General features: G+C 32.8%; 2 protein-coding genes and 1 long non-coding RNA gene across 5 annotated transcripts; all 3 read right to left on the bottom strand.

Moving 5' to 3' along the window:
- Positions 1-3,008: 3,008 nt before the first annotated feature.
- Positions 3,009-11,272, bottom strand: LOC107954064 (probable LRR receptor-like serine/threonine-protein kinase At3g47570). The gene is made up of 2 exons (XM_016889541.2): positions 10,579-11,272; positions 3,009-3,133 (listed from the first exon to the last, which is right to left on the bottom strand). The coding sequence occupies exons 1-2, from the start codon at positions 11,270-11,272 to the stop codon at positions 3,009-3,011; spliced, it is 819 nt and encodes a 272-aa protein (XP_016745030.2).
- Positions 11,273-34,978: 23,706 nt separating this feature from the next.
- On the bottom strand, positions 34,979-38,639 carry LOC121210086 (uncharacterized). The gene is made up of 4 exons (XM_041082182.1): positions 38,589-38,639; positions 38,307-38,507; positions 38,172-38,238; positions 34,979-35,253 (listed from the first exon to the last, which is right to left on the bottom strand). The coding sequence occupies exons 1-4, from the start codon at positions 38,628-38,630 to the stop codon at positions 34,979-34,981; spliced, it is 585 nt and encodes a 194-aa protein (XP_040938116.1). The 5' UTR covers positions 38,631-38,639.
- A 316-nt stretch (positions 38,640-38,955) lies between these two features.
- Positions 38,956-48,792, bottom strand: LOC121209423 (uncharacterized). 3 transcript variants are annotated; one of them, XR_005904556.1, is made up of 9 exons: positions 48,004-48,792; positions 47,817-47,859; positions 45,689-45,721; positions 45,123-45,194; positions 44,940-45,011; positions 44,757-44,828; positions 44,606-44,674; positions 44,482-44,514; positions 38,956-39,061 (listed from the first exon to the last, which is right to left on the bottom strand). It is a non-coding gene; the product is annotated as an uncharacterized lncRNA (long non-coding RNA). The 3 variants fall into 3 exon arrangements; XR_005904554.1 differs by lacking the exon at positions 38,956-39,061 and having other exon boundaries at positions 44,481-44,514; XR_005904555.1 differs by lacking the exons at positions 38,956-39,061; positions 44,940-45,011 and having other exon boundaries at positions 44,481-44,514.
- Positions 48,793-72,089: the final 23,297 nt, after the last annotated feature.

The following is a 72,089-nucleotide window of genomic DNA, read 5'->3' as shown; positions in this document are numbered from 1 at the left end:
CAAACATATGTTATAATTTGTGGTACGGTTGTTAAGGATATTTATGCTTTTATATATTAAGATTTTAATAGTTATTATAAGTAAAGATATAATTAATATAGTAAAACATAAAAATAAAAAGAAAGATTATCATCTTTATTCTTTTTATTTTGAAACCGAAACCACCATGGGAAGAGACCTTCAAGCTTCAGTCTTTTTTTATGCTTGCATGGTATGATTTTTAAACTTGTTTCTTGCCATTTTTATATTTTTGAAATTGTTGCAACTAGGTCTAATTAACTTGTATCTTTGTTTTTGAAACTGTTAAGGATTTTGGATTTTTTCATTTGATAAATCTTTATTATTTTTAAGTTAAATGATGGATTTGAAGTATTGGTTGTTAAACATAAGTATTTTGTTAAGTGATTTTTGATGATTTTAAAGATTAATTTGTTAAAGGAGTAAAATTCATGGGATTTAATGTGAAATTTAGCTAAAAGTGGAATGATTAGGAACTAAGTAAAAATCATCCACCATGGGTTTTCTTAAATTGTGCTTAAATTGTGAGTTTTAGGTTTAGGGACTAAATTGCAAAAAGGATAAAATGTTAAGGGTAATTTTATAATTTTTATGAAAAAGTTAAATTGTGTAAATTTGATTATATAAGTGCCAAAATTGACTTAATTGAATAAACTTATTATATATAGATCAAGAAATGAGACAGTCAGAGTTAGATCGAGGAGAAGCTAAGATATTGGAAAAATTGTCGGCTTCGTTTTTACAACTGTATTTGTTGAGCTAAGTTTGTAGTCCTTAATCTTGAAGTTTATTTATTTAATTAAATTAAATTGATTATTATTTTGATGTCTAATTACAAATATATAAATATAATTGACTAGAAGTTAAAAAAAGAATTATGGAGTTATAGATATAGTTATGGAATAGATTAAAGGATTAATTATAGTCATTGATGCAACGGTTAAATTATGAAATGAGGAAGTGTGAAATTATATATTTATATATATATATGATAATTCTATATGAAATAGACCATGGAAGAATAATTGAATGATTGAGAAAATAGCTTTAAATAGTTGATTATGGATAAATGATTTATCTGTACATTTATGAGTTGTATATAGAACTGAATAAGTTGATGGTAAGCAAGAAGCTTAGTTATGATATGATGGAATTGAGATTATCTGATCTTATGTTGGAAGTGTAGGACATATATACACATTTAATATCGTCGGTTTATTCGACTAGCGCTAGGCGCAAAACTTAGTTACGGTTTAACCGTTAGGCACTGGGTGTCATTCATTGAATGAATCATATCGACAAGGTATAATAAATCCATTGAAGAAGATTGGTATGTGAAAGATATCATGGAAGATGTACAATATGAATTATTGAGTAGTATGGTAAATTCCATAAAGATAAACTTATATATTATGGAATGTAAAATTTAGGTTAGTAGGTGTAAGTGTGATTCTTTGAATGAATGATTTTGCTTAATGTTTGAACCTTTCCTTGAATGTAGGTTAGGTACTTACTTATTTTCAACGAATCATCATCCACTACAAATATCGAACTCAATATTGGTGATGTATTTCTTTTTGTGTCTTGGCATGTACCTAGGTTATTTTGGTTAGATATGGTCACTTTGATGTTTAAATTTCTCATTAAATGGTAACTTGTATAGAGATGATGTTTTGTAAACTTTGCTAAATGTTTTATTCAAAGCCAACAATTACATATGGTTATGTATGCTTATGGATATGTAAGTTTTGATGCTTTTGAATGGAGTATGTTCATAAATGGAAGGTTAATGTCATGAATTATATTAGTTCATTTGGTTAAATGTTTGATCTTGTTTGAGGTGCCTTTGAATGACATATTGGTTAGGTATAGGATCAATGAAATTTTGGCTTGTAATTGATGATTTGAATGTGGTGTCAATGAGGGCACACTGGTTAGGCACTTAGGTTGTGTGAAATTGGCATGTTTTGAGTTGTTTTTTAAGTGCAATTGATATTATTTAGAGGATGGTTTTAGGCTTGCCATATGAACCAAGTTAGGTGTGGTGATTGCCTTGTTTTAGGAGCAAATTATGGTACACATGGCCTGGGGCACAGGCTGCCACACGGTCGTATGTCTTATTGTCTATAAGTGTAGGTTGCACATGGCCTGACATACGACCCGCGACACAGCCATGTGTCTCAAAACAGTTTCGAAAACAGTCTGCGACATGGTTGTGTGACCCAACATCGAATGCACATATGGGCAGTCACACGACTTGCGACACGGTCATGTGACCTTAATTCGAATGTACACATGGGCGAATAAATAGGCTAGGACACGGCCGTGTGTCTGGACTTTGAATGTCAACATGGTCTGGGCAGTGACACACGGTCGTGTGTCCCCTATTTTTAAAATTTTCAATTTTTTTTCTAATTTTCTTGTTTTGTTTCGAATTGACCCCAGGTTGTTCCCAAACTATTTTTAAGACCCCGTAAACTTGGTTTAAGACCCGTAAGTATATTTTTGTTATAAATGGAGTGTGATTTGATCAAATTTTTTTATAGTTGAATATTATGAAATAGTAATGTTAAATGTTTAAATTGTTATCGTAATACTCTGAGACCTAACTTCAATGATGGAGATGGGATTGGGGTGTTACAAGACTGACCACATATGGTCACTTCACAGCCTTGACCCATCCCTTTACTGCATTTACAATGGCCCAAGATTACCTGAACCAGGTTTACAAACAGCATGGTGTGCCTAAATCAGTTGTATCAAACAAGGATAAAGTGTTCATCACTCAATTTTGGCAGGAGCTCTTCAAACATCTTGGTACTAAGCTCCATTTATCTACTACCTACCACCCTCAAACAGATGGCCAAATTGAGATTTTGAACAAGTGTTTGGAGGGGATTTGAGATGTATGATAGGTGAGAGGCCTTTTAATTGGGTTTCTTGGCTACCTCTAGTAGAATGGTGGTATAACACTACCCATCATTCAACTATCAAATATACTTCCTATGAGGCACTTTATGCTCAGGATCCCCCACTTTAGTTGCCTTATTGAACTGGTTCTTCTCAGGTAACAAAAGTGGATCGAAGTCTCCAGCATAGAAAAGCAGCAAGACAACTGCTCAAGTTTCATTTGAAGAGGGCTCAGGAGAGAATGAAGTAGATGGCTAATAGAAGAAGATCTAATAAAGAGTTTCATGTAGGGGACTTGATGTACTTGAGGCTTCAGCCCTACAGACAACATTCTATGAGGAAACTAAGGAATCAAATGGAACTCTTTTGAATGAACCGGTACGAGTTCTTGAAAGGAGATTGGTAAAGAAAAGAAATCAAGCCATTACAAAGGTCTTAGTAGAATGAGCTGACACCTTTTTTGAAGACTCGACTTGGGAGAGTTTGAATGATCTTTAGCAGAGGTATCCACTTTTTGATCCTTGAGGACAAGGATTAGGTCCAAGGGAGGGGTATTTGTTATGGAACCAAACATCAGCAACAATTAAATATTTGAATTTCTGTTAGTTTCGGTTATTAGTATTTCAATTGTAAAAAAACACAGCGTTTTGATCTTTATAATTTTAATGACATGGTGCGTATTGAGTAGGTTGGGTCGCTGCCTGAAACGACTCGTTTTGGGCAAATGGCCGTTTAGTAAAACAGTAAAACTGCCAGGTTGTCATTTGTGTCATTATCCACCCTTTTTAGCACCAATCAAGGATGGGCAAGGTAGTTAATAAAAAATAGCATAGTTTTATCTCTTCCTCTCTTCTCTGATTTCTCTCAGTTTCGCTACTCTCCTTCCTCCTTTTTGGTTTTCTGCTTCAAAAATTCTTCCCGTAACATATAGATGTTGGTTGCTTTTGTTGCATTTTGTATTTTTTTAGCAAACTTTGCTTTTTTCTTTTTGGATGAATAAAATATTACTTATCCAAAAAAAAAAGTAGTTGAAATATGAAATGTGTAATTAAAATTAATCCCCGAACAAAAGAGACCCATGCGATAAAAACAAAAATATTCCCAACTACAAAGACCCCCGAAGGCTGCTTATTAATCCTGATTAAGTCTTCTCTCTTCAATTTTCATTAATTCTCTAACATCTTTTTCAATTTCCAAGCAAGAACGTCTATAGAAGTTGAAATTGTTTTTGTTTTTAGGGGTGTTTTCTACGTGGAACTTTCAGGTGGTTGTTAACAGACATGACAGTGAGATATATAATCATATGAAATATAAAGTGTATCAGGATCTGGTAGAGTTAACATAGCGAATGCCCATGAAGCGGGTGCAATACCTGCATTTGGTTTTAAGGAGTTCCATATTTTGTCAAGAAAAACAAAGTATTGAAAATTTGTGGAGAATAATCGAGTCAATTTTGGTTTTATCAGTTTGAGTTGAAAAAAAAGTAAAATATATTGAGTCTAAATCATTTGGGATTGATTTATTTAAGTTTAACCTTCAACTTTTGAATATCTTAATTAAGTAATTTGTAGTTCAAATGGTTAGATACATCATGATTTAAAACAATATTTGATATACTGTAAATGTATAAATTTCATACACCATCTGTGAACAATATCGTGATATATTGTCATTAAATTAAACAAAATATATAGAGAACCTGTAAATAAATACTAATAATTTTATTTAAACATGTGATTAAACATTAATAGTAACTATTCTAAATAAATCATAATAACTCTCGGATTTAATATCTTGGATTTAAGGGTTTAATGTCATATGTTTAGAGTTTAAGATTTAGAGGCTTGAGTTTAGATTTTAGTACTTTAGCATTTATTTATAATTAATTATTATTTAAACATGTTTAAAAAGAGATTGCATAAATTTACCCATAAAAAAAATAAGAAATATGATAGTGTACCTATTAAGTTGCTGCAAGAGAGACCGATTTGAATAAGAGAAGTCACGTTTCCAATAGTGTGTGGAATTTTACCTGAAACACAATTAAATAGGTTAAAGTTTACAAACATTTTTCTAGCAGATACTATTTCTTTGTTGAACACTATAGGCGTCTGTTTTCTTTTCTTTTTACTTTTTTAAACATGTAAATTTCATTCTATTTGATAGTATTAATGAGAGCTCCAAATAGTTTCAATTATTATGAAAAAGCCCTTGAACTTATAAATCCCAAATCAAAAAACACCATAAGATCGAGATCCCAAAAATAAAAGAACTGAGGCATCCAAAAAAATTATCAAGAACTGAACTGGAGAAGACATCACAATTCATAGTTGTAGAGGAGGATTAGATACTCCTCTTAAGCTAATTAGCTCTGTTATATTAGCACGAAAAACCCAAGAAAAAAAGGGAGTGAAAGTGAAAAATCTGAAGACTTAAAGGCTAAAAAGGGATCCTTATGAGATGGTGACCTTGAAAAGAGTAGCAAGGTGATTACAAGAGAAGCGGCCAAACAAGGTGTTAGGATCGTCCCGATTAAGCAACGAACAAGTAAAAATAGTAGAAGAAATTGAGAAGATGAACACACAAATTTAACGTAGAAAATCCCCTCAAAAGAGGATAAAAAACCACGGGCAAAGATAATTTTACTGTAATGGCAAAAGAATGAAGAGTACAAAAGATGGAGATAAAAACTAAACCCCGAAAACCCGAAAAACAAAGAACCCTCAAACGTAAACACAAAATTCTCTGAATGTGTTATGAGTTCTAATCTAATGGGTGTCACACTAATTCTAAGATTGTAAAGGAGCCTATTTATAGGCTAAATTAGTAAGTCAAATAAACTATACTAATAAATGCTAAATATATTATACTAATAAATACTAAATCTTCTAGAAAGAAAATATATTTTTGTTTAACTTGACTTGCAAGCAATCTCTTAGAATTTTGGTCACACAATTCTAACAATCTCCACCTTGACACAAATTCTTTCAATGCCATCTTTGCCAAAACCCGCCACGGGCCTATCTTTAACTATGCAGGGAATTAACTGAGTCGAATCTATGCTTAGAAGCTGGAAGACTTCTAGCCTTCGACTTGTGCACTGCCAAATCAAAACTAACCCGGGTCTGATTTTCACGAATACAGTGCCCTAACTTTTCAAAACCTGCATCCAAAAGAGAACCTCTCTTCAACGAAACGGTCATACCTTTTTCCCTCCTATGACCAAGTTACCTCCGCTTCAAATGAGTTGACTTTGACTCCGTAACGGACGAGGGACGTCCGATTTCACCGGTCACTGTAGAACCTTCCAGAATATAAAGACTGCCGGTTCTTTTACCTTTTAACAAAACGAGAGCTCCACGAGATACTTTAATGTCGCTCGACTCGATGTTGATTCTGCATCCTTTCAAGTCTAAAATACTCAAGGAGATGAGATTCTTTCGTAAATCAGGTACATACCTGACATCTCGTGTATCCTAATTTTAACAGTACCAATACCGATTATTTTACTAGATGAATCGTTTCCCATGTGCACAACTCCACCTTCAACTGAACTTTATGTGGAGAACCATTCTCTATTGGGACACATGTGGAAAGAACATCCTGAATCTAGGATCCACTCAGACGTAAGCTTGGAGTTATCGCTCGTTGACACTAACAAGAAATCATCACCGCCTTCATCGACCAAATTAGCACCAGCTACATCTTCCTCGTTACTCTCAGCAGCTCTTTTATTTCGCAGTTTATAACAATCTGCTTTGACGTGACCTAACTTTTTGCAATAGCGACACCTTTTGTCTCGTTTCTTTGATGCTACCAAAACGGAAGCTTGTCTATCTGCTTTGCTATTCAAATCAAACTCATTGTCGAGTTTGTCTCTACTCAATAAATGACCCTTCACATCTTCGAACGAAAGTTTGTCTCTGCCATAAATCAGGGTCTCCCTGAAAGACTTGTATGAAGAGGGTAAAGAGCACAATAATAGCATAGCTTGATCTTCATCGTCAATATGAACCTCAACGTTCTTTAAATCATTTAAAAGAGTAATGAATTGACTGATGTGATCTTTAAGAAGCTCACCTTCGTTCATGCGAAACATAATAGACGTTGTTTCAACACTAAACGGTTAGCCAAAGACTTAGTCGCATAAAGAGTTTCTAACCTTTTCCACAAGGCGAATGAGGTCTTCTCCATCAATACCTCCTGCAATACTGTATTCGCGAGGCACAACTGGATTGCAGACAAGGCCTTTTCATCAAGCTCTTCCCATTCTGTTTGATTTAGATTCTCAGGCTTTTTCCCTGTAACAACCTTTTTCAAGCCATTTTGAACTAGAATTGCCATCATCCGAACTTGCCACAGATTGAAATTTGTCTCACCATCGAACTTCTCAATTTCAAACATTGTTGCTGCCATCTCTGACTGGGCTGATCTATGAAAGTTAAACTAGCTCTGATACCACTTGTTAGGATCGTCCCGATTAAGCAACGAACAAGTAAAAATAGTAGAAGAAATTGAGAAGATGAACACATAAATTTAACGTGGAAAATCCCCTCAAAAGAGGATAAAAAACCACGGGCAAAGATAATTTTACTATAATGGCAAAAGAATGAAAAGTACAAAAGATGGAGATAAAAACTAAACCCCGAAAACCCGAAAAACAAAGAACCCTCAAACGTAAACACAAAATTCTCTGAATGTGTTATGAGTTCTAATCTAATGGGTCTAATTCTACTAATTCTAAGATTGTAAAGGAGCCTATTTATAGGCTAAATTAGTAAGTCAAATAAACTATACTAATAAATGCTAAATATATTATACTAATAAATACTAAATCTTCTAGAAAGAAAATATATTTTTGTTTAACTTGACTTGCAAGCAATCTCTTAGAATTTGGGTCACACAATTCTAACACAAGGGAAGAGCGTGGGCATTAAAGCTGTGTGAAGATGAGCAAGTGATTCAAAAGCTTAATGTAAACTTGGAAAAAGTATGGAACTAGAAAAATATTTATTATTCAATATAAACATTTCAAGTTTATTGGGCTCCAACCATAATGTACCCCCACAAAAAAATTGGCAAGTAAAAAATAAATTAAGAGAGACTACAGATAAAATCGTGTAAATCATGTCTAAATTGAATTGGAGTGTAATGGGAGAGTTCTATGACTTGGATTGGCTTAAGTTCAGGAGATTTTTAGAGAAGAAAGGAGTTGTCAATATCTATGATAAAAAGCTCTCTAATAAACATTTTCTCATTGAATTCGAAAATCAAGAGGCCTTTAAAGAAATGAGAGATATAGGTTGGTCACGGGTAGGAAAATGGTTTTTTAATATTAGCCCATGGTCAAAAGAGTTCGCTAGTATAAGGCTTTGAAAGAATGAGAAGAAAGGTACTCAAAATTTATTGACAAGTGACCCTATTTATACAAGTAGAAAATAGACTAAGCTAAATATCAATTATTCAAGATCAATAAAAGGAAAAAATTATTTAGAATTCAAATTAAATTCAAAATATAAAAAGAGTTTAAAATTAACTAAGACTTGGTCAAAACTTATATAACTAACACGCACATTCCAATTTGGGGTTGTGGAAAAACACCTGACTTGGAAAGTTAATGAACAAAAACAAGTTTAAATAAGGCTTTTGTAAGTGTATCAGCTACCTGATTGGTAACCCGAATGTGATTGACTGCGAAAGTTTTTCGATCTTGGACAAAGTAAAGATCAATTTCGATTTGTTATGAAAAATAATTACACTATACTTAGCCATAAGTTTCGCTTTCTTAGCAGTGAATTTAATGGTTATTGTTTAGTTTCACACTTCAATATTTAAAACAATTGTTTATAGAAATTACATAAGAAAGGCGAATAAAATAAAAACAATAATTGTTTACCTTGGAGGTTGTTGGAACCAAGAAACAAATATTGGAGCTTAGTCAGATTTCCAATTTCCATAGGGATGCTTCCGTCCAATGAGTTACCATAAAATGCTAAATATGTCAACTCCTTACATTAGATTAAACTATTTGGAATTCTACTTGAAATTTAATTACTAATCAAGCTTAGCAAAGGTTATCAAATATTGCTGATTGAAGCTGGCCTACAATGAAAACATTGTTAGTTATTAATCAATACTTTACTAATGGAGAATATAATCAAGATCGAAAAGATATAGAACCTAAAAGATTTCCAAGTTTGAAAGGTTTCCAATCGTTATAGGAATCACCCCTTTTAAATCATTGTTAAATAAGCTCAACTTTTTTAGTTTTGACAAATTGCCTAGAGTAGATGGTATAACACCAATGAAATTCTTAAGGTATAAAAAATAAGCCTTAAAGTTAAATGAAGCAATCAAACCACGTTGGAATTTCTCAATAATTTTGGAATGGATTCATTTAAGTTCACTATATATATATTCAAATTATTCATGTTTGGATCATTGAATTCAACAAATTTGTAATTCAAGTTAATTGAATTTTTTTTTCCTTCTACTAATATTTCCTACATTTTTCTAACGCCAACACAGTTAACGTATCAAGTGTGTAACTAAAAGGTTATAAAGCAAATTAATAATATAAGAAAATTCTTAAGGATCTAAAAGAGATTTGCATAAATGTATCAAAACAAGATAAGAAATATGATATTATACCTGTTAAGTTGTTATAAGAAAGATTAATTGTAACAAGAGAAATTAGGTTTCCAATAGCGGGTGCAATTTCACCTTCAACATACAATTAAATATGTTAAAATTTACTAATATTTTTCTTGTACATCCCCAATCTCTTAGTTGAGCATTATAAGTGAGCTTTTTTTTTTTCAAACATATAAATATCATTCAATTTGATAGTACCTATAACAACTCCAAATAATTTAATTATTATGAGAAAACTTCAAATTTACAAATCCCTAAGCAAAAAGAAAACACTAAAAAGATCACACACACAAAAAAATAAGCATCCAAAAGTCTATCAAGCACTGAACTTGAAAAGACATCACACAATGCATTGCTGTAGAAGAGGAGGATTAGAACTTATGCCAATAATGGTCACCATCAATTTAAACAAATAAAGTCTTGAATGATGAAATTTGAGAAGGAAAGAAAAATGATGCATCAAAAGTGAAGAAGCCAATTTTTAGCATAAAGGTTACTCAGGATGTCGAGCAGTAAGGGAAACAACTCTTAAACCAATCATAAAGTAACTTTGACTTTTCAACTAAAATTGTTACAACGGAAAACACACACATTAGCTTTAGCTCATTCATATCTCTCACGAAGAAACCAAGGTTAACGAGATATCTCACTTTGTTATTCGCCAAACATGGGGTTGTGGAGGTTTAGATGTGTTCCTACCTGCTACTAAAGGTAAATCAAGAGCTGCATTGAAAATCTGACTCTTATTCTTTTAAGAATATTATTAAAGTAGGATATGCTATTTAACGTATCTAAGAAGTTGGCCTAAACACTAATTAAATTGGTCAATGGCTCAATTGATATAAATAAATAATTTATATAGTCTATGATTAAGTTTCGTTTTACTGGCATTCAACTTAGCGATTATTTTTTAAAGTCCTGCTTCAATATTTAAAACAATTATTCATAGAAATTAGATAAAAAAAATGAATGAAACAATAACTGAGAATTGTTTACCTTTGAAGTAGTTTCCATCAAGATACAAAGTATTGAGCAAAGTCAAATTTTCAATTTCTGTAGGCACATTTCCCTCCAAGGAGTTGTTATACAATGATAAAAACTCCAGCTCTTTGCACTTAAATAAACTATTTGGAATTCTACCGGAAATCTGATTCCTACCCAAGTTTAACATTTCTAGTTTTGACAAATTGCCCAAAGTAAATGGGATAACACCATCAAAGTTGTTACCGTACAGATACAAGCTTTGCAGTTTAGCGAAGTAACCAAGCCAATATGGGATTTTTCCATCTAAGTTGTTGTTACCAAAGTTCAAATATTCCAGCCGATGCAAATCTGCTAACTCAATGGGTAAAGAGCCATGAAAATTATTGTCACCAATGTCGAGCCAAGCAAGGAAAGATAGATTTCCTAATTGAGATGGGATGGTGCCAGTAAGATCCATACTCGATAAATCAAGAGCAGTGATTCTATGTTGTTTGGATCCGCAGATGACACCAATCCAATTGCAAACGGAGGTAGAAATAGACCAATTGGTTGCCAAGAAGTTGTGAGGATCATGAGTTATATCCAATTTCAGTGCTAGAAGGACCGATTGATCAATGTTGATGTTAGAATATTTTGCAGACAAAATAACTCCAAACGTTGCAGACAGCAGTGCAAACATAAGAGGGAGGAAGCTTGGTTTTGCCATAAAGTTGGATATGGGTGTAAGGCAAATCATAAGGAGAAAAAAAACAACTCAGTTTGTTTAACACTTTTCAAATGTTAGTTCAATAATCTTTAAATACTTTGATTCTAATGATTTAGGCAAGACATCCATTGACTCGTAATTTTGTGGGTCCAACCATGTTATACGGAAAAAAATGAAAAGCCTAAATTAATAGAAGACTTAGTCTCAACTTGAAGAGTCGCACTAATAATCCAGGCCTCTACTAATAATTCTTGTGATGTTTGATTGGCAGAATGGTCTATACATCCACTTGCAAAACAGCTAATAATTCTTGTGATGTTTGATTGGTAGAATGGTCCATACATCCACTTGCAAAACAGCAATACAGTCGTCAAAAGCTCTATTCTTTTTACAAGTAGACAAGCAAGGAGGGCCAAGGCTAACAATACATAACTTTTTTTTCTTAAATATCATATATGTCGCTAGACATAATTTTTTTGATAAAAAATTATAAAATAATGTCATAATTGTTTTATTTATAAAGTAATTTTATTTAATATATGAATATTTATTGTTAGCTATATATCAGATTTAATGAAAATAATTTTTATACAAATAAAATACTAATTAAGTTTAAAGAGTCTCTTTTGAGACAGTCATTATATGCAAAACCCATATACGTTAATTATTATGATATAACTGGTGTTGTATTATAATGAGTAAACTATAAGAATAGTCATCCAACTATATCTTTGGTTTTATTTTGGTCACCCAACTATTAATTTTTTCGATTTAGTCACTTAATATTTTAGTCACACTCCCCCATTAGTTGCCATTAGGTAATCGACGGAAAGCTGACGCGGGTTTTTTTATTAGTATAATAACAAATTTAGCCATACAATGTTTACTCATTCTATCAATTTAATCCTAAATCTAAAAAATTCAAAAAATTTAGCCATCATTGTCTACAAATTTTATCATTTCAGTTCGAATTGTAACAAGTTCAATAAATTAAGTCTACATTTACAAAATTTATCTATTTAGTTCTAATACTAAAAGTTCCAAAAAGGGAAAAATACTTTTAAAAAAATTGTTTTGTTAAAAATTATTTGAAAATAAAAAGTATAAACAAATTATAAAAAACAAAACATATGTATTAAAGAATAATAATAAAAAAGATAAAAATACATCAAATGATTCAAAATGAAAAAAACATGAAAAGGTTTGATGGGTATTAGAGAGAGATGAAGTCAGGCATCCCTATGAGACATGTATTCGACAAAGTTATCTACCATGATTCAATTCAATTCAATTCATATTTTCAATTCTTGGACTCGATATTTTGGGGCTTTGATCATTTGACTAATGTACTTGGACTACCCAAGTTTGGAAGTTATTGATAACATGTCCGAGTTGGAAAAAACAAGGCTAGAAAACTAACTTTTCTAAGTTTTTCATTTCATGAAAGATTTCACATTGCATTGTTTTCTCTATTTGAATAGTAGGTTTCTGTATATTTTTAAATAAAAAATTCAAAATAATTGTTTTGTAATAGTCTTAAAATTTGTTAAGTTTTTGGAGGAATTTCATTAAATAATATAATATTAATATAAAATATGACACTTAGATAGTTGGATTTAAGTCAGGGATGAAGTCAGAAAATTTTTTTAGGGGGCCGAAATTAAATTGTAATTTTTGCGATAGTAAAAATGTAATTTCACCATTTTAATAGCCTATATCTTTATAATTTTTAATGGATTAAATCAAGTTTTTATCATTTTTAAAAGGGGCCAAAATGCAATTTTACCTTTATTAATTTAAATTTTTAAAAATTTCAAAGGGCTTAAATGAAAAAAATTCATTTTAGTGGGGGCTAGGGCCCCTACCACCCCTTGGTTTTGCCTCTGATTTAAGCCAACTTGATTTTTAACATATTCACGAGGGTGGACATTAGTTTAAAAGGAGCACAATACGGATGGTGTTAAAACTCTTCTTGTGTAGTGGTTTTTGGAGGTACGTTAAGGAATATTAAAAATGATTTTTTAATATTTTTTTAGAATTAAAATTAAATTGAAAATTTTTATAAATGTCGAGAGCTAATTTTCTTTTTAGAAGTCAAACTAAAATTGTAACACCCTACACCCGACATAGATGTTATTGCCAGATCTTGAGGTACTACGCTTCATGTTTGAAAATCCAAATTAAAATTTAGCTTTAGAAATTGTGTGATCTGGAAATATTAATTCTAGCTAACATTTTTCGCGTATTTAGAAAATCTTATACTTGAAAACACTTATTTTACAGTAAAATCACTTAATCACTTACTTAGTATAGTAGCAGAAGTTTCTAGAGTTTTCACTTAATCACTTACTTAGTATAGTAGCAGAAGTTTCTAGAATTTTAGTTTTGAAAACTGATTTTTAGTTTGATAATTCGTATGATTTTGCAGTTTTATGTTAAAAATACAAAAATCCAACAAAATGAACCAAAAACATAAAGTAAAGTCAAAAAATAGATTTACAGCCCAAAAGTCTGTAAATGAATTAAACATAAATCGTTATGTTACTCGAAAAATCAATCCAAACTTTTGTACGCCACTTGATCCTAAGTCTGTTGATTACCTAAGAAGGGAAAATAATTGGGTGAGCTTACAAGTTCAGTATGTAACTCAGCACATACAAACAGAACAGATAGCATAATCACACAGAAGTCAGAAATCAAACAAAGTACACAACATGACATATTATGCAATGCAACATAATAATCAGATCAAATATGGATGGCATGACATATCATGCGATGCAATGTTTAATACAGAATAGATGCAAATCATACCCCCATCTGCTACACACAATCTTCGTCCATCCCAATGCACTATATAGGGTAATAAATACCCATCCAACCCCACACACCAATAAGTAAGTGTATGTCACTATACAGAAAACTTCAGTTAAAGCTGCCAGAAATAATGCGATAATCCGCCAGAATCAAATAAGTGTGGTTAAGCCACCAAAATTGCAGTCAAACTACTATAATAAATATGTGGTTAAACCACCAGATAAGACAAATTATTAAACTGCCAACACTTCCTTTGTCACATAAATATCTCACCACAACACACATGCAACAATAGCATAACCAGATATTCAGATGCACACAGATCAGACATACTTACTAATCGGAATCATGATAATGACATACTCATAATTTTTAGATTAGTTACAAAATCACATATTCATATACCAGAAACATGAATATCACCTAGCAAACCTTATAATATTGTTGACCTAGAAATGCACTCCGAAACGCAACTTTAACTAAATTTTACAAATAATAGGCCCACACGACTTACCTGGCCTAGCCCGTGTGCCCTACGGCCGTGTGGTGTCAACAGTGAATTTTTTTGTTTCATGTCATTCACTAATTTTTCAGAATTGAGTCACACGCCTAATCATTTTTCAATGCCAACACAATAGCAACAATAGCAACACCTAAAAGCGACAACCAACTTAATGGATTAGCAACAAAACGAGGATCATCCTCAACAATTGAACTAACACATTAAGTCCCTAACCTTAGACAATAGAACACTTACCCTTAGTGACTAAGATTTAACACACTCATGAAGTCGATGGATAGTGCGCCCCTTGATTCTCACCTAGATAAATCGTATAACAAACTGATTAAATGCCCATACTAAATCAAACAAGATACTAACATTATCAAGTAGCGAGTGAATACACAGAGGTTATAGAAATGAAGCACAATTAACAATTATATTTCCCCTTACCACACACGGCAAAACGAAAAAACCCACAACGAATATTGGCACAAAAAAATCAACATTAGAAGAGCAGGGAAGTATAGAAATGGCAAGAAATAGAACGATAAATGATAATACAGGGAATTGGAAACGTGAGAAAAATAGAAGGAAAAAACTTGGAATAAAGAAAAGAACAGAAAAATGAAAGAATAGAGAGTGGAAAAGAAGGGGCGGCAAGAGAGTGTGTGTATGTGTGTGGGAGAATATATGAGTGATTTGAGTGAATTTTGGGGTGCGATTTTGTTGGGATCGACACGATTAAGCAACAAGTAAAAAAAAGGGGAATAAATTGAGAAATTGAACACACAAATTTAACATGGAAAACCCCTCCAAGGAGGATAAAAAACCACGGGCAAAGATAATTTTACTATAATGGCAAAAGAACGAAGGGTACAAAAGATGGAGATAAACTAAACCTCGAAAATGTAAAAACAAAGAACCCTCAAAACGTAAACACAAAATTCTCTAAATATGTTATGAATTATAATCTCTAATGGGTGTTTTTTCTAAGATTGTAAAATAGCCTATTTATAGGCTAAATTCATAGGTCAAATAATAATAAAATAATCTAGACTAATCAGAGTTTGATTGAAACAAATAAACAGAGTTTAGTTGAAAGACTATTTCTCAAATTTGATTGAAATAGGAGTCATACTCAACAAATCTCTACCTTGACTCATATTTCCACAATGTTATCTTTGCTAAAGCCCGCCACGGGCTTATCTTGAACTATGCAGGGAATTAATTGAATCAAATCTGTGCTTAGAAACTGGAAGACTTCTAGCCTTCGACTTGTACATTGCCAAATTAAAACTAACCCGAGTCTGATTTTCACGAAGATAGTGACCTAACTTTTCAAAACATGCATCCAAAAGAGAACCTCTCTTCAACGAAATGGTCATATCTTTTTCCCTTCTATGACTAAGTTGCCTCCGCTCCAAATGAGTTGACTTCGACTCCATAATGGACGAAGGATGTCCGATTTCACCGGTCACTGTAGAACCTTCCAGAATATAAACATTGCAGGTTCTTTTACCTTTTAACAAAATGAGAGCTCCACGAGATACTTTAATGTCGCTAGAAATTTTACATCCTTTCAAGTCTAAAATACTCAAAAAGATGAGATTCTTTCGTAAATCAGGTACATACCTGACATCTGAGAGTGTCCTAATCATTCCATTGTGTATCTTAATTTTAACAATACCAATACCAATTACCTTACTAGATGAATTGTTTCCCATGCACACAACTCTACCTTTAACCGAACTATATGTGGAAAACCATTTTCTATTTGGACACATGTGGAAAGAACATCCCGAATTTAGGATCCACTTAGACGTGAGCTTGGAGTTATCGCTTGTTGACACTAATAAGAAATTATCACCATTTTCATTGGCCAAATTAGCACCAGCTACATCTTTCTCGCTACTCTCAGCAGCTCTTTTATTTCGCAGTTTATAACAATTTACTTTAACGTGACCTAACTTTTTACAATAGCGACACCTTTTGTCTCGTTTCTTTGATGCTACCAAAACGGAAGCTTGTCTATCTGCCTTGCTATCCAAACCAAACTCATTTCTAAGTTTGTCTCTACTCAACAAATGACCCTTCACATCTTCGAACGAGAGTTTGTCTCTGCCAAAAATTAGGGTATCCCTAAAAGACTTGTATGAAGGGGGTAAAGAGCACAATAATAGCATATCTTGATCTTCATCGTCAATATGAACATCAATGTTCTTTAAATAATTTAAAAGAGTAATGAATTAATTGATGTGATCTCTAAGAAGTTCACCTTCGTTCATACGAAACGTAAATCGACGTTGTTTCAACATTAAAGGGTTAGCCAGAGACTTAGTCGCATAAAGAGTTTTTAACCTTTTCCACAAGGCGGATGAGGTCTTCTCCATCAATACCTCCTGCAATACCGTAGTCGCGAGACACAATTGGATTGCAGACAAGGCCTTTTCATCAAGCTCTTCCCATTCTGTTTCATTTAGATTCTCAAACTTTTTCCCGGTAACAATCTTTTCAAGCCGGTTTGAACTAGAATTACCATCATCCGAACTTGCCACAGATTGAAATTTGTCTCACCATCGAACTTCTCAATTTCAAACTTTGTTGCCATCTCTGAACAAGCTGATCTATGAGAACTGAACTAGCTCGATACCACTTGTTGGGATCGACCCAATTAAGCAACAAGTAAAAAAATTAGCGGAATAAATTGAGAAATTGAACACACAAATTTAACGTGGAAAAACCCCTCCAAAGAGGATAAAAAACCACGGGCAAAGATAATTTTACTATAGTGGCAAAAGAACGAAGAGCACAAAAGATGGAGATAAAAACTAAACCCCAAAAACCCAAAAACAAATAACCCTCAAAACGTAAACACAAAATTCTCTAAATGTGTTATGAGTTCTAAACTCTAATGGGTGTTTCTTCTAAGGTTGTAAAAGAGCCTATTTATAGGCTAAATTCATAGGTCAAATAATAATAAAATAATATAGACTAATTAGAGTTTGATTGAAACAAATAAACAGAGTTTAACTGAAAGATTATTTCTCAAATTTGACTGAAATAAGAGTCATACTCAATAGATTTTCTCAAAACAAATTAAAAAAAATCATAAACTACCAAATTTGTGATAACATATCAGTTGACCAGAATTCAAATCCAACCCAAATACTAACCACATGGGCGGTACAGATAGAGACAAAGCAACAATATTTTTGCTTTGTACACATATGATTCAAACATGAAACCTCTGGTTAAACTAAAGTCTTACCACTGAACCGACATGCTTATTCTTGTTAACAATCGAGTAAATTAATAGATAAGCTTAATATTTAAAATCAAAGGTTGGAAAAAATACAAAAAAATCAAGAGAAAAGATTTAAACACAAGACCTCTCGCACACAAACATGACACTAAATTACTGAACTAAATCACTTCACTTAACATGTTTTAACAATTCAAAAAACAAAAATTTTGAAGAGTTACAAAAATGACAAATTTTATTAACCTTGACTATTCAACTAAAGCTGTTACAACCGAAAACCAACGTTTTAGCTCGCTCATATCTCTATGATATCAGGAGCTGCATTGAAAATCTAGCTCTTATTTTTTAAGAATATTATTAAAGTAGGATATGCCATTTAGCTTATTCTAGAAGCTGGCCTAATTTGACACCAAATAAATTAGTTGATGGCTCAATTGGCATAAAATATATATATGTATACTCTATGATTAAGTTTGGTTTTTTTAGCACTAAACTTAGCACTGAACTAATGAGAGAGTGGAAAAAAACCAAACTTAATCATTGAGACAACTTAATCATTAACAATAATTCTTAGAAATTATATATATTGTCGAAACCATTTTTTGAAAAACGGGGTCGATTGATTTTGGAAATGAAAACGACAAAACGGGAATCGCCACCAATCTTTTTTGATGAGGTGTGATCGGGTCACCTCATATTAGCCGTTTTAATAAAAGTTAAGATTCACTAAAACGATAATTTTTGGTCTTCAAAAATCAGAAAGTGAGTTCGGGAGTCGGTTACGCACGAGGAAGGATTAGCACCCTCGATACTCCCAAAAATTGGTACCTAGTTGATTAATTAGTGTCTTAGTGTCGAAAGTTAAAAACTTGAAAGACTTCAAAATACGATCCCTCTTTTTGTAGAAAACTCGAACGTTAAAGACCTTCTCCTCTCTAAGCAATAAAACGTCACATCCAGTAAGTTTGGATACAACATCTCAAACTTTTGAGAATGAGTCTGCCTTTTACTTAAAATTCATGTATTTTTGTCCCTTTTAAAAAGGATATTCGATTATTTAGGGTAAACGAGAAAAATCGAAACCCAGTTAGTTAGGGCATTATCTCTCGAACTTCCAAATACCGAACATTGCCTTTATTTACCAAAATCTTATCTCGAGGTAATAAGATGTCATACCCGGTAAGTTGGGGCACAACACTTCATACCTCCGAGAGTAAGCATTTTTATTCAAAAAAAAACGTATCGTGGTTTAAAGGAATATTCCGTTATTTAGATTAAATGAAAAAAATCGAAACCCGGTAAGTTAGGGCACGATTTTCTCGAATTTCCAAATACGAAATATTGCCTTTATGAAAGAATTAATATTGGGTTGGATAAAACCTAAATTCGTAATGAAACGAGATAATAAAGAATGCATAACAAATAAAAATTGACAGGCATAACAGAATAAACATAAACACGAATATGAATGATAACAATAAAAACAAAGATAAAATAAATGCATCAAACGAATAATAAGAAAGGAAAATAATAAATAAGCTAAATGTTTGAAAATAAGAAAACTAGTCGTAAAATAATGAAGATTATGAGAGTCTATTTAAAAAGGTAGTAATAATGATGATAATGATAGGAAAAATATAACGTTAGTAAAATACGATATTAGTACCTAAATATTAATATAGACATAATGCCTAAAGCATAATAATAACGAAAATATGAATGAATAAGAAATACAAATAACTAAGTAATGAGAAAATAAATATAGATGAAAATATAATAATAATGCAATGATAGTAAGAAAGAAAATTTAGTAATAACATTAATATGTTAAATAAAAAAATAGTAACAACAATTTGAAAAATAGTAATGTAATAAGATGGTAATAATAATAAAAGGCAATAACAATATGGTAGATAGTAAGTAATAATAACAATAATAATAACAGTAATAAAAAAATGATAATAGTGATATTAGTAATAATAATAATAATAATAGGAAATAATAATAACAATATATACTAATAACAACAATAATATGAAAAATAAGAAATAACAATACACGAATAGTAATAGATTACTAATAATAATAGTAAATAATGATAATAATAATAATAATAATATAATAATAATATAATAATAATAATAATACATTAATAGTGATAATGATAATATATTAGACAATAATAGTGAAATAATGAGTAATAATAATAGATTAAATTAATTAATTTAATTAAAATATTGAAAATAACAAAAAAAAGACTAAATTGAACCTAAAATGAAAGTTCGAGGCAAATTTGGAATAAAATGAGAAGATAGGGTCCATATTGCTACGCGCGAAAGAAGTGGGGGACCACAAGGGAAATATGCGCAGCATAAGGGAGGACCAAAATGAAAACCAAAATAAATTACCGGGCACATTTACAAAAAAAAACTTGATTTTAAAACAATAAAAAGGCGGAAGGGCTAAAAGTGAAATTAGCCCTTCCGTTGAAAAATATGTTGATCCTAGGCCGGAGCGGGTCGGATCGGGTTGGACCAAGGGCAAAACGACGTCGTTTTAAGGCTTATGAGCTTTAGCCAAAACGATGTCGTTTTGTTTTGCTATTTAAGGCAAAAATTTTCAAAAAAATTCATTTTATTCCTGCTTTAAAAAAAAACTCCCCCCTTTCTATTTCTCTCTGGCCAGAGCCAGAATCCGGCTAAGGGACCACCGTGGCATCACCGTCGGCCACCGTCGCTGGCCACCGTATGCGGTGGCCGGAATTCCAAAAAAGGTATTTTTTTTATATTTATATAAACATATATGTACTATTTTTAAAAAATAAAATAGAGAAAACTTTGTGTAAAGAGATTCGAAAAAACGAAAGAAAATATAAAAAGAAAGAAAAGAAAATATATAAATAACAGTAACCTTTGTTCTTGTTTTCTTTTTGTCTTTTTTCTGCTTTGTGAATCTGTAGTTTGATGTTCAACTATCTTTTTTATTTTGTTTATTTGTTGAAAAATTGAAAAAAATAGCAGAAAAAAAAACCCATTACATGATTTCCGAATGGCTTTTTATAGCTATCTTTTTTACAAGTTTTATTATTATTTTTTGCTGTCCTTTCTCCTTTTCTCTTATAGGTGGTTGAGCGGTGGAGCAGGTGGAAGTGGGTGGCAGAGGTGACGGCTGTGGTAGAAGATAATGGGTTTGAGCCATTTGGGCTTATTTAGTTTAGCCCGGGCCAAAATCGGCTTGTACATATATATTTTACTAGCCTAATAACAAATTTAACCTTACAGTTTTTATACATTCTATCAATTTGATAATAAATTTAAAAATTTATTCAAATTTAACCATAATATTTACAAAATTTATCATTTTAATTTAACTTCTAAGAATTATATGTTAATCATTCTTTTTCTAAGAATTATATATATATTATTGAGCTCTAACCACAATAGTGATCTTTGAATGGTTCAATGCTCCATACATTTAATTGGCAAGATAGTAATGCAGTCTTAAAAACTTCATTGTTTTTACAAATTAAAGGCCATAGTTTCTCACAAAGCAAATATATTTTAGTCTAAAGTCACCCCTGCGTTAACTTGCCAAGGGTGTGAATGTGGATCTAAAGTAGGAAAAGGAAGTAATACAACTAATGCTCTTAGACTAAGGTGAGATTTGACAATTTGTATATTTGTTGGTCAAATCATTTTATTATTTTACAATCATTTTAAAGATGTTATATAGTATTTTATTAGTTCATGTATTATTATGTGTATTCATATTACACCTTTTTTATTATTCTCTTACTATATTCATGTTATGTAATACAATTGTATCATAAAATACTTGTCACGTTTTCCTAACAAAGGAATTGTTGTTTTAGCCTTAAATCTAACAAAGATGTTATCATTGTTGTTGTAGTAGTATTCATATTAATCATCGGTGAAAGTATCCAACTGATCAGTGTGTTTTGAGTTGTTGACAAGTGGTCAATCTTGGTGTTGACTTTCTTTGCAAAAGCTTTTTCTTTTTAATAAAAATTATGTCTTAAAAAATAGAGTTAAACAAATTTATAATTACTTGTGAATTTGTATTCAAATTGAATCTTTCTATTAATTTTAAATTAGAAAGGCAAAAATTTATTGTTGAGTATATTTCAGTTAAATTTGAGAAATAATCTTCTAATTAATTTCTGTTTATTTGTTTTAGTTAAAACTAATTAGTTTAGATTATTTTATTATTATTTGATTTACAAATTTAGCCTACAAATAGGCACTTTTACAATATTAGAAAATACACCCATTAAAGATTAGAACTCATAACACTTTTGGAGAATTTTGTGTTTACGTTTTGAGAGTTCTTTGTTTTTCAAGTTTTGGGGTTTAGTTTTTTATCTCCATCTTTTGTACTATTCGTTCTTTTGCCATTATTGTAAAATAATCTTTGCCCGTGATTTTTTATCCTCTTTGGAGATATTTTTCCACATTAATTTTGTTTGTTCAATTTTTCAATTGCTTTCGCTATTTTTACTTGTTCGTTGCTTAATTGGGTCGTTCCCCAAGAAGTGGTATCAGAGCTAGCTCAATTCATAGATCAGCCCATTCAGAGATGGCAACAACAAAGTTTGATATTGAGAAGTTCGATGGTGTCTCAAATTTCAATCTAAGGCAAGTTCGGATGATAGTAATTCTAGCTTAAATTGGCCTGAAAAAGGTCGTTACTAGGAAAAAGCCTAAGAATCTAGATTACATAGAATGAGAAGAGCTTGATGAAAAGACCTTGTCTGCAACCCAATTATGCCTTGTGAATAGGGTATTGCAGAAGGTATTGATAGAGAAAACCCCATCCACCTCGTGGAAAAGGTTAGAAACTCTTTATCCGACTAAGTATTTAGCTAATTGTTTAGTGTTGAGACAACGTTTATTTACATTTTGCATGAACGAAGGTGAGCTTCTTAGAGATCACATTAGTCAATTTATTACTCCTTTGAATGATTTAAAAAATGTTGAGGTTAAGATTGACGATGAAGATCAGGTTATGCTATTACTGTGCTCTTTACCCTCTTCATACAAGTCTTTCATGGAGACATTAATTTATGGTAGAGACAAACTCTCGTTTGAGTATGTAAAGGGTCATTTGTTGAGTAGAAACAAACTTGGCAATGAGTTTGGTTCAGATAGCAAGGCAGATATGTAAACTTTCATTTTGGTAGCATTAAAAAAGTGAGACAAAAGGTGCCGCTATTGTAAGAAGTTAGGTCACATCAAAGCAGATTGTTATAAACTGTGAAATAAAAGGGCTGCTGAGAGTAACGAGGAAGATATAGTTGATGCTAATTTGGCCGATGAAAGTGGTAATGATTTCTTGTTAGTGTCAACGAGCGATAGCTCCAAGCTTACATTCGAGTGGATCCTAGATTTGGGATGTTCTTTCCACATGTGTCCCAACAGAGAATGGTTCTCCACATACAGTTCGATTAAAGGTGGAGTTGTGCGCATGGGAAATGATTCATCTAGTAAGGTAATCGGTATTGGTACTGTTAAAATTAGGATGCACGATGGGACGATTAGGACACTCTCAGGTGTCAATTATGTACTGACTTACGAAAGAATCTCATCTCCTTCAGTATTTTAGACTCGAAAGGTTGTAAAATCAACATCAATTCGAGTGACATTAAGGTGTCTCATGGATCTCTCGTTTGGTTAAAAGGTAAAAGGACCGACAGTCTTTATATTCTGGAAGGTTCTATAGTGATCGGTGAAAACCGGATGTCCTTCGTCCGTTACGGAGTTGAAGTCAACTCATTTGGAGTGAAAGCAACTTGGTCATAGGTTGGAAAAATGTATGATTGTTTCGTTGAAGAGAGGTTCTCTTTTGGATGCGGGTTGAAAGTTAGGGTACTGTGTTCGTGAAAATCAGACCAAGTTAGTTTTGATTTGGCAATGCACAAGTCGAAAGCTAGAAGTCTTCCAGCTTCTAAGCACAGATTCGACTCAGTTAATTTCCTGTATAGTTCAAGATAGACCCGTAACAGGCTTTGACAAAGATGGTGTTATGGAAATACGAGTTAAGGGGGAGATTTGTTAAGTATGACTCCTATTTCAGTCAAATTTGAAAGATAATCTCCTAGTTAAATTATGTTTATTTGTTTAAGTTAAACTCTGATTAGTCTAGATTATTTTATTATTATTTGACCTACGAATTTAGCCTATAAATAAGCTCTTTTACAACCCTAGAAAATATACCCATTAAAGATTAGAACCCATAACACTATTGGAGAATTTTGTGTTTATGTTTTGAGGGTTCCTTTTTTTTGGGGTTTCGAGATTTAGTTTTTATCTCCATATTTTGTACTATTCGTTCTTTTGCCATTATAGTAAAATTATCTTTACCCATGGTTTTTTTATCTTCTTTAGAGGAGGTTTTTCCACGTAAATTTTGTGTGTTCAATTTCTTAATAATTTTCGCTATTTTTATTTGTTCGTTGCTTAATCGGATCGATCCTCAACATTTACATAGACCCAGTCTTGCAAGTAAAACATGGGAGCTGATGATTTTTTGATAAAAACACATTTCTTAAAGCAAGCTTCTTTATATTCAATCTCTTTTGTCGTGCGAAAAGGATATGATTGTCCAATATTGATGAATTATGTAAGTCAAGATCTTTGCAATTTGCTAATGCATGAATATTAATAATTATACCAGTTCTTTATACTTAACTTTTACTTAATTACAAGTTATTTGATTATTTGTCTTGGTTCTCATCTCTTACTTGTTCTGGGCGGCTGAGTTGCAGTTGGTTCGATCGACCAATATTGTCAACTTGAATTGAAAAGAATGATCACCATTGTCAAGAAGTAATAGAAAGCATAGAATTCTGTCTTTTTTATTTCTATCAATCTTTTCTTATTAAGAAAAATAGGTTAATCTGCTGCCATATTTAGTCTTTTGCATATTTTAAGAAAAGGCACATCTCTGGAATTGATGTACAATTCTTTTACTTTGAATACATGAGTATTTGTATATGGACATATATTTGATATGGCATATTCACTTTTTTTAAATATGTATATAAAAGAAGGGTTGTAGAAGTAAATGTGCAAGAAATTATTAAAATTATTTTATATTTTAAAGGGCAAAGTACATGCTTACTAAATTAATTTTTACATTCTAATTTAGCTATTAAATTTTTAGTTTTTTCGATTTAGTCATTAAATTATATGAAGTTAATTTTTTTGTAATTAAATATTAAAATTTAACAAAAATAATAACATAGGCTTCTTTTATTGATTTAATAACAAATTAAACTTCAACATTAGTGATAAGCGTTGCAGCAAGGACAAAAAATAATATGTGATGATGAAGAGTCGCCACCACCACCACACATGGATGCATCTCCATCGTCCCTTGGCTTCCCCAATACTTTGATTCCAAAGATTTAGACATCATCCTTTGACTCTCAACTTGAGTAAGAAATACGTACAATTAATTATTGAGCTCCAACCCCAATAGACGGCACAAAAGGAAAGCCTCAAGATTTAGTCTAAAGTAACACTAATAATTCAGGCCCCAATTGTGATCTTTGAATGGTTCAATAATGCTCCATACTTTTAATTTGCAAGATAGTAACGCTGCCTTAAAAACTTCTTTAATTTTAAATTTTACACTAATATTAGTGTATCCTTCTCATATATATATATTATTTTTACACAATTAACTTCAGATCTTTTCATTGCTGGTTTTTTAATCTGATTGGAGCAGATTTAGAAAACAAAATTTCTGTTAATGATTCATTTTCTAAAAATATTATACATATTTTTAATTATTGAGCTCCAAATCCAATGGACGGTACAAAAGGAAAGCCTCAAGATTTAGTCTAAAGTAGCACTAATAATTCAGGCCCCAATAGTGATTTTTGAATGGTTCAATGCTCCATACATTCAATTGCAAGACTTATTAATCATAATTTCAACAGCAGCATTAATAATTTGACAAAGAAATACGTTCAGTTATTAGGCTTCGACCCGAATACAGGACTTTTTATTTGGAAAAAGAAAGGGAAAAGACTTATTAGTCATAATTTCAACAGCAGCATTAATAATTCAGGCCCAAGGCATTCATGGCGCCATGACTTTGTTGGTTTTGACTTTCATCGAACGAGTTTCATCAACATCGCCAACTCTGATTGAAATTAACATAAACTTTACAATTGAGAATTTTATGTGATCTAACACTAAACTACATTGACCGTAAATAGATTTATATTTTGATTATATAAATATAAAAAATTATAATTTAGTCACTTAATTATTTTAAAAATATTTTTTTCTAAATCATCCTTTTGCTAACTTACTAAGGACATCAATAAGAGTTATTAAGCCACTATTCTCAAATATATCATTAGTCACCTTATTATTAATAAATTTTCATTTTGATTATCAAACTATAAAATGTTACAAAATAATCACTGACATTTTCTATTCGTAACATTTTAGTCACTTGTGTGTTGACTCAGTAATAGATTAATAACATGACACATTAACTCATATGCTTAACTAATGACATGACATATTTGTAACATTTTAATCATTTTTGTGTTGACTCAGTAATGGACTAATGACATGACATATTAACTCATATGCTTAATAGCTAATTTCCTTCTTGAACTATATCTAAAATGTCAATATACTTTTAGCTCTTTTAATCATAAATCCAAAACAAATCCACAAGATTAAAAATATAAAAAAATCTTGAATTTTTTGAAAAAGTCATAATTTGTTTTCTAAAAACATAAAAATTATATTTTTAAATTATATTTATACAAAAATTCTTGAAAAAATAGAATATTCATAAAATTTTAAAAAATTAAAAAGCTGCCTAAAATTCCAAAAATATAAAAAAAGGATATTTTTCTATTAATAGCTACAATTTATTCCACTAATTGTGCCTGCTTGAGAATTGTTTGTAAATATCAGTTCACGATCTAAACTAGACTTTGCACTATTAATTTAGCAAAAATATATATTTCATGCTTAATATCTCATATAAAAATTCATATCTAAGAAGTTCATAAAATTCATAACTAAAATCATTAAAATTAAAAAAAATCATAAATTTCTAAAAAGTTCCTAAGTTTTTTGAAAAATGCCTAAAATCTCATTGCTCAGCGGGACGACTTTTCATTATATGGTCCTTATTTTTACTCGACAATGAACAAAGTAAATTCAAGCTCTTCTTTTGCTCATCTTTTTTGTTGATGATTGTCATTTCAAAAGTAAATAAGTTGTAATTTACTCTTGACTAAATTGTTACTTTGATTGAGGATTGGAATCAATGATATTTCATCAATCAACAAACTAACAGTATCATTCTTATACTTCACGGCTGCAGTATAATTAGATCAAACAGAACACCAAACTGCAGCACAAGAGAAGAAACAGAATGGAATTGGAAGCTGAAGCTCCAATGGAGCTTGATGATACACAAAGAGAATTGAATTGGAAACTCTTAGCATTGATAGGATATGCGACTGGGTTAGTGTTGGGATTGAGCATGGGGCACGTTTTGTTCATATCTGTAAAAAAAATCATGGTTAAGAGCTGAATATTCCCTCAATTTGATCTCTGTTCAATTTACATATATAAAAAAAATCATGTAAATCAATTGATATGTCAAACCTGAGAACTTATTAATGCCAAAACCGAAATAATCAAACTAAACTTTGTTTTTACTTCTTTTTTTTCTTTTTTTTTTCTCTCTTTTATAAGGCTTCACTGGTTTACAATTTGCACCTGTTATAGCTATTGTAAAAGAAAAACTTTTCAAATGGGTTTCATTTAATTGAAAATGGGTTGAATTGGGCAGAGTATTTGGTTTTGGGTTAAATGAAAATCAACTTCTGGCTGGATTTAGGCATTGAGTTTAAGGCTACTTAAATAAAGAGTCTAGTATGTCGATTTATTGGATTTTTTTGGTATGAAAACTCAAAATTAAAACTGATCAATTGAACTTACAAAATCGAGTCTCAACTAAATGGAATTGGGTTAAATCGATTCAATTTACCGATTTTTCACATACTACTCATTCATTGAGAGATTTCAGCAAACATAGCGAAAGTAGAGAAAGAAAGTAATACAACTAATGCTCTTAGACTAAGGTAAGATTTGATAGGATTTGACAATTTATGTATATTTGTCCAATTAAATATATAAAAATACATATCTATAATGTCACAAAAAGAATTACATTAATTCAAACCAAGTCATTCCTTTTTATAAATTCAATTCCAAACCTTTTGAAGTAAATCAACCTCACAAAATATTATATATATATCCAACAAACAACACATGTATTGTGCAATTAAAACCATGATCCATATTCAATTCAAAAGTATTGAAGATATAATTTTGCATTATTTTACCTCCCTTGATTCTTCACAAACTCTTTGGAATAAATTAACCATTCTTGGACCATCTATTCCTTATTTCAATTTTATTAAAAAGATAGATTCCCGTAAGGACAGTCTTTACAAACCAGTGCACCTATCATAAACACATCAGGGAACATTGCCATGAGAGAAGACCTAAGAAAACATAATACAAACTACATAACATACAATGAAGCACCCAGACAAGATGTTTATTAAACAGCTACAGAAAATTGCCTGCATACCACCAAGCAATGAAATTTTCTGTTCTGTTTGCAACTTGTTGAACTCGCCAAAGTGTTGGCTTCTCTACCTTTTTGCAAATCTTAGTCGAACTCGCACGACAATCCTAATTAACCACCATGGTTTTCTAGTCATGAATACAATGTATGCCATGCTCATTCCTAGCACCAACCCACATCCATAACCCCATCAATATTGAAAATTTCCAATTCAATTCATCACCATCATCATCTCTATCAAATTTGGCGGGAGTTTCCTCATCAGTACCACAGTTTTTTGATAATGGCAAATCAGATAAATCCAAATTTCTCATGAAGGAATCGTTAGTGAAAGTATCAAATTGTTTGCCTTGAGGAATGGGTCCCTTGAGAATATTTTGATAAAGGTTTAACACCTCTAAGAATCCAAGAAATTTTAACTCTCTCCTATGATTCAAGCAAGTGACAGCACTACCCATAGAATTATGAATTAGTTAAGTCTTTTGTATGTTATTACTTTACCAAAAAAATAAAATTAATTTTTATAAGAGTTATTATTTGGTGCAGTGTACTTTTTTTATTCCATAAGTATTCTTAAAAAAGTGTCATGTATATATATATATATAATTATATTTAATATTTTACTATGACCCTATAAGATACTTATCAACCTCCTAATCTTACTTGTTAAGTCTGAAAACTCAATCACGTTCAAGATGAATTTAGACAAATGGTTTAGTTGTAGATTAATTTCTTTGGATATATTAACTAAATCCACACACCAGCAAATTTTACCTATGATGGATTCAATTGAACATATAAAAATAATAACTTGTTAGAAGGGTTGATTAATTGGAAATCATAGAATGGGTTAATCAATCAGAAAAATAGAATCTATAAAGCTTGAGGATATAAATTTATATTGGGATTATTCAGTGGGATGAAGAGTAAATTTCAAGTAGCAAAAGGTTGGATCCATCTCTCTCCCTGCCATATTTAGTCTTTTGCAAATCTTCAGGAATAGGCGCATCTCTGGAAATTGATGTACAATTATTTTACTTTGAATGCATGAGTCTATGGTAAGGAAGGGGTCACAGCAGTAAGGTAAAATGCTAAGTGTTGAAACAGAAAAGAAAAGAAATGCAGCCGCTGTGGGTCTTATGAGGAGAGGGATTTTGTGGAATTAGTATGATTTAACGATGATGGGGTCTTATGGTGCTTTGGAATCATCGTTTTTTTAAGATGATTTCATTTGGTGAAAAGGAGAGGGCCGGTTGTGGGTATTTGGTTGCATCTTTATTGTTGTACAAAAATCTTGCTAGTTGGAGAATCAACTATCTTTTTAATTTTAATAAAAATTATAAATGAACTTGTGAACTTGTATTCAAATTGAATCTTTCCATTGAGTCGCTCTTGCAAGTAGAACATGGCAGCTGACGATTCCTTGATAAAAAACACTTTTCTTAGAGCAGGCTTCTTTATATTCAACCTTTTTTGTTGTGCGAAAAGAACATGATTGTCCAAGGAATTGTGTAAGTAAAGATGTTTGCGATTTGCTAATGCATGGATTGAATACCAACAAGGAATCCTTAAAGGCTTAAACCCTCTCTTCTTCCTTTGAGGTAATGGATTAAACTGTGGAGAATAATTAATAATTATACCAGTTTTTTATACTTACTTTTTACTTAATTACTGCTCAAGCTAAATCGAGTTTACACGTTACGTTTGAGAGACTCAAATATGGTTATGCATTGCTAATGTTTTTAGGGATGGCCCGTTTGAGGTCAAAGTTCAGTTGGATAGACTCAAATGAGGTTTAGATTGCTAATCTTTTTAGGGATGGCAAAAGCAAGGGTGGAGAGATGCACGTTCTTTGAGGCGTGGTGGTGATATTAACATCTGTGCTCCTCTGTTTGGTTTATTGTTTGGTTCTGTTTTGCCTTGTGTTCCTCTGTTTTATTCTGCTCCTGTGATGTTGGGTTTTTTTATGCCTATTGACAGTGTTGCATACCATGGTTTTTATGACGAATACTAATTAAAAAGATGAGTTTAATTTCCGATATTGGCCTAATTATCATGTATTCCTTTCAATTAGATTTTTTTTTTAAAAATACAATTTATAGACCGACCATGAAGATTTCAAAATGTTGTAGGAATCTATCTTTTGAAATTGTTTTCAGCGACCATCAAGTTTTCATGTTTTTGACAAATTGGCCAAAGTTGATGGAATAGAACCAATGAATTTGTTGATGTATAGATACAAGCTTTGATGTCTAGTGAAGTAAAAGGATATTTGTTGGCATAGCCCTATTGAAGTTGTTGTTACGAATATTTCAACTGATGCAGATTAGATAATTTGTTGGTGTTTGAAGAACAAAAAATAGTTTCTAAAGGCTGAGTTTTGAGCAACAAGGCTCGTTGCTTGTGGAGGAAACAAAAACAGATTTTGCAGAGAAAACAAGAACCGAAATGAGAGCAAAGAAAAATGGAGCATGAATTCGAATGAAATTCAATGATTTTCATTGAAAAATAACATTGGCATATATCCATTACATATACCAGACAAGCTGGTCAATACAACAAGGTTTTCACCTAATCAAATACCTAACACTACTAAATTACATAGAAACTTGCTAATTTAACTTGCACTCATTGTAAAGCTGATTTATCAGCTCAAAGTGTCAACAAAATGCACCTAATACATCAACCACTTGGTTCAAATACAACTAAGCTACAAAGTAAATACTTGAGGTAGCTAAAATTACAAAATAGAATAGAAACAACAATATCAGCAAGGTTCTTCATCTGGTGCATGCATGGCTCAATAGTATGTGCTGCTTCCTTAGTTGCATAAGCTGCATGGAAGCCAACTTCAACACTCCTCATTGGTTTTCATGCAGCAAACTCCCATTAACTCTCTTAATTTAATGAACCTCGATGCATTGAGAGGTTTTGTCAAAAAATCAGCAACTTGCACTTCAGAATTGCAATGAATTAGCTCAACTTCTCGAGCTTGTTCCATCTCCCTAACAAAATGAAACTTAATGTTAAAGTGTTTTGTTCTTCCATGGAAGACAGGATTCTTTGCAATTGCAACAGCAAATTGATTATCACACATGATCCCTGTTGCTTCCTTTTGTTGCAAATTCAGGTTTGCTAATATCTTCCTCAGCTATATGGCTTGATTCACAACCCCAGTAGCTACTACATATTCAGCTTCAGCAGTTGATTGAGCAACCACATTTTGCTTCTTCGAACTCCAACAAAAGATAACTGAACCAAGGGTGAAGACATACCCTGATGTACTCTTCATGTCATCAATCGAACCTGCCCGGTCACTGTCTGTGAATCCAACTAAGCTTAGCTTGTCAGCCTTACCATACAACATTCCATGGTTTAGTGTACCCTTGATATATCTAAGTACTTGTTTAACAGCTTGAAAGTGTTTCTCATTGCAACAATGCATGAACCTTGAGAGCAAACTGACAGCAAACATGATATCTGGCCTAGTGGTAGTCAAATACAGCAAACAACCAACTAGACTCCTATAGACAGATTCACTAACCTATTCAAAACTCCCTTGACTTGATAATTTTTCTCCTACAGCAATAGGAGTGTTTGTTGCCTTGCAACTTTGCATGGAGAACTTGATCAAGATTTTGGTGGCAAAGGCTTTCTGACTTAGGAAAATCCCTCTCTGAGTTTGAGTCACCTCCATGCCAAGAAAGTAAGTCATTCTACCAAGATCAGACATCTCAAACATCTTTTGCATCATTACTTTGAAATCTACTAACATAGCTTGGTCTCCTCCTGTAACAAGTAAATCATCCACATACACAAACACAATAAGCTGTGTTTCATCATTTTCTTTCTTAACATACAAAGTAGGCTCACTGGAGCTTCTCTGAAATCCCAGGCTGAGCAGGTAGCTATCAATTCTGCTGTACCAGGCCCTTGGTGATTGTTTTAAGCCATATACGGCTTTCTTGAGCCTGTAGACCATGTCTTCCTTGTCTGACACTTTGAAGCCTTGAGGTTGCTCTACATAGATTTCTTCTTCAAGAAAGCCATTGAGAAATGCTGACTTTACATTGAGCTGGTGGATTTTCCACTCCATCTGAGCTGCTAAGGCTACCAACAGCCTGATGGTGTCTAGCCTGGCTACTGGTGCAAAAGTTTCCAAGTAGTCCAAGCCATACTTTTGGCTAAAACCCTTCACAACTAGCCTAGCCTTCAGCTTATTCAAACTCCCATCTGCATTGTGCTTGGCTCAATAGACCCATTTCACCCCAATGACCTTCCTGTTGGCTGGTCTTGTGACTAGTTCCCATGTCTGGTTCTTTTCAATCATGGCAATCTCATCTGCCATAGCTTGTTTCCAACCTTGATGTGCCTCAGCCTCTTCAAAACTGCCTAGTTCAACTGTAGCCATATGTGCTCTTTCATAAATTTCAGCCAATAATCTAGTGCCCCTGACTGGTTCATCATCAATGTCTATTTCTAGACCATTTTGATCAGCCTCAGTCTGATCAGCCATAAATTCTTCAGAATTAGCTTCTGGTTCATTTATTTCGCATTTTCAGCTTGCTCTTTCATCAAAGACCACATCCCTGCTTACTTGGATTCTGTTTGATGAAGGATCTAAGATCCTTAACTAAGCTGTAGCCAACTAGACTACCAGGTTATCCCTCTTCACTGCTGTGTGTGTGCATAACACAGGCAACCAAAGACCTTTAGATGAGCCAGTGATGGCTTGAACCCAAACCAGGCTTCAAATGGTGTTTTGTGAGCCAAGGCTTTTGTTGGAAGCCTGTTTTGAATGTAGACTGCTGTGTTGACTGCCTCAGCCCACAAGTTTTTGGGCAAATTCTTCTCAAACATTGAGCATCTGGCCATATCCATCAAGCTCCTATTCTTTCTTTCACTTACACCATTTTGTTGAGGTGTGTAAGTGTTGGTAAGCTGGTGTTTGACTCCTGCTTCATCACAGTAAGCTTGAAATTGACTTAAGGTGTACTCAGTCTCATTATCAAACCTTAGGGTCTTAAGCTTGCAGCCAGCAGCCTTGAACTTCAAAAACACAGAGGTCACTTCTAATTTCTGCTTCAAAAAGAAAATCCAGCAAAATATGGTGTGATCATCAATAAACAAAATGAAGTACCTATTTCCATTCAATGATTCAATCTTCATAGGGCCACACACATCAGTGTGCAGTAGTTGCAACCTTTCAGAGGCACTCCAAGCCTTGTTTGAAGGAAATGGCAGTTTGGCTTGCTTTCTAAGTTGACATGTCTCACAAACATCCTCCTTCTCAACTGAGTTTATGAAGTTTACAACCAGATCCTCTTTGCTTAGCTGGTCCATGGATTTGTAATTAGCATGACCAAGCCTTTGATGCCAAAACTTGGATTCATTTGAAAAAGCAGTATAGGCTCTATATAGGCCTTTTTTTCAGTCCACAACAAAACTCTTGTCTGTCATAGCTACTGTCATAAGCATGGATCCTCTTGGATCACTGATTTGGCACTCATTGCCCTTGAACACAATAGTATAGCCCTTCTTAAGTAACTGAGCTATGTTGGGCAAGTTTCTATCAATCTCAGGTACAAACAACACATTTGAAATGAGTTTGTTACCTGTGGGAGTGCATATCAACACATCCCCTTTGCCCTCTGCATTGATAAAGTGCCCATTGCCAACCTTTACTTTGGTCTTGCAGCTTTTGTCCAATGACTTGAAAATGGCAGTATTTGGTGTCATGTGATTAGTGCAACCACTGTCTAGAAACCATCCATTTGAGACGTTCTTCTAAGCTGCTGAGCATGACACAGCAAAAACTTACTCCTCTTGGTCACTGTCTTCTTTTGCTATCCGAGCCTCAACATTTTGTTGCTGGGGTTGATTTTGTCTTAGTTTGCCTTTGTCTTTGCAAACTCTTTCAACATGCCCCATCTTTTTTGCAGTTTTGGTACTGCACATCTGGCCTAAACCAGCATTTGGCCTTTGGATGACCAAGCCTCTTGCAATGCCTACATGGTCTGTCCCATTTTCTTGGAGCATCTGACTTAGATTTGTCTCTCCAAGTCTTCTTGCCTTTATAGGCAGTGGTGCTCGAACCAGGCTTTGTTGTAGCTTGGAAGGCGCCCTCTCGATGCTCCTCCAATCTATTGGCTCTTCTTTGCTCTTGTGCATAGAGAGCATTGATCAACTCTATCAAGGAGATGTTGGTCAAGTCCCTTGAGTCATCAAGGGAGGATATTTTTGCCTCATACCTCTCAGGTAAGGTTGAGAGGACTTTCTCCACTATTCTTGCTTCATTGAACTGCTTTCCAAGGAGCCTTATACTGTTAACCACAACCATTATTCTGTCTGAATACTGCTTGACAGTTTCCTCCTCCTTCATCTTTAAGTTTTCGAAATCCCTTCTCAAATTCAGTAGCTGTTGCTGCCTTGTCCTCTCAGTCCCTTGAAACTCCTATTTCAATCTGTCTCAGGCTTGCTTTGGTGTCTCACAGTCCATGATCCTTGTGAAGATCACATCTGACACACAGTTTTGAATGTAGGACATGGCTTTGTGCCTCTTGGTCCTTTCATCAGTATGTTGCCTGATTTGAGCCACTGTTCGATTGGCTCTCAAATGTGCTGATTTAGCATCTGAGTTGACCACTTCCCATAGGTCAAATACCTGGAGGTAGGTCTTCATATTGACCACCCAAATGTGGTATCCTTCTCCATTGAAAACTGGAGGTGCAGCAGGTGAGAAGCCTGATGAAGCCATCGTTTTTGAAAGTATACAAAGATAGGTACACTAAGATTATAGCTCTAGATACCAATTGTTGGTGTTTGAAAAACAAAAAATAGTTTCTAAAGGCCAAGTCTTGAGCAACAAGGCTCGTTGCTTATGGAGGAAACAAAAACAGATTTTGCAGAGAAAACAAGAACCGAAATGATAGCAAAGAAAAATGGAGCATGAATTCGAATGAAATTCAATGATTTTCATTGAAAAATAACATTGGCGTATATCCATTACATATACCAGACAAGCTGGTCAATACAACAAGGTTTTCACCTAATCAACTACCTAGCACCACTAAATTACATAGAAACTTTCTAATTTAACTTGCACTTATTGTAAAGCTGATTCATCGGTTCAAAATGTCAACAAAATGCACCTAATACATCAACCAATTGGTTCAAATACAACTAAGTTACAAAGTAAATACTTGAGGTAACTAAAATTACAAAATAGAATAGAAACAGCAACATCAGTAAGGTTCTTCATCTGATGCATGCATGGCTCGACAGTATGTGCTGCTTCCTTAGTTGCATGAGCTGTATGGAAGCCAAATTCAACATAATTAAATGGGTAAATACTTATTATCGCTGACGGATAACCATGAGTGACACTGTTTTATTTGGAGTCTAATGATTGCAACATGTTTGGTGATGATCCTCAACTTTGATTGAATCTATTATTTAATATCAGACAAAATAAAACATTGAGATGAAACTATTTCCTTTTTCATGTTCTTTGATGATTTGTCTTGGTTCTCATCTCTCACTTGTTCTTTCTGGCTACTTAACAATGAAGTGGCTTCGTGTTAGGATTTTAATAATGCTGCAACAACTGGTTATTTATGGTTTTAATTCTTTTAATTTGATATATATTATATATATCTCGTTATTTGAGATTTTGTAGTTCGATTCCTGCATTGCACTTGTAACAAAATCATGATTCAGACCAAAGTCTTGTAGATTGTAATTTTGCATTATTTCACCTCTCATGATTCTTGACAAACTGCCTTTGGTAGAAATCAGCCTCTCTGAAAAAAAGGCAGAAGGTGCCAATTAATACAAAGTATAATCTAGTGCACTGGTAAAATCATCAGGAAAACATAATACAAACAACACAACATACAATAAAGAAGAAATATAAAACAACTATAGAAAAAGGCCCCCCTCCCACCAGGCGATAAAGTTTTCTAGTTTGTCCTCAGATTGTTTTGCAAAAAGATGTATCGAAAAGTTTTCTTATCCACCTTTTTGCAAATCTTAGTTCAACTCTCTCGATGATCCTAATCAACCACCATGATTTTTCAGTCGTGAATACGATGTATCCAATGCTCAATCCTAACAGCAACCCACATCTATATCCCATCAATATAGAAAATTTCCAATTCAATTCATCATCACCATCGACTACAGGAAAATAGACTTTTAGCGGCGCTTTTTTCAGCCTTTAGCGGCGCTTTTAGGCGCCACTAAAACTTTTAGCGATGCTTTCTAAAACGCCGCAAAAAACGTTGCTATATGTAACGCCACAAAAATTTGTGGCGTTTATTGGGAAAAAAACGCCGCTAAAGGTCAAGGCTTTTAGCGGCGTTTGTGGGAAAAGCGCCGCTAAAGGTCAAGGCTTTTAGCGGCGTTTATGGTAAAAGCGCCGCTAAAGGTCAAGGCTTTTAGTGGCGTTTGTGAGAAAAGCGCCGCTAAAGGTCAAGGCTTTTAGCGGCGCTTGTGGTAAAAGCGCCGCTAAAGGTCAAGGCTTTTAGCGGCGCTTTTTTTACAAACGCCGCTAATTTTGGCAGATTTGTAATATTTTTTTCACCAATATCCAGCCCTTCCTGCATTAAAATCCAACCAAATACAACAAATATAATATAAAATGCAGCCAAAAACAGCAAATTTAACATAAAAAATACAACCAAAAACATTAATTCTAAATGATACTTCAAATTTAACTAAAGATATATGATATAATTAATAAATAAAGTATAATTTAAAATATTTTTACAATAATGTTAAACGTGACAAAACTTAAAAACATTCTTACAATAAGAAAACTAATGTCTAAGACGGCGGCTTTTGCGATTGTTGAAACATATGCATCATCTGCTGAAGCTGTAGCTGGAGGTCATCGTACTTTTTGCTCTGTTCTACTACCATCGCTCGTGCCTCTGCCTCTCTCGCTGCAGCCGCTGCCTCCCTCTCTACTGCCTCCGCTCTAAGTTGTTGCTGGAGTTCTTCATATTTTCGTTGAACCTCGGCAATTTGCTCAACCGTGTTCGCTTGCATCTGAGCTATCTGGTCTCTTAACCTCTGAACTTCAGCTTGAGCTTGACTTCCGGAAGGCATGTATTGCTGGGAGCCGGATCCAAAATATTGGGTTGGGGTAACACCAGATCCTTGAAATCGAACCCGACCGTACCTTTCAGGACCCAAAACTTCAGTGATAATTCTGTTATCAATGTTCTCAAGATTAACAGAACTATCACTCGAAGCAATCACTTCATATTCCGCCTTCTTCTCCTTTAGTTTCTCCTAAAAAATCAATTAAAGAATTAGAAACGAAATATATAATAAAAAGAAATGCAACATAACTTAACATTTTTTAAAACTACTAATGATGAATTGAATGAAACAATTATAATTAAAGATTATAAATATTTAGAATAAATCAAATATTATTAAATGAATATACCATAATTTCTCCAGCTTCGGATGTCATAGGAGATCCATCTTTCTTCCTATGCGTAATCTCAAAAAGCTGAAGGCGTCCAACTTTTTGTCCGGATTTGACTTCCTACAATATAGTAGTAAGAATATTATTTAATAATAGAAAGTTATTAATATTTGAAAGAATTAATAAATTCATAATACCTCGGCCTCAGCTATAGAAGCAAAACTTCTCGACCCTGCCGTATGCGTGATTTTTTGTTTTTGCCTGCTGCTTGTTCCAACTCGCTCACGGTCCTACATAATAAAATTATTATTACGTATATAGTAAACACTATATATAAGAGTTTGGAAATACACAATACCTCTCCTTTCTTTGAATTCCAAAATCTAACCGCATCTTCCCATTGATACCTCAGCATTCTTGGCGGAACATTTCTCAGTTTTTCCTCGAGGCTTATGTCTTTCTTAAAATATTGTTTCTTTAAAGTGCTTTTATTGTCTCTCCATCTTTTACCTAATGCCTTCTTGATATAATCATCGGAGACTTCTAAAGCAAATCTCTCCTAAAAAAAACATAAGTTTAGAATGTAAATATAAATGAAACTTAAGCCAAAGTATTATAAATTGCATTCACATTTTGTTACCTTAATATTAGCGAGAGCCTGGTTTTTGTTGCTATCAGGCATGTGATGCCATGATTCGTAGTTGATGGGCAACATATTTGCATTTCATGCTAAAATGCCCAAATAGCCTGCTAAAAGTCGAGCTTCAGATCCAACAGGCTGACCATGAGTATTTCTACTTACTTTAACACGCTCGACAGGATCTAAGTCGTATAAATCTCTAAGTAGCGTACGTCCTCGAACTCTGCGCGTCCCACCACTTTCAGCTGAAAAATGATATACTATTATTATATTAAAATTGACAAATAATTCAATAATAAAAGTCAACACATGTAAAATGAACATAATATTACTTTGAAATTCTTCAGGCTCATCAAGTGTCTCCGGCACATTCGAAGATCCAACAACTGTCTGCTGTTCACTATTTCTTTCTTCCGAATTTGGAGTATTCTGGACAATACTTAAATCTCGTACTCTTCTTCTACGCATTTTTCCTGCAAAACACATAAAATAATTAAAGTTTTAGTAACAAATTACAACAATAGTAGTACATATAAAATAGTTAAATTATATAACATGACAAAGATTAAAATTATAATATTACATATAATTTGAAAATTGTAAAATCTTACTACATCATTATTCGTAAATATCTTCATCCACATCATGTCGAACCCATTGATGTTGTGTATTAGTACTAGGGATATTTTCATCTAAGTTTTGTTCTGGAAAAGGTAATGTTTCTGATCTTTCAACGATGTCATCTCTACTTCCATTACCCATTTCAAACAAGTCTCTAGGGGTGTTCCGGAGTACAACATACCAACCCTCATCAGTTGGATCTTTCGAATAAAAAACTTGTTTCACTTGAGAGGAAAATACATAAGGCTCGTCCATCAATTGTTGTCCAGTGTGAATCAAGCGAGAGAAATTCAACATTGTAAAACCAAATTGATCTTCTTTAATTCCTCGAGCAGTATTAACATCAGCCCAATCACACCGAAATAAGACAACTTTCCATCTGCCATAGTAATCCAACTCAATAATGTCGGTAATAAGTCCGTAATACTCCACATTACCCTCAACCGGATTACTGTCCCTAGCACTAGCATAACTCGTAATTGAAGAATTAACAACAACTCCACAATTTTGAGTTCTCCTCATTCTCTCACGATACTTTGTATGAAATCTGTATCCATTGATGAGGAAAGCACTATATCTTTTTATTATTCTGTTCGGACCTTGGGAAAGCCATTTAACTTCGTCATTGACGTCCTTTCCACTCCAAACCTATTGAATCGAAAGTAAATTGAATAATTAACTAAATTTCGGGATTATATGTAACTTATTAACTTTAGTTACATACCGTTTGACTTAACCATTCATGAAAAGATTCTATGAATAACTTATTAATCTCTCGATGTTGCAATCTTCGAGAGCGTGCATGAGATCTCAAAATTTGTTTGTACTCACTATGTTAAAAACAAGTGTATTTGGTTAGAAGATAAACAAATCAAAACGACAAATATGTGAGGAAATTTTAGAACTTACTTGCGTAACGGTTCAATTGAATCGTGGTGAAAAAGTACATATCGATGTGCCTGTATCCACGATATATCATCTAATTCTGCAATTTCAACTTTGCCGATTGGTTCTCCATAACTTTGAAATAAATAAGTTTCGGCCAAGTCATGATCATTGAGCCCAGCATTTCTACTTGGTCTATTCAATCGTGTTTCAGCATCTTCTAAATATCTAGAACAGAAGGTCATGCACTCTTCTGCCAAGTAGCCTTCAGCAATTGATCCTTCTGGATAACGCTTATTGCGACAATATGACTTCAATTTGCTCAGGAACCTAAACACGATATACAATATTTATCAAAAGCTGTAACTAAATGTATAGAGGTGAATGAATGAATACTTGAGGAATAAATTAGCACCTTTCTATAGGATACATCCATCGATAAAAAATCGGTCCACCAAGGATTGCTTCGTGAGGGAGATGGATTACCAAGTGCACCATAATAGTGAAGAAGGAAGGTGGAAAGATCTTCTCTAAATTGCATAAAGTCAAAGCCGCTCGATCCTGTACTTTCTCAAGTTCTTCGACATTCAAAACTTTGCCACAGATAGCTTTCATTATATTGGATAGTTCAATTATACAGGACGTTACATTTTTTGACATACAGCACCGTAAAGCAATTGGGAGTAAATCTTGCATCAAGATGTGGTAATCATGTGATTTTAATGAATATAATCTTCTATCTTTGAAACTCACACATCGAGATATATTTGACGCATACGCATCTGGGACCTTTATATCCTTCAACACCATGCAGAAAACTTCTTTCTCTTTCTTTGACATTGAAAAAATAGAAGGCGGCAACCGATATTTCCCATTCGGAAGTACTTGAGGATGAAGATCACGCCGGATTCTCATGTCAACTAAACCAAGTCGGCTCTGAAGATTGTCTTTAGATTTTCTATCGACATTTAAAATTGTCCCAATTATGTTCTCACGGACATTCTTCTCAATATGCATGACATCAAGATTGTGGCGTAAAATGTTGTGCTCCCAATAAGGCAACTCAAAAAAAATACTCATTTTCTTCCACAACTCCACCTCATTAGGATCATCCTCTTCGTCAAATTCATCATCAGATTCATCCCTCGATCTTCTCCTTGTTTGCGTGATAGGTGGTTGATTCATCTTCCCATAACTAAAGTTGATATCTTTTAACATAAACAAGATTTCAGATCCAACGGTCTGCTCAGGAGCTCCTCTGTACTCTTCAGTACCGTCAAATAGAGTCCTCTGAAATCTAAATTTATGATTTTCATCTAACCACCGACGATGGCCCATGTAAGAGAACTTCTTCCCATTATACAACCACTTCGAACAAGTTTGCGCAGCACAACAAGGACAGGCATAACGTCCTTTGGTACTCCAACCCGATAAATTAGCATAAGCCGGGAAATCATTAATTGTCCACAATAAAGCTGCACGTAAATTAAACTTCTCATTTCTCGATACATCATATGTCTCAACACTCGACCATAATTGTTTTAACTCTTCAATAAGTGGCTGCAAATAGATGTCAATATCATTTCCGGGACCTTTCTCTCCGGGGATAATCATTGATAAAATAAATGAAGATTGCTTCATGTAAATCCATGGAGGCAAATTGTAAGGAACAAGCACTACAGGCCAAGTACTGTACGAAGTACTCATGATTTTAAATGGATTAAAGCCATCAGCTGCTAGCCCAAGCCTCACATTCCGAGGATCGCTTGCAAAGCTTGGAAATTTACTGTCAAATGATTTCCAAGCTAAAGAATCCGCAGGATGTCTTAATAATCCATCATCGGTCCGTTGATCATTATGCCATGTCATAGATTCGGCTGTCTTTGAGGACATGAAAAGCCTTTGAAGTCTTGGTATCAGGGGAAAATATCACAAGACCTTGACTGGCTTCTTTCTTAACTGTGCCCCACCTTTATCCGTATTCACATCTTCTGTATTACTATTCATCCAACGAGACTTACAGCAAACATGACAAGATTGTTGGTTTTTCTGATCACCCCAGTACAACATGCAGTCATTTGGGCAACTATGAATTTTATCGTACCCAAGGCCCAAATCTTTTATTAGTCTCTTCATATCTTGACAAGACTGGGGAATTTTTGCAAATGGAAACATCTCTCTTAGAAACTCTAGCAGCATTGTAAAAGAGTTTCCGGTCCACCCTCCTAAACATTTTAAGTGAAATAGACGAATGCAGAAGGACAATTTCGAATATTTTGATCCCTCGTAAAGTTCTTCATTCATTTCATTAAGTAAATTGTAGAACTTAGCCGCTTCTTCATTTGGCTCCTCATTAGGTGCACTTGTTCCCGTTTCGCCAAAAACATTTCCACCAATATTACAATCATCGGATGCAATAAAGTCAGGTGGAAACGATTGCTCACCATGACTGTACATATTAAATGTATCCCGCAACATACCTTCCATGTCATCTTGTCTAACATACTGATGGTAATCAGTATCAGGATAAGTCGGATTAATCGTTGAAGAAGTTCCACTAGAAGTACACTCTCCATGGAAAATCCATTTTTTATACCCCGAATAAAGCCATCAACAATTAGATGTTCGTAGACAACTTCACGAGTATGCCAGTAGATGTTGCCACACTTCTTACACGGGCAAAGAATCATATTCTCTTGGCTTGCATTTTGAAATGCAAAATTTAGAAAAGTTTGTACTCCATTTTGATAGGCATTGCTTACCCTTGACAATTTCATCCAACTCCTATCCATTTTGTAGTTCTTGAAATCTAAAGTTCACAACATATTATAGTTACTTAAATGTTCTCAATTGAGAACTTCTTCCCATTATACTAAATATCAGGTCTCTAATGGGTATAAACTAATTCAGGCAAGTTGCGAGATTTTCAACTATAGATTTATGTATTATGTAAGTTAAGTAAATTTCGTAAACTAGTTATGAATGGTATGATATATACTTAAGTATTATGTAAGTTATGTAAGTTATGATATGATATATATTTATGTAAATTATATATTTATCTAAGTTATATAAGTTATGTAAGTTATGTAAATTATGATATAAAATATATTTAAGTATTATGTAAGTTATGTAAGTTATATATTTATCTAAGTTATATAAGTTATGTACGTTTTGTAAGTTATATAAATTATGATATCAAATATATTTATGTATTATGTAAGTTTTTTATTTCACGATGTGGAAAATCACATGGATAATACATATCAAGTATCAAGTATCTACAGGTAAGTAGCAGGATTAAATAATATTTAATTAAATAATATTTATAAAAATTATTTTAATTAAGTGATATACATGTCATTCGTTTTTATTTGACAAATCACATGTGCAGTTAAAATAGTCCACACTTAATTTAATTTATGTTTTACAAGTCATCTTTTCTTAAGTACATATTAATATAAAAAAAGAATCGTAATAAAAAAATCAAACATTATTAATATAAAAAAATAGTAATTTGAATATAATAATATAAAAAAAGAATCGTAAATATTAAAATCAAACATTATTAATATAAAAAATAGTAATTTGAATATAATAATATAAAAAAAGAATCGTAGTTTAATTTTTATAAGTAAATTGGAAATAAATATTCAATAGTAAATGAGCTCGATAGAACTATTTTCAAGTCTTTTTGAATTTTTTAAGATTCATCATACGTGGCGTTGTTACACCTAGGGAGGATCCATTATATCTTGCAGCTCGATATAAGGCAACCCGTCAGGTTTCCAGCCTATATACTTTGAATCTTTAAAATATTTAAATATTAAAATCAAACATTATTAATATAAAAAAATAGTAATTTGAATATAATAATATAAAAAAAGAATCGTAGTTTAATTTTTATAAGTAAATTGGAAATAAATATTCAATAGTAAATGAGCTCGATAGAACTATTTTCAAGTCTTTTTGAATTTTTTAAGATTCATCATACGTGGCGTTGTTACACCTAGGGAGGATCCATTATATCTTGCAGCTCGATATAAGGCAACCCGTCAGGTTTCCAGCCTATATACTTTGAATCTTTAAAATATTTAAAATAAGGTTGGAGAGAAGGTCAGCCATTGTTGTAATTTTAATGGACAAGCAAGCTACACGGTAATAAAATTAATTCATACTTATTCATACTTAAGCTGAATCAAATAATAAATAAGTTGAACCAAATATTTAAAATTAATTTGGTAACAAAATAGTTCTGCTCCAAACAGAACCAGCAATTAAATCTTTACAAAATCGCAACCCCAAAATATTAATTTTTCCAAAATCATCATGATAAAACTATTATTGATTAGAATTTTGAAATAAAACGTACCTTAATAAAACGTACCTGGTCTACTCCACTCTCACCAGCAAACAGAGGCTGGAGTCAAAAAAGTAATATTTGTTAAGTGATTTAAAGTGAAAATACATAGAAATAAGAAAAAAAAAATAGCAACGAAACCTATATGTACCTAGAACAAATGTCAATGGCTGTGGTGTATTTAGTTGCACCAAATATTAATTCAGGTGCTCGATAGTACCTAGAACAGATGTAAGATTATAAGAGTAGCACCAAATATATTTCAGTTTAAGCAAATATAAAAACTTTATCTATATCAGTACCAAATATTAATTCGAAGATTAAATGGCAGCTTCAGTTGAACCAATAGTTGCAGGAGGAGCAGGAATCAGTAACTGAAATACATACAACATTAATTCACTAATACAGACACATGTAAGATTATAAGAGTAGCACCAAATATATTTCAGTTCAAGAAAATATAAAAACTTTATCTATATCAGTACCAAATATTAATCCGAAGATTAAATGGCAGCTTCAGTTGAACAAATAGTTGCAGGAGGAGCAGGAATCAGTAACTGAAATACATACAACATTAATTCACTAATACAGACACATGTAAGATTATAAGAGTAGCACCAAATATATTTCAGTTTAAGCAAATATGAAAACTTTATCTATATCAGTACCAAATATTAATTCGAAGATTAAATGGCAGCTTCAGTTGAACCAATAGTTGCAGGAGGAGCAGGAAGCAGTAACTGAAACATATACAACATTAATTCACTAATATAGACACATGGAACTATATCCTAAAAGTCAAAACACAAGGAATTAAAGTATATGTACCATATTTAGTATACAATATAATTTTACTTCATATATATTACTTCATATAGCTATTATAGTAATAATTAAATTTATTAACAATCGTCATAGTACAAAAATAGGGAAGAAAAAATTAGGTGTTGGTTAAAAGCAGTCAAAAAAATATTTTTGTACAAAATTAATTCAAATACTAAGTAAATCTCGACAGAATAACCCAAACAAGAAGGAATTATATAACCAACCTGCAGTGTACAAGAAGTAACAGATAGGCATTTGATACTTGATAAGGATGCTAACAAACTGATACAAAAATTATCAATCTGAATGGCTGATCATTTATTCAATTGCTCCCTAGAATGCATTGATTTATCAAATTAGATTAAATACACAGAACATAAATGTAAAATTAATTAATAATAAAACTTACTTGCGTCTCAGAAACAGATACAGAAGAATGACCCTGAAAAAGTTTAAAAATTAAATGTCAACAAAATCCAACTGATTTGTACCAAAATAGATCATCTTCAAACTACAACCATCTAAATTGAAAATTGATATAAGGCATAATGTGAGTAATCCTTAGTAAAACTTCATGTCAGTTTTGCGATATAATTCAGTCAAAATAAACTTCTCAGCCCAAAAATATGCAGCAGTTGTTGCAAATGTTTTTACATTACATATATTTATAATCCAGTCAAAATAAACTTCATGTCAGTTTTCCTAGATATACAAAAAGGGATAGAAATGACATCCATATTTAGACATAAGTAAAAGTTTACAAGCTGCAGTGTTTGCAAAAGCTAATCATGAAAATATTGGTCAACAGATTGTTGCAGCACATCAAAATCTTGTTGTAAAAGATTGTTGATATTAGCAAGAAGTAAACTTTGGCCTCTAGCCTTAACAAGTAATGTGATAAGAGAAGTTTCCAACCTAAGTTAAGTGTTAAAAAATATATATATAATAGGAAAAAGAAAATGGGGGAAGCAAATGTTTTAGTCGTTCACATCTGAGCCTAAGAATCAAAAGAAGTTTATAAGAAGAAACTCATTGACAGACATTACAGACAATAGGCTAAAAACAAACAGATCTGATAATATGGGTCAAACCATCTAGCCAATGGAACTGATTGGCCAAGAAATTTTCATTAGACATTTCTAACTTTATGAACTTTGAACAATGGATGAGGACCAGCATTTGCAACCCCATGACACCATGATATTTTACCATTAAAATGGGGTTTAAAATTTTAATCAATATCTTGTTAAGTGCTATGTTAACCATTGTATCAAATATCTACTACATGAATGAACTAATCCACCTAGTACTAACAAGAAAAATGAAAATAGATTTAATTATTTTAAATATATTTTCATCAAACATTGATAATCATATATATTTATATGTTTAAATATTTTGAATTTGGTATTTTTATTTCAATTCAGGGTTGATTTTGAGGTAACTTGGGTAATTTTTTAAAGTATGTTATGTTAATGTTAAAAGTAACTTTTTGTTATTAAACTGTGTACAAACTTTGAATCTATTCATATATATATCCCACATTCCTAATCATTACATAGTAAAAAGAAAAATGAAATTCTATTCCCAATAAACACATTTACTTAATTTTATTGAAATAAATAAAATAATTAAATCTATTTTTACACGAGTATACAAAAAGTAAAATATATATACATATGATTTCCAGTAAATTTAATTTGATGTTAGAGTTGCTTTGTAGCTTCTTCAAGTATCCCTTTAGATCTTATACTAATAGAAAGTTGAATCAGAACTTTTTTCCACATCTGCCCAGTTATGCTTATGTTAATATGTGAAATTTAGATGATACTAATGTCTTACAAGTTGTATCCCATGATGCATGATGCTATTTATATCATAAAACACATGGTGTCACTTCATCCAAATAGCTGCTTCTTAAACTAGGTTTGCATGCAGTTAGTGAATAAACAGCAAATTATTGAGGGAAGAAGAATAGTATCTCTTTAAATGCCATAGCATAAAGAATGGGCACATCAAGAAACAATACCATGAAACCAACATTTGAAGAATCATGTTTAAATCTAAGCCTCACTGACACACAAGTATACTGTACTAGATTTAACCAATTTTTTTAAAATCACAACAATACCAATACAAATATGTCTTAATAATCACAAAGTTTAGAATCAAATTTTTACTGTGCAGCACAAACAAACTAAAAACTGGAATAATCTAAATTACAACTGAGTAATTGAACTAAAACTTGCAACTCATAGTGGGATTCAGATACCCTATATACTGAATTTTGAATCTCGATACTTAAAACTCAAACCTCCTCTCTTACCAACTGTGCTAAGACTTTTATTAATGGAGATTTAACAACTGACATCAAAATTTATATAAAACAATTAATTAATATTACACAACCAAAACATGACTACCTAGACGATGAGTAGATCAAAGGGGCAAAAACAAAAGAAAGCATCTCAAAACTAGAAGCACCATTGACATAGTTAATTAAACAAGCATTTAGCAAGTTAGAAACATTCAAGTACCATCAGGCCGCATTAATCTTTTCCTTAACAGTGGGTTGTGGTCCTGTTCAAAACAATAATAAAATATCAAAAATATACAAGCTTGATAAGGTTTTGCCTATGTTAGCAAAATAAAACAAGGAGAGAAAGGAAGATTGAAACAAGAAAAGCAGAAAGACCCAGAAAGCAAGAAGACGTTAAAACATACCTTGTAAAATTTGGGTGTCATTGGGAATCCATGGAAAAAGCTAAATCCAAGAAGATGCCCCCACTCATCTATAGAGACAGTTGATTTGTTTCCTTCTAAAACCGAGAAGATGCGCCGGATATTGGGAAACTAGGGTAAAAATTTTGGGGGAGAAGAAGTTGGGGAAAATTTGAGGGAGAAGAAGTTGGGGGAAATCGGGGAAATTGACTTTGGCAGAGAGTAAAGCAATTTCGGGCCACACAGAAACGACGCCGTTTTAGTTAAAAAAATTTAGATTTTGTGGCGTTTTCATAAAACGCCACTAATAAAAATAACAACAAAGTATAAAACGACAGCATTTTGCTTCCATGGATAATTGTGGCGTTTTTCAATAAAACGCCGGTAAACTTTAATATCATTTAGCCTTTATATTTTTATAATATTATTAATTAATCAAAATACTTAATATTATTAACACTAATTAATCAAAACTCTATACCTTAAACCATTAAACTATATCCCTATAACCTTAATCCCTAAAGTATATCCCTTAAACCCTAAACTATATCCCCTAACCATAAACCACAAAATAATAACCCCTAAGCCTTAACCACAAAATGTATAGATTAATCATAACCTTAAACTATATCTCTTGATCCTTAAACCACAAAATAATAACACTAATTAATCAATACTCTGAACCTTAAACCATTAAACTATATCCCCTACTAAAGTACCGGCCTAAACTATATCCCTTAAACCTTAAACCACAAAATAAAAACCCCTAAGTATTAACCCCTAACCCCTAACCCCTAACCCTTAAATCATAAACCCCGACCCTTAAACCATAATACATAAACCTTAAAATAGTAACTCATAAACTTTAAACCCTTAATCATATAACCTAAATCGTAAACCCTAAACTTTTTAGCGACGTTTTACCAAAAGCGCCGCTAATGCTCTTATTTTTAGCGGCGTTTTACCAAAAGCGCCCCAAATACTCCGATTTTTAGCGGCGTTTTACCAAAAGCGCCGCTAATGCTCTTATTTTTAGCGGCGTTTTACCAAAAGCGCCGCTAATGCTCTTATTTTTAGCGGCATTTTACCAAAAGCACCGCTATTGCGCTGCTTTAAGCGGCATTTTTGGTAAAACGCCGCTATTGCTCTATGTTTTACAATTTTTTTGGCGTTTTTTGAGAAAACGCCGCTAAAAACACCGCTAAAGACCTGTTTTCCTGTAGTGTATATCATTATCACCATCATCATATCTATCAAATTTGACTAGAGTTTCCTTATCATTATCACAACTTTTTGATAATGGTAACCCGCATAAAACCAAGTTTCCTTTGTAGGAATCATTAGTGAAAGTATCAAATTATTTACCTTGAGGAATGGGTCCCTTAGAGCTTGTTTGGTGAGAGATCCAATGAGTCAAGCTCTATCAAATCACATAATGATGATGGGATATGACCTGTTAAGTAATTATGAGAGAGGTTTAGGGCAATAAGTGATTGAAGCTCACCTAAAGTTTTAGGAATTTCTCCCAAGAATTGATTGTTAGAGAAGTTAATTACCATCCAGCTGGTTAATAGTGATTCAAACTTCAATTCCTACCCTTTTGCAGTAAAAGAGAAACCTTTCACCTGATAATACTGCGTTCCATTAGCCAATGCATTTATCACGTACTCCAATTTACCTTTCTTTTCATACCTTTTTTTAATGGCATGTAAATTCTCAAAAAAACCTGATAGGTAAGTAGCCATTGAAGTTATTGTGAGAAAGATCAATGACATGAAAATGAGTGAAGGAAACAATAACATTAGAGTTAACGACATGGCCATAAAATCTATTCGATCTGAAGATAAGAACTTGTAGATGATCCAAATTTCCTAACCAATCTGGGAAAGTATCATTTAAATAGTTGTTCATAACATTTAGAAGCTTCAACTCTTTGCAGTTAGCCAAAGATCGTGGTAGTGACTCTTCTAATTGGTTGTTGTTGACCTGAAAACTTTGTAAAGTGCAACCTTGAGCAAATTTTTTTGGTATTTTACCATGAAAATAATTATTCCAAAGAGAATAACTCCAATTTCCAATGCACTTTGGAATTGTTCCACCAAAACTATTCTTATATAAATTGAGAATTTTAAGGGAACTCAAGTTGCATATTAAGGAAGGGATTTCTCCGACTAAGTTATTCTCTGAAAAGAAGCATATTTGCAATGAAGATGGTAGAGTTAGAATTCGTCCTTCAAGAAAATTTTTAATAGCATTAGAGTTAGGAGTTTGAAGATTCTTTGAAACAATAAATGTAAATGAATTATATTTGTCATGCAAAATATGAATTGTATGGCCAACACAAATGATTAGTTAATTTACTAACACTACTTGTAACAATTTTTAGATGCATGAGAACCACCTTCTAGACATATACCTAATGTAACTTTTATTTTTATTACTTAGTAGTACTATATGTAACAAAGTTCTACTGCAATTAGAAGGGATTTCATAACAATACAATAAAAAGGAGATAAAAATGATATTTATACCTGTTAAATTGTTATTATAAAGTACAATGACCTCGAGAGAGAAGTAAAGTTTTCAATAGTTGAAGGAATTTCACCTGAAATATATAATTAATTTATTAAATTTTTTTCTAGAATTAAAAGCAGGACATTTGGTTCTGCTTATCTAAGAAGGTGTTTGCGATAGTGAAATGCAGAAGAGAAGTCAAGTTTGTGATTTTTAAAAGCACAAGTCATTTATCTTACCAGAAAATTGAATTCCACTCAAATTAAGATAATTTAATCGAGGAAGGTAATCAAACATATTCAACGAGAGATGACCAAAGAGATTTTTGTATCCCAATGCAATTTGTTACATTAAAGAAATGTTGAAGATTGAGGAAGGAATAGAACCTGCAATAAATATGATCAATTCATTTCTTGGCATAAAGAAAGAAAAAAAGGCGTTGAAATATGTAAAATTCACATGTAATAAATGTTTAAGATTTATACCAATCCAAATTTCAACTTATTATTTGATGCCATCTAAGCCAATTTGTCGAAAAATGTTGACATAACTAACATCAAGATTTTTTTCGACATGGAAGTTAACTGAACCATTAATCATATCATCATTTTCCTTTTAGATTGGCTTAAAATGACATCAAATAACAAGTTGATGGCTCAATTGACACACACAACATATTTACACTATGGCTAAGTTTCATTTTGTTAGCATTGAATTTAATGGTTATTGTCCAAGGTAAATGGGATAGAACCAACTAAGTTGTTACCACACAGATACAACCTTTGAAGTTTAGCAAAGTAACCAGACCACAATGGGATTTCTCCATTGAAGTTGTTACCAAAGATCAAATATTTCAGCAGATCCAAATTAGTTAACTCAATGGGTAAAAGGCCACGAAAACTATTATGATGAATGTCAAGCCAGGTAAGGAAAGGTAGCTTTTCAAATTGACACTAAATGGCACCTATGAGATCATACTTGACAAAATTAAAGTAATGACTTTGTCATGTCTGAGTCAACATGTGATATCAGTCTAATTACAGATGGAAGTAGTGTTGGAACAATGGCAGCAACTTAAGCAAAATCAAAACAAACAAAAGCCAAGAAGGAACCAAAAGCAAAAATTGAAAAGAAAATAGTTTGAAAAAAAATGTTGTAACGGGATAATAATTTCCATTGAATGAAAATAAAAAATATATGTGAAGGTTACATGAAATTGGACAGTTACCTAACAATGTAACTGCTCCCACCAATACACCACTAATACAAGTTAAATTTCAAACTAAAGCAAGCTAATACATCAGCCATTACATCAAGTACATCTCAAAAAATAATCCGACTGACTTTGATTACAAGTTACAAATTAACTAAGCAAGTTACATTTGAACAAAAGAAACAAAATGGACCAAACTAGCTGCTACATTTGGTTCTGCTCCATTGCTAGTCTGCTTGGTGAACTACTAGTCACATGTTGCATTGCAGGCCAATGCTCAACACTCCTCCTTGGACTGTATACAACATACACCAATCTTCCTTCTTAAGTCTTCGAACCTTGTTTTACTAAGTGGCTTAGTTAAAATATCAGCCAATTGGTCTTGTGAGCTGCAATGAATAAGGTTGACTTCTCCTGATTGTTCAGCCTCTCTAACAAAATGAAATTTAATTTTAAAATGTTTAGCCTTGCCATGAAAGATTGGATTTTTAGTTATGGCAACTGCTGATTTATTATCGACCATAATCTCAGTGGCTTCGCGTTGATCTTCATTCAATTCAAATAACAGCTTTCTAAGCCAAATGGCTTGATTCACTGCTCCTGCTGCAATGTACTCTGCTTCAGCTGTGGATTGAGCAACAGTTTGTTGCTTCTTTGAACTCCAGCAAAATACTCCTGAGCCAAGTGTGAAGAAGTAACCAGAGGTGCTATTCATGTCATCAACAGAGCCAGCCCAGTCACTATCTGAGTATCCAATTAGCTTAAGCTCTTTCTCTTCCTTAAACATAACTCCATGGTTCAATGTTCCTTTGACATATCTAAGAATTCTCTTAGCTGCTTTAAAGTGAGTCACATTACAGCAGTGCATAAACCTTGACAAGAGACTAACACCAAACATGATATTAGGCCTAGTTGTTGTTAAGTAAAGCAGGCAGCCTACTAGGCTTCGATATTCCTTCTCATCGACCTTGTTTTGATTCCCACTATTAGTTAGTTTCTCCCCTTGTGCTACTGGTGTACTAACTGATTTAGAATTAGCCATGTAGAATTTATTTAAAATCTTCAATGCAAAGGCATGTTGGCTGAAAAAATGCCTTGATCAGATTGGTTTACTTCCATGCCAAGGAAGTATGTCATGAATCCCAAATCTGTCATCTTAAATACTTTCTGTAGCGACGTAAAATTTACTTTCGGTCGCTAATTGTGGCGATTTATTGAAAATTTGAAAATGGAATTTTGATTTTGAAATAAGAAGGGAGTCGCCATCGATCCTTTTTCCTAGGTGTGATCGGACACCTATTATATTTCCTTTTTTAAAACAAAAAGAAGGCCAAGTTTAGGTCTACGTGAAAGTCCAGAGAAAAATTAGGGTTCCGGAGTCGGTTACGCGCGAGGAAGGTATTAGCACCCTCACGACGCCTAAAATTGGTATCTCATAAACATGTATTGTCTTGATTTTCAAAAATACGAGTTCAATATAAGATTTAATCGTGATTCAATTGAAAAGACGAGAACTTTCAATTTTTGATTTTCAAGAAGGACATACCGTTTTAACACGAGTCGACCGATATTCACCCAACATAGCGATGAAATCGGCGATTTAATGTTAAATCGGTATGTTGCCTTGTTTATTAGGATAAATAAAATAAAAAAACGTGAATAAAATATTTTTAAAATAGTGAATAGCGACATGATACGAAATGGGCGAGCAATAGAAAAATAAAGATTAGAAATACATCAAGGTATATAAATAACACGACGATTAAGAATAATGACAATGCATCTGATATATTAAACATAATAATAGTATCAAACACGAAATAAAAATTGTGAACGTATATTCATAATAATAATATTAAGAAATCGTACGTAAAATAATATATATATACACGAATAAAATAGTGTTAGAAGTATATACTATAATAAAAATATAACTCGCAATGTTAAAATATATACATAATATATACATGAATAAAATGGACATTGAAAAATGTATATACGTGGCATACGTGAGAAATATAAACATAATAATATTAAGATAAGTGATAATAGTGAAAATCAAAGGTATAGTAATAAATATAATGATATACGAAAATAATACTATATGTAAAATGTGTATACAAGAATAAAATATATGTGCAAATATTAATGATAAATGTAGTAGGAATAAAACAAATGTAATAATAATATATATACAATATGACAAAAAATAAACATATACATATAATAGAATTTAAAATATATATATACATGGGGTAATATGGAAATATGTACATAGGGTAATATATACAAAAATTTAACTAATAATATTGAAAATACATGTTCATAATATATATAAAACGTATATATAATATAATATTAAAACATTTACATAATATATACACATATAATTACAATGTTAAAAAAACATATTAATATTAAAAATAATACTAATATTACATAAATATATACTTATATATATTAAAGATATATACATATATAATAAACGAATAATACTATATTTAATATATATACGTAATATGTATAATAAAGATAATAATATACATAATATATATAAAATACACATAACATATACGTATGTAACAAAACATATACTATGGTTAGTGAGAATAACAATGATGATATAAAAATATATACATATATAACAAGACATTCACTATATTAAAAATTATAATAGTAATGGTATTAAAATACAATGCAACATAACAAAAATACTATACATATAAATCTATATACGTAAATAAAAGTTTACACTATTATAATAACAATAATAATAAATATAATAATAATATTAAAATACAAAAACAAATACAATAAAGGTATTGAAATAAAATAATAAAAATAGGCCTATACGTAAAATATATATATACATATATACTAAAACATATATATATATGATAATAATAATAATAATAGTAATAATAATAATAATAGTAGTAGTAGTAATAATACTAATAATATAAAAATAACAAGAATATTTAATGAAGAAATAAAAATAAACGAAAAAAGGACAAATTAAATTAAAAACAAAGTTGTGGGGCCAATTTGAAATAAAATTAAAGAAAAGGACGAAATTACAACACGCGCATAACTTGGAGGGGTCCAAAACGCAATAAATCCCTTGGTCAAAACGCTGCGCAGCACGGAGGGACTAAATTGAAAACCATGGAAAAATTTTGGGGCCAAATTAAAATGTAAAAACTTAATTACAAATGCATGAAAAAGCGGAGGGGCCAATTGCGCAAATGGCCCCTCCCTTACAAAAACACGCGGATCCTAGTCGGAGCGGGTCAGGTCGACCCGACCCGGGGCCCAAAACGGTGCCGTTTTATTTAAAATGGGGGGGACTAAAACGGTGCGTTTTGGTCCCCTATATAAGTCAAATTTTTTTGAAAATTTTTTTTGAAAAATTTCATTTGCACCGGGGGAAAGAAAAAAAAAAAGAAAAGAGGGAAGGAGAGAAGAGGGAGAGGGGGAGAGGAACCCGGCCATGGACCGGTCATCGGACGGTCACCGGATGCTCGCCGGCGCCGGCGCCGGCCACCGTGCACGGTGGCCAGAGAAGGTAAATTCTTTCCTTTTTTGTATTTTTTATTTTTTTGTGTTTTTATTATAAATTTTTACTTGTTTTTTTTAATATATATGTATGAAAAAAAGAAACAAAAATGAAACTGAAATCACCTTCGATCTTGTGTTTCAACTCTCTGATTCGTGATATTTGGGTTGTTTTTTATTTTCTCTGAGTTACTGATTGTGGATGTTTAACTCATTTTTTTTTGTATTGATCTCGAAAAAAAAGAACCCCCCTTTTTACAAATTTCATTCGGGTTTTATAACCCTTTATGTAACACCCCGTACCCGAGACCATTGCCGGAGTCAGACACGAGGGGTTCGCAGACTTAAATCACTTATTTGCACAGTCCATTTTAAATTTCCAGACGAGCTGGCTAACTGCATCACTGTCACCTTAAAAATCATATCTCGAGTTCCAAAACTCAAAAACCAATTCCGTAAATTTTTCCTGAAACTAGACTCATATGTTCATCTACAAATTTTTTTCTAGAATTTTTGGTCCAGCCAATTAGTACAGTTTATTAGCTAAAGTCTCCCCTGTTTCAGGGTTTGACTACACTGACCTTTGCGCATTACGACTTGGATATCTCCCTGTACAGGGCGTCAATACTGTTGCCGTTTGTTTCTATAGAAACTAGACTCGAAAAGGAATCTATAAATATGTGGAATGACTTCTAATTATCTCTGGTTAATTTATAATGAATTTCCAAATTCGGAACAGGGAATCCAGAAACCGTTCTGGCCCTATCTTACGAAAACTTAAATATATCTTAATATACTGTTCATATGATCATTTCGTTACTTTCCTATGAAAATAGATTCATCAAGGTTCGATTACATAATTTACTCACTATTTAATTCCATTCCTACTATTTTTAGTGATTTTTCACATTCATGTCACTGCTGCTATCAGCATCTATTTTTAAGGTAGACTTTACCTATTACATAGTTTCCATGATTCAACTAGCCCTTTTTCATATATAGCACAAAATATGATCATGATTAACCATTCCAATGGCTAATCGTTCCCAAACATTTCCATACCTCTTAATGAACATCATACAAGACGATTATAATATTAAGCTCAAAGTGTATATAAGCCATTTTCGCATGGCTATCCAAATTTATACAAAACCAAAGGGTCCATGACCAACAACAAAAAGGATAGTCCTATACATGCCATTTCAGAGTTCAACCAAAAGTGTACCAAAAGGGGCTTTGATAGTGTGGGAGACTTCGACTTCAATAATCCCGAGTCCGATAGCTGACGAACCAAAATCTATAAAACAGAGATTCAAAGAACGGAGTAAGCATTTAATGCTTAGTAAGTTTTGAGCAATGGAATTAGGCTCAACTGAAGTATAGCATTCATATAACTAAACGGATAATTTCATATACACATATATTCTCAAAAATCAGTCCTACTTCACATTTCCAACCCTTATATTCATACATAAGGGATCAACTTAACCAAAACCGGAAGCTCCTTAATCGACTGAGCGAATACTATTTAAGAGGAATCAATTAATCCAATGCATGTACAAAACAGACCTCGTTGTTGAGTTTTTACGAGCGTATTAATTGAAATTATTACAACAGATCGCTCATTCCCAAATCACGTACCTTCGAAATTTAACCGGATATAGCTACTCGCTCAAATGCCTTCGGGACATAGCCCAGTTAGAGTAACTCGCACAATTGCCTTCAGGACTTAGCCCGGATTTAGTAACTCACACAAATGCCTTCGGGACTTAGCCCGGATTTAGTAACTCGCACAAATGCCTTCAGGACTTAGCCCGGATTTAGTAACTCACACAAATGCCTTCGGGACTTGCCCGGAACTAGTCACTAGTGCAGATGCCTTCGGGACTTAGCCCGGTTATCATCCAAATATTCATACACATATCAATAAATCATGACACATCTATATTTCATTTTCATAATTGGAGTTCAAACACACATCACGTATTAAGCAATCCCATTTTCGGCTCACTAGCCACATACAAACAGCAGGGTTTAATTTGCTTTATGACACTATCTCTATGCACATACGGCTACCCGTCATACGTATAGACTAATTAACTCAACATATGATTCAAGTAGAATCATCATATCACCGCATATTTGTTATGCTCATACATCATGACTTAATCAAATCGGTAACTAAGTCTCGTTACTCGAAAACTTACCTCGGATGTTGTCGAACGATTTCGATGGCTATTCGACCATTTTTTCCTTCCCTTTATCGGATTTAGTTCCCCTTTGCTCTTGAGCTTAATTTAACAAATAAATTGATTTAATCATTTGAGCATCGAAAAGAGGAACTCAAGGTACTTAGCCCATATATATACATTAGACATTAAAGTCACATACATGTGAAATCATGCATCAACTCAACATATTAACCTACACTCCCTTTTAGCCGATTGTCTAAACCAAGATAAAGGCATCAATATGCTTGCCTCTAACCGAATACATGCAACACTAATCTTCTCATGTGGCCGAGTATGCATGTATATGTTGAGGCCAATTACATACTTAATACCACCCATAAATGGCATACCAATACATCATGTGCAAACATATATATATGTGCAAGAGCCGAATCATAAGGTCGATTATAACCATTTCATATATTTTCATCATATACCCGAATGCACAAATACATTATAATAACTTCCAACTCAAATCATGTTACAAATTTATACTTCACAAGGATAAATCATTAACCAAATATAAACATATATCCGAATTCACATGTATATTTTATTTTTACATGAAGCATAGCCGAATCATTTTAACCATGAGTAACATAACAAGCATAAATCATACTTATGGATATACCATGGCCGATTGCTTCATGAAGTTGCTAAGACCTACCTTTTTCAAATTCCCACACACACTCTATCATCTTCATACCTCACCAACACAACATCAAACATCCACCAAGAAGACAACACCTATGGCCGAGTATCATCTCCCTCACATAGCAAAGATTTAAACCATGGGCTAGTTAGAACTCAAGCTAACAACTAAAAACATGCATGAATCTCATGGCACAACATCAAACTTACCTTAACCTAGATACAAGTATGGCCGAACCTCTTCCTAATCCTTTTCCAAGCCGAACATGAAGCAAGAGCTCCTTCCTTCTTCCTTAGAGCTTTCGGCCAAAAGAAATGAAAAAGGATGGACACTTTTTTTTCTTTGTTTTCATCATATTCCCTTTCATTATTTTATTACCATGCTCCTTATTTTATTTTTCCTAACATACATCACTAACATAACATGTTTGTGACATGTTTCCACCCATAGCATGGCCGGCCATTATGCTTTAATTTGGCTAATTTGACATGCAAGGACAAGCACTTTCCCACATATATTAATAGGCCACTTTAACACTTGCCTAGCATAGTTCTAAATTGTCTCACATAAGTCCCTACTAATAAATTTCACATACACTGACCAAATTAAAGTATGGAACTATCACACAAGCATTTACGCACATCATAAACACAGAATATAACCTTTAATTATTTATAAGACTCGGTTTCGTGGTCCCGAAACCACTTTCCGACTAGGGTCAATTTAGGGCTGTCACACTTTACATTCATTATAATATTGTTTCTGTCTCTTCCTTGCAGGTGAACAGCGGTGGAGGTGATCGATGGTGCAGGGAGTGGTGCTGTCAGAGGGTAGGTGGCCGGTTAATCAGGGGCAAGTGGGGGTGGTTGTGGCGTTGCAGGTTAGAGTTAGGGTTAGCTGATGGGATTTGGGGTTATTAGGTCAGTGGGCTTACCGAGTTTTAGGTTTAGGTTAGTTTGGGTTCAATTGATGGGTTAAGGGATAATTGGATTTTGTAATGGGTCAACCGGGTATTGGGGTTTAATGGGTTTAAGTTGGTTTAGGTTGGTATTGGGTTAGTGGGCCTAGAGGTTATTAAATGGATAATTTGGGATGATCTTTGGGTCTTGGGGTTTGATGTAAAGGGTAGGTTTAGTTTGGGTTAAAATTGTTGGGATTTAATGTATTGGGCTGAGTAATTTAGGGATGGCCCAAAAGCCTTTAACACTTTCAGCATTTGCTCTTTGAATTCACTGATCAGTTCTTCTTTGCTTTTAGTCACAAGTAGATCATGTACATAGAGTGACACAATCAATAAAGTTTTACCTTCTGATTTCTTCACATAGAGTGTAGCTTCACTAACACTCTTTTCAGATTTGAGCCTAGACAGATAAGTGTCTATCCTGTCATACCAGACTCTTGGTGCCTATTTTAGGCTATATATGGCCTTCTTCAGCCTACAAACCTTGTCCTCTTGTCCTTGGACTTTAAAGCCTTCTGGTTGCTCAATGAAAATCTCCTTCTTCAGAAAGCCATTAAGAAATGCTGACTTAACATCCAGCTGGTAAACTTTCCAATGTTTCTGTGCAGCTAAGGCAAACAGTAGCTTGATTGTATCAAGCCTTGCTATTGGTGCAAAAGTTTCCATAAAATCGATGTCATATTGCTGACTGTATCCCTTCACCACGAGCCTTACTTTGTGCTTGTTTAGAGAGTCATCAACATTATATTTGGTTCTAAAAACCCATTTGACACCAATTACCTTCTGGTGATCTGGTCAGTTCACTAGTTCCCAAGTCACATTCTTATGAATCATCTCCAGCTCAGCTTTCATGGCCTTCTTCCAATATTTGTCGTTAGCAGCTTCTTCATAGTTTGATGGTTCAACTAATGCAATATTGCACCTATGGTAAATATCTGCAATGGTCCTAGTGCCTCTCACAGGAGTATCATCAAAGTCTTCATTGCTTGGCTTGTTTTCAGCTGGTTCTAAGTTGTTGTTGGACTGATCTTCCTCAAATAGCTTAGCATCAGCACCATTCCAGCTCCAAATTTTATCTTCATCAAACTTTACATCTTTGGTTACTAGAATTTCTTGTGTTGAAGGGTCATACACCCTGTACCCTTTTTTGTACTGCTATAGCCAACAAATATTCCAATGATAGCCTTTTCCTCAAGTTTTCTCCTCTTTTCAACAGGAATGTGTGCAAAACAGACACATCCAAACACCTTAAGGTCAGAAACTGTTGGCTTGAGTCCATGCCAAGCTTCAAAGAGGGTCTTATCCTTAACAGCATGAGTTGGTAGCTTGTTGAGGAGATATACTGAAGTATTGACTGCTTCAGCCCAAAAATTACTTGGTAGCTTGCTTTGGAACAGTAGACATCTGGCTATGTTCAGCACTGTTCTATTCTTTCTCTCACATACTCTATTTTGTTGAGAAGTACAGACATTTATGAGTTGATGATGAATACCAGATTCCTTACAGCTTCTGAAATTTTTCAGACAAATACTCACTGCCATTGTCAGTTCTCAAGGCTTTGATTTTACAACTTGACTGGTTCTCTACCAGTGCCTTAAATCTACTAAAGGCATTAAATACCTCAGACTTCTGTTTCAAGAAGTAGACCCAGTAAAACTTGGTTAGGTCATCTATAAAAAGCACAAAGTACTTGCTGTCATTCAAAGAAGGTGACTTCATTGGTCCACAAACATCAGAATGCACAAGCTCAAGTTTTTTTGGAGCTCTCCATGCTTGATTCACTGGAAAAGGCAATCTGGCTTGTTTACCAAGCTGGAAAACTTCACACACAGTGTCTTTTACTTCAACTCTTGACATATCATCCACCATATTCATTTTATGCAGCAGATCAAGTGATTTGTAGTTGACATGGCCTAGTCTCCTATGCCAAAGACTAGTACTATCAACAAGACTAATGTAAGCCTTCTTTTCAAGCTGACTCATGTTAAGCATGAAACATTTATCAGCCATAGCTACTGAGACCAACTCCTGGCCACATGTGTCTCTAACAATGCAAGTACCATTCTCAAAAATCAATGAGTACCCTTTTTCAACCAGTTGTCCAACACTAAACAGATTTTGATCAATGTCAGGTACAAAAAGCACATCTAAAATAACCTTGTTACCTGAACTAGTGTTGATCACCACATTGCCCTTACCTTTGGCTTCAATCAAATCTCCATTGCCAATTCTGATTTTTGAAACATAGTTTCTATCTAGATCTCTAAACAGACTCTCATCAGTAGCCATATGATGTGTACAGCCACTATCCTCTACCCAGTTGGATCTGACTTTGCTTGAAGATACAAAACAGGAGGCTGTGAAGACATGCTCATCCTAAGCTTGAAGGTCCTCAGCAGCCTGAGCTTGAATTTTCTGCTGAGTTGGTGCATTCCCTTTATTTTTGCACACCTTCTCAACATGGCCAAGCTGTTTGCAGTTCCTGCATTGGATGTTTGGCCTATACCAGCAATATTTCTCCAAGTGTGTGGTCTTCTTGCAGTGGACACATGGTGGAAACCTCCTCTTGCCTGAATCTCTCCTTGATTTATCCCTCTTATCAAGCCAAGGCTTCTTTCCTTTCTGGCTTGAACTGGAGCTGTCTTTGGCCTTAGCTTGGAAGGCTCTTTCAGGATGTTCTTCCTGCTTGTTGGCCCTTCTCTACTCCAATGCATAAAGGGAATTCACCAATTTAGACAAAGAAATGGTTGTCAAATCCCTTGAGTCCTCGAGTGATGAGATTTTAGACTCAAATCTCTTTGGAAGGGTGGTGATGACCTATTCCCTAACCCTGTTCTCACTAAAGTCTTCTCCAAGGAGCCTTATGCTGTTGACAGTGGCCATAATTCTGTCTGAGTATTGCTTTATAGTCTCAGACTCCTTCATTTTTAAGTTTTCAAAATCTCTCCTGAGATTAATCAACTGTTGCTGCCTTGTTTTGTTAGAACCCATGAACTCCTCCTTTAGCTTTTCCCATGTTTCTTTGGGTGAGTTACAGGCCATTATCCGGGTAAAGATCACATCTGATACCCCATTTTGCAAAAAGCTAAGGCTTTATGCTTTTTTGTGCTTTCCTCACCATGTTGCCTCATTTGAGCAATTGTGGGATTAGCCCTCAATGGAGGTGGCTCGAAATCATTCTCAACTACACTCCACAAGTCTTGTGCTTAAAGGTGTTTTCATCTTGACTACCCAAATGTGGTAGTTCTCACCAGCAAACACTGGAGGTAGAGGTGGAGTGAAACTCATCCTACTGAAACAACCTCAATAGCTTCAAACTCTTGCTTCTCGTGCTTTTGTTTTCTCAAAATAAAACAACCAACAACAGAGGCCCTCAAAGACTTAGGCTCTGATTACCATTTTTTGGAACAATGGCAGCAACTTAAGTAAAATAAAAACAAAGAAAAGCCAAGAAGGAACCAAAAGCAAAAATTGAAAAGAAAAGAGTTTGAACAAAATTTTGTAACCGGATAATAATTTCCATTGAATGAAAGTAAAAAATATATGTGAAGGTTACATGAAATTGGACAGTTACCTAACAATGTAACTGCTCCCACCAATACACCACTAATACAAGTTAAATTTCAAACTAAAGCAAGCTAATACATCAACCATTACATCAAGTACAAATCAAAAACTAATCCTACTGACTTTGATTACAAGTTACAAATTGACTAAGCAAGTTACATTTGAACAAAAGAAACAAAATGGACCAAACTAGCTGCTACACTCGGTTCTGCTCCATTGCTGGTCTGCTTGGTGAACTGCTGGTCACATGTTGCATTGCAGGCCAATGCTCAACAAGTAGAACTAGACCAATTGGCTGCTGAGAGGTTTTCTTAATCATGACTTATATTAGATTTTAGTGCTAAAAAGGCCAATTGATTAGTGGTGATGTTGGGTAAATTCGTAGACAAAATAGCCCTAAAGGTTGCAAATAGCAGCAGAAACATAAAAGAAGGGAAGGAACCAATTTTTGCCATAAGGTAGGCTGTGGGTATAAGGCAAATCATAACTAGAGAAACAGCTGAGTTAATACTTTTTTAATCTTAGCTCAATATTATTGTAACTACTTTGATACAAAGGATGTAGGCAATAGCGACCATTGGCTCGTAATTTGAGTAAGAAGTGCGTACAATTATTGGGATCCAACAAACAATTCACGGTAGGAAAGGGAAGTCTAAAATGCAAGATTTAATCACAAGTTTCTCTGGTGATCTCTGATTGGTTCAATGGTCCATAGATCCTATTTGTAAAAGAAAGAAAAAAAGACAGGTAACAAGGGCCAGTGCATTCAGAGGGTCTGGGTGGGGGATAGGGGATGGTGGGGGGAGGAAGCCAATTAATATAAATACAAAATTATAAAATAGAAAAAATATGTGATGATGTTGCATACAACATAATTGATTAACGCATTTTTTTTAACAGTGTTAAGATATACACATATCATTTTGATAATTTTATTGCACAATACCCAAGTTTCAAAATCGAAAATCATTACTTCATTTAATTCAAAGTCAAGAACAATGAGCAAATATGAGAAAAAAAAATGGATCAAAAGCCAGTTTCTAGCAGTGTGGGAATAAGGCAAAAAACATGAGGGGTGAAATAACTGAATTTAATTAGGTCTTAATCATACTTTAGAATTGAATCTCAGTAAAAGATACTCCTACAAGTATTGCAATTAAAAATGTTCATAGGTTTATAGGCATGACTTGCTTTAAGTTGAATTTGGATATAGTTTTCAACTTTGAGTCTCAATTAGATTTTATTGTTAAAAGTAAATGTATGTATAAAAATAATTTAATGTTTTTATAATTAAAAATAAATACAAAACATTTTGTAATAAATAAAATGAACTATTTTGATGGATGCAAGCCCATGAACATATTACACGGCACAGAATGGAAGCCTAAAATGCAAGACTTTGTTAAAAGTAGCACTTATAATTAAAGCCTCAAGTACATGAATCCAGATTCAAGAAAACTGTAAATAAATTATGTCACATGAGCATAGGCCTCACTCAATTAAATCATACAAGTAATCACATTTTTTAAAAAGACAGCTATTTATTAATTCAGTCATTACTGAGTTGTTGATTTATTTTTTTATCATTTATTTATCACATGTAATGCGTAATAAATACTTGGCATATTTTAAAAGTATGGTTACGTGGCATAATTTGAATGGAAGTAGCATATACTAATGTGAAGTAATTAATCAATATAATCCCTTCTCTTTGATTATATTTGTGACAACTACTTGCATTTTCTGGATGCATAACAATGACTACTACTAAATTACCTTTATTTTAATTATTTAAAAATATTTTATAAATAATAATAATAATAATAATAATAATAAAGAAAAGAAAGATGAAATTATACCTATCAATTTATTATTGTCAAGAAAAAGTGATTGAAGAGAAGTCAAATTTCCAATAACAAAAAAAATTTTACTTGAAAGATATACTTAAATCACTCAAAACTTAAAATTATTTTCCTAGCAAACCCTTAATTTATTTGTTGAGCACTTTAGCTCTATTTTATTTACCTATTTTTTAAGCATGCAAATTTTGTTTAGTTTTATACTACTTATGGCAACTACAAATGATTATAATGAAAATTAGATGATATAAAATAGTTTTGTTCAAATAATATTGAATAGACTTTCATGTTTGGATGGGAAGCCAAACAACTGATATCATTATTTTGAGAAACTTTTTATTTTTATTTATCTAGTAAGCGGTGATTTGCTAGAATCAAACAACTAATATTATTGCTAATTAAGTATTAGTTTGATTGGCATGGACATTACTTCCAATATAAGAGGACGTGAGTTTAGGAGCACTGAAACGCATTACCCTCCTATTTACGGGTTGAGGATGAATTATAAATAATTCTAAGTATTATATCAAAAAGAGCAAATAGAATCAGAACTTAAATAATAATAATAAAACAATCTATACTATTGCATACAATATGGACCAAGGAAAAAATAAGAAAAATAATTTTAATAAAGGGATAAAGCCATTGAAGAAACGTTAATACAAAAACAAACTAAAGTGTGGTAAGAGGATGTAAGCCTGTGACTCCTATAATGAACAATCTACCACCCAAGATGCAATGAATGGCTTCATGGTTGGTTTTCCAATATCATGGCAAGGTATTGACTCATTCATTCCCCCGTAAAAGGAGCAAAGTGGGAAGAGATTCAGGTTTGTTAGATATGCAAATTTAATTGATGCTCAAAGGTTTATAAGCACATATGGAATGGATTTAGGGTGTTAGGAAACTAGATTGATGTCAAGGTTGCTAGTCTCTATACTGGAACTATATTCTACAAGAAGTGACTGCTAGGAACCCAAAAGGAGATTTCTAATGCAACAGCAAATGTCGCTCAACCCCAAATCTAGGTGAAAAAGGACTGAAGAGATGAACAGTAAAGAAACTAGTAAGAACTCACATGATTATGAGCTCTCTCTCTCTCTATATATATACATTAAATAATATGAAAACAGTGCCCAACTATTATAGGAATCTGCCCTTCTAAATCATTGTTATATAATATCGACATTCAACTGTTATAGAAAAATGATAATCCATGGCTGATGGTTATAATGCCAAGTTTTTCCAAGCTTCTTGGAGTGTTGTTGGAGCTGATGTAGTGAAGGCAGTGCAAAATATTTTTTGATACTGGAAATCTGTTGGGATCTTTTAATTTTACTGTGCTTGCTCAGGAATTGGTTAATGGTTATGGGGGCAAACATTTATCTCCGAGATGTGCCATTAAAATGGATATTAGGAAGGCTTTTGACTCTGTAAATTGGAACTTTATATTTCAAGTTTTGAAGGTGCTGGCCTCTGAGATTTCTTGATGTGTTTCGTCATAGGATTAGAGCATGTGTTTCTTACCCAAAATTTTCAGTAGCTATGTTAAAATTCTGGGGCAAAGGGTATTAGGCAAGGGAACCCTTTGTCCCCTTACCTTTTCATTATTACAATGAATGTACTGTCAAGCTTGTTAAATATTGCTGGGGAGCGCAAAGTTTTTCAGTATCATCCATGATGTTGAAAGCTTCAATTGACACACTTGTGTTTTGATGATGATTTGTTGGTTTTTACAAAGGGGACAACTGTTGCTGCCATTAGTAATGTTCTTGACTTCTTTTACAATATTTCTGGGTTGCAAATGAATAAAGCAAAAAGTGAGTTATACAGCTTGGTGAGATGCTCATCGATCAGGTCGGGTTTGGGTCAAATCTAAGTATGATATTAACATATTTTATATTTGTTCAAGTCTAGATTGATTTGAAATATGCGCTTAAAATTTTGTCAAAATCTGTCCATTTTTGTAAATGCTTATTCGTGCTTATTTTAGGTTTCCCTATATTTTTTTTTAAAAATTTAAAACAAATATATTTAGGGGTGAGCATTAGATCGAATCGAATCGAATCGAATGAAAAAATTTCAAGTTAATCGAGTTGACGAATCATATTTTATCATTCTAATTTGATTTGAAATTTTCTCGAATTGAGTTGAGTGAGATGGAATTCGAATCGAATATATTTGTTCAAGTTAAATTTTAAAAAATAATTTTGGGTCCTTGTAACTACTGTCACCCATCGTAATAAAATTTGTCCACCTTAATTAAAATTTTTATTAACTTTCATCATCTCATAATTTATTTATTAATCTTTTATATACGAGTTAACTTCTTTGCGTGGTTAGTTATTTCAATTATCTTCAGATTCTTGGCACTATGTATTTTGGAATTAAGAAATATATTAAATGTAAAAATGTGACTTTTTAATAAAAGTTATTTTAAAGATAAAAAGTGAAATTGATACCAATATAAAATTTTAACATGAATATTTAATGGCATAATTAATAATTCAATTTTAATATAACTATTCAATATGACTAAACAATTCAATAATATAAATAATATAAAATGTTAAATTTAATTTAATAATATAAATAATAGATATAAATAAAATTATTACTATTTATGTTTAGTGATTTTTTTGGGATAATTTTGATTTTTTATTTGAGAGTAAAGGGTGAGAAGTAAAAATTTAGAGGGAAAATAAAAAGTTTTGGGGATAAAAGTTTGAGGAAAAGTAAATAGGGGGAAGTAAAATTTTGGAGGGAAAATATTAAAAAAATTGGGGGAGGGGAGGATTTGGGGTAGATGGGAGATGGGATTGAAAGGAAGTAAAAATTTTAAGGGGAAAGTGAGAGGGAGTAAAAATTATGGGGGGAAATAAAAAGTTTTGAGGGTTTTTAGGAGTAAAATTTTGGGAAAAAGTAAATGGGAGAGTAAAATTTTGGTGGGAAATGGATTTTGGGTAGATTGGGGATTAGGATGAAAGGGGAGTAAAAGTTTTGGGGGGAAAGTGGGAAGGAGTAAAAGTTTTAATTGAGAGAAAAGTAAAAAGGTTTGGGAGTTTAGGGTAAAAATGTAAAATATTATAGTTTGATATTCGAATTATTCTAGTTATGCGAATTTAAAAACTCAACTCGATTCGAACTCGAAATTCGAAAAAGAATTCAAGTTGACTCGAACAACTCGATTAACTCGAATAACTCAATTAGTTTTACTCGAAATTCGAATTTTTTTCGATTTTTTCGAGTTGAATCGAGTTTTGCTCACCCCTATATATTTTAATTTAATATTTAATATTTAATATTTAATAATTTTATATAAATTTTATTTATTATATTTCTATCTTAATTTTTTTAATGTTTACATTATAGTAGTATTATATAATACTATAAATTTAATTTTTATGTGTTATAAACATAAAAACAACATAATATAAAAGCATTACAAACCTAAAAAATGGACCGAACCAAGTTGGGCTCGAGCCTTAAATACTTAAACCCAAGTTCGGTCCATAGTTTAAATAAGTCTAATTTTTTTATCTAAATCTATTATTTTTATCCAAATCTTTTAAGTTTTGAACAGATTTTCAAACCTAAACAAATAATCTAACCCATGAGTATCTCTAACCGATGTTATTCTCATTTTTGTAACCCTATTCAAGGCTCTTAATTTAACTATTTTTTTTTTCAAATAAATGATAATACAAATCAAAGCGGTAGAAATAGATAGAGGGAAATAGTTAAGTAGAAGTCAAATGTTAATTCAATAATATTTTGTTTTCATGGATTTAAGCACTACTACAACTTGTGACTTATATCTTTCCAGTAAGAAATACGTACAAATTAAAATTCAAAACATCAGTTAATTTAATGTAAAATTTAACTCTTTCATCAAATAAATTTGCTTAATAAAATACTTTCAGTGAAATTAAAATTTTTACTTATAAATGACAAATCTTATTCATAATATAAATATTTTCATCAATTGAAGATTGTTTTCTAGGTTCGTACTTTATTGTTAAAATTCATAAACTTATAGTGAAATTATACAATTGTTTTTCATGTACCAAGTTCTAGTAGTTAAAAATATCAATATGTAATTAATCCATTGTTTTTGACCCAAAAAGATTACTATATTAAGAAACTAGAAGATTGAAAAGCTAAAACAGTATAAAAAAAGGTTGTACGGTAATTAGCTTTTTATTTTTAAGCACATTATTGAAGTAGGACAAGTCATTTAGCTTACCAGAAAGTTGACATTCATTCAAATCAAGAAGAAGTAATTGAGGAAGGTAATCAAACATATTCGACGAGAGATAAGTGTCGTAACCATTTTTTTGAAAAAAAAACGGGAATCAACTTGGATTTTGAAAATAAAAGAACGGGAGTCGCCACCGATCCTTTTTGACGAGGTGTGATCGGGTCACCTCGTAAAAGTGGTTGTTTTTAATAAATAGTTTGGTTTATTTAAACAACAATTTTAGTCTACGTGAATCAAGAAAACAGGTTCGGGAGTCGGTTACGCACGAGGAAGGATTAGCACCCTCGATACGCCCAAAATTGGTACCTAGTTGATTAATTGGTGTCTTAGTGTCGAAAATTAAAAAAAATTGAAAGAATTTTAAAATACGATCCTTCTTTATAAAAAGCTCAAGTGTTAAAGACCCTCTCGTCTCAAAATATGAAATGCCGCACCCAGTAAGTTAGGACACGACATCTTGAATTTTCGAGAGCGAGCTTGCCTTTTATGAAATCTGTGTATTTTATTAAAAGGGTATTCAATTATTTAGAATAAACGAGAGAAGTCGAAACCCAGTAAGTTAGGGCACGTTTTCTCGAATTCTCAAACACCGAATATTGCCTTTATTTCTAAACAAAATTCTTATTTCGAGATGACAAAATATCATACCCGGTAAGTTAGGGCACAACACTTCGCATCTTCGAGAATAAGCATTTTTCAAAACTCGTATAGTGATTTAAAAAGAATATATTCCGTTATTTAGGTTAAATGAGAAAAGTCGAAACCCAGTAAGTTAGGGCACGATTCTCGAATTTCCAAATACGGAATATTATTTTTGTGAAAGGATTATTTTTGTTGGGTAAAGGACGATATAACGCAAATTTGTAAAAAAGGAAATAAATCATGATCTTAACAAGCATTATAATAAATGAGTAATATGAATGACAAAAAAATGAAAGAAATAAACAAGCTATGTAATTGAAAAAGAGAATAATAGGTAAAAATAATAAGATGATAAAAGTAAATAAGAATAAGAAGAATAAGTAAAAAGGAAACTTAATAATAAATCGATAAATAAATAAGTAATATATATAAAATAGAAAAACAATAACAATGTTGACAAAAGGTAAAAAATGTATTAATAAATATAATAAAAATAATATGCTAATAATATAATAGCGATGATAATAATAGTAGTAAAAATAAGGGCAACGTAATAAAATAAAGAAGTAATAGTAATACTAGTAGTAGCCGTAATAAAGTAATAGTAATAAAAATGGTACTAATGCAAATAATGATATATATATGTATAAAAAATAATGGTAGTAAAAAAGGGTAATAATACAATGATAATAGTAATTACAAAGACGATGATAATAACGATAATGTGGTATTACTATGTATAAATATATGTTGAAAATAAATATATGATAACGTTGGATGCATATACATAACATGTACATGAAATGGGATAAATACATATAACTAATAATACTAACGATGTATATACATAGTATACAAAACAAAATATACACATAATATATTAGAATATATACATAATATACGTAAAATATATGTAATGTCTAAAAAGAGTGAATATACATAATAATACTAATACATATATACGTAGTATGGAGTATAATGTATATACATTAAATGAATACATATATGACACATAAACACATTAATAAAGTAATATTAATCTATCAATAACACTTTATAACATATAAATATATAATAAAATGATAATAATGAACTATTAATAAAAATACAATAATAATAAAATATGTTAAATAATATCAGAATTGAATTAGAATAATGAGGAAAAGTAAAAAAAAGGATGAAATTGTAAAAAAAAGGATGAAATTGAATTAACAGTGGAATTTTGAGGCGAATTTCAAATAAATGAAGGAAAAAAGGGATTAATTTGAACACGCGAGCGACCAGGAGGGATCAAAGGAGTAAATATCCCGATCTACTAAAACGACGCAGTTTGCAAAGGTACCAAATTGAAGACGAAGTGAATTTTAGGGCCAATTTAAAATTAAACAAGGCTCAATTGTGAAGCCTTGGAAAAGCAGAAGGACTGAGGGCGCAAATAACCCCTCAGTCCAAAAACATGCGGACCTTGGGCATAGGCGGGTCGGGTCTTCAGATCATTGCCTGAAACGGCGTCGTTTCTGCGTTTTAGACTAGGCACCAAAACGGTGCCGTTTTGGTAGGCTATAAAAGCCTGAAAATTTCTAAAAATTTCATTTGAGCTGCTGAAGAGAGAAAAAAGAGAGAGAGAGAGGGGAGAGGGGCGATTTCCGGCCAGGGGGTCGATCACCGGCCGGTCGCCGGAGCACCGTGCGCCACCGTCACCGGCCACCGTGCACGGTGGCTGGAGTTTCGAAAAAGGTAAATTTTTTTTTTGCGTTTTAAAATGTATTTATAATATGTAGGTGTATATAGGTAAATAGGCTAAAAAGGGAAAGGAATTAACGATGATAATCACCTTCGGCTATTGGATTTTTGCTTCTCTGTTTGGACTATTTTTTTGCTTTCGGTATTGCTGGATCTGTTCTCTGCTTTGTATTTTGTTTTCAAATCTAATATTATTTCTTAAAAGAAAATGTCGATCCTTACAATGGTTTTGGATCAGCCTTTTATAGGCGTTTTTTCTACAACTTGTTCTTTGTTTTCTGTCTCTTTCTCCTTTATTGCTGCAGGTAAATGGTGGTGGAGCAGAGGGCACTTGCAGGCGTCGGTGGTGGAGCAGAGGGGTGGGGAGCATGTGCTGACGGCTAGGGTTTCTTGGAGGAGTTTAGGATAGTGGGCTAGGGTTAGGTGAGGTTTGGGCTTAGTTTGTAATTGGGTTTAGTGGGTTTTGGGTATTGGGCCCAAAATTGGGCTTGTACAGTTGCCCCTCTTTGCTTGTTGTCATGTAACGAGAACAGAGCAAAGACTTGAGAAAGACCAATTTTGCCCGGTCTCACTATGTCTGGACTTGTTAGCGCTTCTTTTCCCCAGGTAGCTTCATTCCAATCTTGTTGCTTCACTCCGCTTCACTGCTTTACTGCAGCTTCGAGAAGGTAAGGTTTGTTTTCATTTGCTCCACTACGACTCCATGGAGATAAGACACGTGACTTCAATCAATTCCACTGAAACTTCACGGAGATCTGCTGTAGCTTTTAGCTGCTCCAACGCCATTTCAGGGAGAAGATATTTGATTTTCAACCTGTTACCCTACTGCTTAGGGGGTTAAGGCTTGTCATCATTGCTCTGTTTCCCTACCGCTTAGGGGTTTAAGATCTT

The sequence above is a fragment of the Gossypium hirsutum genome, chromosome A11 (genome assembly GCF_007990345.1).
Source record: "Gossypium hirsutum isolate 1008001.06 chromosome A11, Gossypium_hirsutum_v2.1, whole genome shotgun sequence".
Taxonomy (NCBI): domain Eukaryota; kingdom Viridiplantae; phylum Streptophyta; class Magnoliopsida; order Malvales; family Malvaceae; genus Gossypium; species Gossypium hirsutum.
The sequence above is the reverse complement of the archived record's forward strand: the minus strand, read 5'-3'. Positions and strand labels throughout refer to the sequence as shown.

What these genes read in the sequence shown, in the direction of transcription:
- LOC107954064 (XM_016889541.2), bottom strand. Translation starts at nt 11,272, where the DNA reads ATGGCAAAACCAAGCTTCCTCCCTCTTATGTTTGCACTGCTGTCTGCA. An exon ending in TGATGGAAACTACTTCAAAG is followed by an intron (nt 3,134 to 10,578) that starts GTAAACAATTCT and finishes AAACTTGAGCAG; the next exon opens with TTGTCTTGCTGCTTTTCTAT.
- LOC121210086 (XM_041082182.1), bottom strand. Translation starts at nt 38,630, where the DNA reads ATGCCTGATAGCAACAAAAACCAGGCTCTCGCTAATATTAAG. An exon ending in AGGCTCTCGCTAATATTAAG is followed by an intron (nt 38,508 to 38,588) that starts GTAACAAAATGT and finishes TGTTTTTTTTAG; the next exon opens with GAGAGATTTGCTTTAGAAGT. An exon ending in GGAATTCAAAGAAAGGAGAG is followed by an intron (nt 38,239 to 38,306) that starts GTATTGTGTATT and finishes TTTATTATGTAG; the next exon opens with GACCGTGAGCGAGTTGGAAC.